Source organism: Microtus oregoni, unplaced genomic scaffold, assembly GCF_018167655.1.
Source record: "Microtus oregoni isolate MIOR12 unplaced genomic scaffold, Mior012 000023F_ref0000262, whole genome shotgun sequence".
Taxonomy (NCBI): domain Eukaryota; kingdom Metazoa; phylum Chordata; class Mammalia; order Rodentia; family Cricetidae; genus Microtus; species Microtus oregoni.
In genome coordinates, this window is record NW_024543082.1 from 9,386,218 (window position 1) to 9,458,306 (window position 72,089).

At 36.8% G+C, this 72,089-nt stretch overlaps 1 pseudogene; it reads left to right on the forward strand.

The window, feature by feature from the left end:
- The first annotated feature begins 29,336 nt into the window (after positions 1–29,336).
- Positions 29,337–29,515, forward strand: LOC121462074 (annotated as a pseudogene).
- The last annotated feature ends 42,574 nt before the right edge of the window (positions 29,516–72,089 follow it).

Consider the following 72,089-nt stretch of genomic DNA (forward strand, 5'->3'; position numbering starts at 1 on the left):
CAAAATCATTTTGAGTTTCATTCATATACTTTCTGACATTTAAACTCTATATATACCTAAAATGTATCTGGGGATGTTTATTACAATTATTCGTTCCTTTAACTTGCAAGAATAGAATTAGTATTGCTAATTTAGCAATAAAAGTAAGGTAGAAATTTAGAATAAGAAAAGTTTTGAAAATAAGTATATTTGTCAAAGCTTATGTAAATATGAATTAATGATATCTATAACGATTAAGTACTTGTACCTTCAGATCATTGCAATAGTACATGGAAGATCAAACTGTTAAAAGAGTATATGGTTTAAGTATATACAAATAAACAGACAATGGTGTATTCTACCAAGGTGTTGTTTTTAGGTTAGATTTATAGTGCATGCGTGTGTGTGTGTGTGTGTGTGTGTGTGTGTGTGTGTGTGTTTGTGTGTGTAACTGAGCTTTCCAGACAGAGTTTGACTGGAAAATATCAAAAGGCAGCTTTCTTTCTCTTTCTTCTTCTTCTATTTTTTAAAGGAGTTTTAAATCCTTTTTTATTTTGGAAAAAAGAATATTTTTGAAGTAAAATGTATACATTATGTTCCCCAATTGGTGTAATAGCAGTTATCTTTGTATTTGAAGGCATCTGTACATCAGTGACTTGGTTAAGTACATATCCAATGTCTCATTAACTAACATCATTGTTTTTCTTCAAAACAGAGACAGCATAACATATGTGCTATTGAAAACAATGGTGTCAGGAAAATCCTAATCCTTCTTTTAACCACTCATTAAAATTTAGTTACAATAGTTATCCCTTCCCTTTCTTCTGTTCAAACTCTCCCAATATACCCACTCCCACTTTCAAATGCATGTTTTTTTTTATTAATTGTTATTGCCTCCATTTATCGATTTGGATATAAACATATGTGCCCTAAATATAGTCTGTTCAGTCTGTATAATGCTACTTGTATGTATGTTTTCAGGGAATACCCTGGAAACTGGACAACCAATTGGTATGATTGCAAAAATAAAAAAAAAGTAATAAATAAAAAGAAAAAACAAACAAACCAAAAAACAAAACAAGGCCTTCAAATCATTGTGAGCAAAGGTCATATGAACTCACAGTGACTGGGGCAGCATGCACAGGGCTTACATGGGTCTGGACCAGGTTCCCTGCATACACATTATGGCTTCCAGTTTAGTGTCTTTATGGAACTCCTGAGAGTACAAGCAAGTGAGTCTCTGATTCATGTTCCTTCTTTGGGGCTATTTTCTTTTGCTGGTTTGCCTTGTCCAATTTAGATGTAACAGTTTTTGTTTAATCTTACTATATTTTATTTTGTTATTTTTCTGAAAAAGTGAATGAATGAATAAAAACATAGCCATTATGGGAAAGGTTAACCACTGAACTTAAACCTACTGAGAGAAGGAAAATCAATTTTCTCCAATAGAGTAACACTGAGGCGTGATCAGGAGTAGTTGACCAACATAATAATGGACTCCACAGTTTTTTTTGTTTATTTGTTTGGTAGGTTGGTTTCCTTTGTACTTTTATTTAGTTACAGTTTGGGGGTGGGAGAAGTTATGTAGGCAGAGATTGTTCATTTCTTCCTGATTGCCCATACCTGGATAATAACACACAAACAATATTAATTAAAATACTGCTTGACCTATTAGCTCAGGATTCTTATTAGCTAACTCTTACATCATGAATTAACTATTTCTATTAATCTATGTATCGTATTAACTATTTCTATTAATTATTAAAATTAACTATTTCTATTAATCAATGTATTAGCTAACTCTTACATCGTGAATTAACTATTTCTATTAATCTATGTATTGCCATGAGGCTCATGGTTTACCAGTAAGGTTTTTTGGCATCTATCTCCTTTGGCAGCTACATGGTGTCTCTTTGACTCCACCTACTCTCTCTATGTATCTCTTCCAACCTGACTATATTCTGCACTGCTATAGACCAAAGCAGATTATTCATTAACCAATGGTAATAAAACATATTCTTAGCATACAATGGGAAATCCCATCTAAGGAGTCCTTTTATTTTGTTTCCTTTGTTTTGAGGTTGTACGAATTCATTTCTTCTTCTTCTTCTTTTTATTTTTAGAAAGAATTTAACTTGTTTCGGTAGGGAGGAGGTGAGGATATGGAAGGAAATAGGGTAGGGGAAGAACAAGATCAATATATACTAAATTTAAAATAATTTTAAACAATAAGAGATATATAAAAAGACATAAAGATATATTTAGGGATATAAAGAAGAGGGAGGACTCAGAATAAGTGTGTTTATTGTTTAAATATCAGAATAAATGTGTGACTTGCAATACACTCAGCAATAAAAGGATGCAAGCAACATTAACCAGGAGTTCAGCTTTGTTGTAATTCTGATGTGAAAACATAGAGTTCCGATTCCTCTGGGAAATTTTTCCTCATCCTCAGCTGGAAGCAGTTCCTTGTTCCTCTCACTTCCCAGTTCCTCTCTTAAAGCATTTAGTATCTTGTAGAGATTTACAGACACTCTCTAGTGTCTTATGATATTGTGAGATTTTAAACTAATTGAGTGGAAGATTTATATCTGATTCTGCTTCAGTCTGGAAGGCAGTTGCTTATAATAGACAAGCACGGAGTTTGGAGTCAGCAAGAATCCAGTTTCAAGCCAAGCTAACTCCTGAGCTATTGCAAGTCTTTAATTTTTCCTATGCTTCAATTCCCTCATATACAACATGGACAGTGATCATACTCAAGTTATAACACTTAAGAAAGATATCATGAAATAGCTCGTATTCTGCGGCAGTCTGCTTGTATGCATTTAATGAATGTTACTTCTCTACTTTCGTATTCTTGAAAATAAGAAAGTCATTTTGCAGCTGTGACTTTCTCATTGCAAAAATAGATACATTGCCAAGATGTTGGACAAACGTGCCTTGTGGAATGTAATCACAGATCATGTTCGCCTGCCTCCAGGCCAATTATCCAATTTATTCAACGGAACTATAGTTTTCTTTTTTCCAGGATGACATTTTAAAGAAAGCCCATATTTTTTTTTTCTGATCACCTTCAAACAATCAAATTTTCCCATCAACTACTTAAAGGATTTATTTTACGTAATATTTAAAATAAAAACTCAGACCTCCTCTCATGATTGCTTTCCTTTTGTGTTTCAGTTTTGTTACTGAGTTGTTTCATAATGAGATGGCGGAAGGAATATGATTTCTCTTCCCTTGACTTGGGCATCTGACTGCATAAAACAAGTCAAAAGGCTGATGAATGGTTAAAATAAGGGGAAAAAAATTCTTTCTGAGTCTTAGAGATTTGCTGACAGGGGGCAGATTGCCATGCAGACATCATGTTGAGAACTGAATCTGCCAGAGGGAACAATTTTCCGGAATCGAACAGTCCCTTGCAAGGTTTGAGAAATACGATATTGACTTGCTTGCCTCGCTTGACCTGAACATTCCAATGGACTTAGAGCATTTTGGACCACCCTGAGGTGCGTTCATTCCTTACTGTTGACTTATCTCAGTCCTGCTGGTCACACTCAAAGCATGCTAGCTGTAGGTACTCACTTCCTGCCATTAAAGCCCCAGTCTGATTTGCCTCAGTAGCATGTGTATTTGGTCCACTTGAGTCTATATGTCCTGATTTGCATGCTAGTTTGCACCCAAATAAAGCCATGTTTGCTTTAATTTCACTCACAGTCATAATTTTTTTTAGTATGTAACCCAAAGAATCAAGAAAATGATAATTCCGTTAGTGCTGTCATATCTTACAAATTGTTACTTAATATTTCTCAGAAATTCCTCTAAAGGAAGGTTTATACTGCAGGAACATATATTTTAAAGGTGAAGATAGTCAACAATAGACATAATGAGCATCGGAAATAACAAATTTGATATTTAATAAGGCAACATAAAAGTAGAAGCAACTAAAGCATGATTAGGGACGTTCTTGTACGATAGACTGAAATTGAGTAGGGTAATTTCTGAGACAGTAAGTTGGAAATCTTCTTATCTTCACAGTATCACCATTTTGCAGAGTGATTTTGGGCTTATGAAGGGATCTCTGATACCTTGACTTTGGGCTTGGTCATGTGGTTTGCTGTAGATATCAGACAAAGAAAAGGCAGGAAAGGGCATGTGTTTTGTTTTGCCTCAAAACTAGTCTAAGAGTGGCCTGTGTGAAGATGAAATCTTTGGTCTTCAACCATTTCGTCTAGCTTGAGTTGAGGTTACAGACTCTTTGTGTGAGGTGGTCCACCGTGCAGTTTCACTCAGACAGCTACCAAGCAGACTAGAGCAGCCAGCTCACACAATCATCAAGAACAGATAAGAGTTGCCTCAAACTGCTGATTTTTGAGATTATCAGATAGCTTACTGACATTTTAGAACGACTAGAAGAAAGTCTAGAGAATACCCTGCAGATGGGTAAAACAGTCTGTGAAAACACCCAAGGCAGAAGGTGACATAGAGGTTGCCAGAAAGGCTAGTCAATGGTGTATAAAAGGAAATGTAATGAATCAAATAGGAGAACAAGGTGGTGAGGAGGACCAGGAGTGGTACAGCCTAGATTATGCACAGTCTTGTCAGTAATTGACCTTTTTTGCTGGGTGAAGTGAAGCATTTCATTTCTGAATTCCAATCACCTCTCCAGGAAGACCAGTGAATTTTTTTGCCTTGATTTTTCCCCTTTACATGGACTGGTCCTTTGCTCAGATGAACCTTGAAAGTGGACACTAATCCAAACTGTGACAATCTTCTCACGGACAGATGGCTAGATAGGTATACTTCACTCTCCAAATTTCGAAGGCATAACTTATTCACAGCTCAATGACCTCCACAGTGTAGGTGGAGCTTTCCCTACATTCTGTTAGAATTTTTCTATACAAAAGTTTTTTTTTTTTTTTTTTATAAAAAGCTTAAATGCTTTTCATCCTGCTTTAGGGAAGGATGAAGTTTACAACACAGTAAAGCTCCTTTGAAAATTCCTGTATTTCCAGTGTTTCTCTTTACCTTGTCTGTCTCCTTTTGGGACTGTAGATTGATGTTCCTCTAAGAGCACAAAGATATTCTTATTTTTTCTTCCAAGAGTCCTAAAAGTTCACCTACCACCTCAGTTAAAAATGTGACATTTATATTTTGGGGCACCAGACTACAACCCCAAGGTCCAAATCAGGAACAGAAGGAGAGAGAGCACGAGCAAGGAAGTCAGGACAGCAAGGGGTGCACCCACACACTGGGACAATGGGGATGTTCTTTCGGGAACTCACTAACGCCAGCTGGACTAAGTCTGAAAAATCATGGGATAAAACCGGACTCGCTGAACATAGCAGACAATGAAGACTGCTGAGAAGTCAAGAACAATGGCACTGGGTTTTGATCCTACTGCCCATACTGGCTTTGTGGGAGCATAGGCAGTTTGGATGGTCACCTTACTAGACCTGGAAGGAGGTGGGAGGTCCTTGGACTTCCCACAGGGCAGGGAACCTGGTCTGCTCTTCAGGCTGATGAGAGAGGGGGAGTTGATTGGGAAAGGGGGAGGGATATGGGAGGCGGTGGCGAGGAAGAGACAGAAATCTTTAATAAATAAATAAATAAATAAAAATTTAAAAAAAACCAAAAAAGTGACATTTAATAATTTCCTAGGGGGCTCTATCAGCTACATCTGAAGTTGAACTAAACTCGATGTCTTTTAACTCGCTCTACAGCCAGCTTATGATAGGAGTGTCTGATTTTCTATGGCTAAAACAAAAGGAGGACAATATTTTCAAACCATTGTCTTCAGTATTATTGAGGCTATTTGAGTACCTTATTTCTCATTCTAACTATTATTCTATTTAAAATATCTTTATATTTTTGCACATGTAAGTATATTGCATGGTATGTACATGTATGTGTGTTCATATGCATACATAAGAGCATGCTTGTTCACAGGTGTGCATGAACCTATGGACATGTACATGTGGAGGCTAGTGGTTGATATCAAGTTGCAGATTACACACACACATACACACATTCATACACTTTAACAAAATATCTTATTATTTGATAGTTCCATACACTTATCTAAAGAATATAAATAATTTTCACTCTCTATTTTCCACCATCAAGTCCCCCCTCCTCCAACTGCAGTTTTGTTCTTCTACAAAAATATTCCTCTCCTATTTTTGTTTCTTATTTTTGTGCATAACCCACTTAGTTTAGTTACAGCTTCTTTTGTGTGCATTGATGGGAAGTTATTTAATAGATCAAAGACAGTTTTTCATTGGCTACACCACTGAATAAAATTACAAATCTCCCACAACAATCTCTATCTGCCAGTACATCCCCAAAGACAGTTGAGGTCTAACTGCCCCCTGCTTCTCCCATCATTGACAGTTCCAATTTTATGCAGATGGCAATAGTTGCAGTGATTTCATGGGTTCAATGCTTACACCATGTCCAGAAGACATTTTTTGTTTGTTTGCTTCTTTTGCTTTACATCTTCCCATCCCCCGGCTCTTACATTCTTTTTATATTTATATCCACAGTGTTTCCTGAGCCCTATAAGAGGTGACACGGCTTTTCCATTCAGGGCAGATCTTTCTAGCATTACTTACTGTAAACACATTGATCAGATATGGGTTTCTATAATAACCTCAGCCTACTACATTTAAAAACTTCTCTGATAAAGGCTGGACACAGTACTAAACTAAGAGTAGAAGCAGTAGTATTTAGAAAGACATTCGACAATATGATTATTTAGCAAAAACTGTAATAGCACGTAACCCCTAAGGCCTATGAGCTCCTCAACCACAGGATCTGGATCAGGTTTAGAGAAACAGGTCTGAATTCCCTCCTGTGCAGAAAAAGTTTGGTCACCCTCATAAAACCCATGGAATTATTATTCTAGAGGGAACATTTTGCTTGACTGGTCATTATTGCAATTTGCCTGATTCACGGGTAGCTTTTCTTCTCTAGCAGCCTGCAAGGTACTTTCTGGTACTGTGAAGTACAGGAAGGAGGGAACTGCCAGTTATCAGCTCCAGTTAGATTTCTTCATGGTCCACAACTAAATCAGGTTGAATTTTCAGCAATAGAGTCTTATGATAAAGTTGTGTTCACCTCATATGTTGATTCAGGGATGGTCAGGTGAACCCAGAGTTGCTGATTCAGCTAGCCTAGCTATACAGCTTGCCTCCCATGAACTGGGATTACCGGTGGGTGACCATGCCTGCTCAGTGATTTTGTGATTCTGGGATTCAGAACCTATACTTGAACAGCAAGCACTTAATCTACTGAGCCAATTCTCCAGCTGCTGACTATAATTCTCTTTAAGAGTACATTTTTAATTATTGTTCTTTGAGTAATTAATTGATATGACCATTCATTTTTCTAAATTGGTATAGATATAAAAATAATGGTAGCTTTTAATATGCCTAAAGTCTGAGTTGGATTCTGGGAATAAGAATAAAACAAAGACACAATTTCTGACAGCAGGGAGTATATGACAGGTGATCAACTTGAAAGCTGTTTTAAAAGATTTTCATTTCCTATGTTTGTGGATGTACACTGTCAGATTCTTGTAGAGTAAAACGTATAAAAATGAGTTTAGATTTGGCTTAAGCAATAAAAATAATCTAGCAATTATAGCAAGAGACCAAAAGTTGGAGACTTCAGTGTTAATCTAATTCATTTTTTTTGTCTGCTCCTCCTTCATATACATTTTTAGAAAATGGTTCAGGTTGGCCTTCAACAGTTAATTCTCCTCTCTCAATTTCCTGGTTACTGGATTATCAGTGTGCACCAACATTCCTTGTCACATAACCTAGTATTTAAGTCAATTTATTCTGTTTTGGGTTTCTTCTGTGATTCCCCTGTAGCTTTAGTCTCATAATAGGATGACTAAGTTAGCTTTAGAGTTCACTTCCTTTACTTAAGACTCTCCAAAAGTTCAGACAGAACATCAACTTCTGAGGCATTCAGCAGGAACACTAAAAAATTCTTCTTAACATCTGCCTCTCCTAAACTGTTTGTGGGTAGAGCTAGGAAGACCCATACAAAAGTCAAGTGCATCTTTCAAGCAGGAAGCAGATCAGCTTTAAGTGTTTAGATTTGTGGGTCAAGTTGGTCATTTGAAAAAACTTCTAGATTTTGTTATGAAGAAAAAAACAGTTTGAACTAATGTTTGGAAGTTAAGAATATATATCACTGTGGATTTAAAACATAGTCTCAGGAATGGAGATTTAAATAGTGATCAGAAGATAGATGGAGAAAATAATACTTTAGATATAGTTGGAAAGGAGACTGGTAAGGAGAGAATAAAGAATGATAAGTTTTAAAAGAAATGGAGAGCTTGAGGAATCTGTGGACTATTGAGCTTTGTGGAGAAAGGGAATAAATTAGCCTCTTTGGAGCAGAGCTGTACCTAGAAATTTACAACATGTTTGAAGAGACTCCTGATTTCAAAGAGATTCAGAATATCCATAAATAGACATACTGAACTTTAACTACTATATGATCATCCAATAGATTTTCCAGGGAAGCAGATAGAGAATGTTGTGTGCACACATGCGCATACACACACACACACACACACACACACACACACATACACACACTTGTATTTAATTAATCTACAAAGAGTAATTGATACTTTATTGACTTGTAAAACTAGAGTTTTATTTTAATTATTTCTTTAAGAAAAACAGTTAAAAAAATAAGAACTCTAGAGTCAGGCTTAAAGTATTTGAAACCTTTTCTATGCGTGGTATCAGGTGATTTTAATCCTAGCACTCTAAAGGCAGAGGCAGATGCATCTTTGTGAGTTCAAAGCCAGACTAGTCTACATAGTGAGTTCCATGACATCCAGGACCAGGGCTATGTGGAGATGTAATGGGAATCTTCTTTTTGGTTCCTGGCTACCTGGCTAGCTTAGACCTGGAATAATCACACAGAAACTGTATTAATTAAATTACTGCTTGGTCCATTGGCTCTAGCTTCTTACTGGCTAACTCTTATAATAATTTAACCCGTTTCTATTAATCTGTGTATTTCCATGTGGCAGTGGCTTACCAGTTTTGGTAATGTCTGACTCTGGTGGCTCCATGACTTTTCTCTAACTCTGCCTTCCTTCTCCCATGCTATAAGTCAAACCAGTTTCTTTATTCATTAACCAATAAAAGCAACATCTAGACAAAAGTGCCTCCCATACTATAGAGAGACCTTGTTTAAAAGAGAGAGAGAGAGAGAGACAGAGAGAGAGAGAGACAGACAGACAGAGAGAGAGAGAGAGAGAGAGAGAGAGAGAGAGAGTTTTTAAAAATCTCCAATCCTTATTTCTCTGAGTTGCTTGACTTTGGGCAATTCATATAATTTTTCTGTTGTTTAGTTAGTTTTCTGTGAAATGGACATAAAAGTATACCTGTTTAACATTTCTTATCAAACTACGTGTTTTGACATATATTAAAATAACTGGAAGAATATCTAACAAGGATTATGTGCACCAAACTGTCACTGTGAGCTATTGACTTATGGCATTATTGCTATTCTTTGCAGACTACTGTTGGAGTAAGTGCTCAGAATCTCTGGTCTCCATTTCTTGAACAGATAGTGATGGAAGCATGAAGAAAAGAATGAATTAATCTGTAAATCATAAAGAAGATCCCTTAAGTTGCCCATCTCCAAACTGGCTATTGTTCATCTTTCTAAATTTTACTGCACTTGCAATGTGTAGGGTTGGGTATAAGAGGGTATAGATGAGTAGTGAAGCCGCTTCCCCCAAAAGGGGGAAGAACTGTGGGTTTCTTACAGCACCTGCTGTGTACATAGGTAGACTTCTAAAAATGGAGATACTAGGGAGAAAGGCTTCCAGGATAGTAGGAGGATTAAGAGAGATGCCATGTTTAAAGAGGTTACCAAGAAAACTAAAGATGAAGAGAAGGTTGGAGCCCATGCACTATTTTTCACTGCCACCCTCTAATTTACTTCCAAAGTCTGAGTATATTTGATGACCTGTTAGATCCCTTGTGTTTGAGCTGCTATATATATATTCTTCTTTGGCTTTCATATAGGTACGAAGTCAGGAATGCTTTGATCCTGTGTTTGTTAGTAGTCTGTTTACCTATGTGGGAGAATTTCCTTCCTTATAATTCCAAGATTGCATTTCTCAGTTGAGAAGGTAGGACTTATTGAGAAAGCTATATCCCTGTCTGTTTTTTGAATTCCAGCTAGAGAGAACCAGATTCACCCTTGCCACTCTCCACAGAGGTCTAGAATGGACCTGACTGGAATAATGGGGAAACAAAGAAAAAAGGAGACACACAGACAATGTACAAAAACTTGCTGGCACTGGGTGAGCCATATGCCCTCTGGTGGGGCTGCATCACTGACAAGTGTAACCTGCAAACTCATTATGTTTATTTTATACATTTGAATCAAGTAAGTGGATTTAGTGTAAACAGTCAAATATGGAGGCAAGTTTACCTCATCTCTATAGGGGAACAGTCTCAAGTTGTCATCTTAGAGGACGAGACAGTGATTGATAGTTTCTGCAAACCCCTCTTGATTTTCCTGAGCCCTTGTACTTGTACAAGTGTAAGACTTCGCCAGCTCTCTGATCCAGACCCAGAAAGACTTTGCTCTTCTCATGGGTCTTAGACAGTAGGGTATTTTGCATTTCCATGCCCATGCCAACAAAACAAATTTACTCAGGACTTTATCTGCTTCTCACACATTCATTCAGGACTTCCTCTGCTCCCTACACAGCTTTCACCAATTTAATGAAGTGAATTGTCTAAATCATCTAAAAAGACATTTGCAAGTCCTAACCCCTGATGCTTCTGGATGTACTCTTATTTGGAAAAAAAAATATTGATGGATATAATTGACTAGAGATAAGATCATACAAGACTATCATAAATCATATTAGAGCTCCATAAACCTAGTAGGTAGTATATATATTACGAGAGAGAGACAGAGACAGAGACAGAGAGACAGAGAGACAGAGGGACCCAGGCCTTATTACAATGGAGGCAGTAATTTCATTGATATAGCTTTAAGTCAGGAAATACCAAAGTTTTGCAAGTTATTTTAAGATGTAATGAAAATGTGAGGAAGAATGCTTCCCTAGAGTCTTTAGAACAGGCGAGGCCTACATATTTAGTTCACATAACTGTGAAGGAATAATTCTGGTGTCTGAAGACACCAATTTTGAAGCATTTGATACTGAAGCCACAGGAAACTAACAAGCTTTCATTGAAATATTTAAAAGCTCTAGAGTATTTGGTATAGTATGTATTAGAACCTCTGGGGTATGGAGCTAAATTTTTATATCATTATGCATGGATTTTACAAAGGGCGAAAGCTATATTTTTATCATATAAAACTCTCCAACACCAAATGAGCAGATCTGCTTAAGAAATTCAGAAATTCCAGTAAAGATATAACGACTGTGAGGGAAAACATCCTTCCCATTAGCTGTCATAAAGAGTGGCTATCCTGTGCCGTCAACATAGATATTCACAACTTCATCATTATCTTCTTCTTAAATCTTAAAGTGTTTCTATTAATGTTCCTTTCAGTGTGTCTGATTTGTTCTGCTGGGTGGAAATCATAATGATAACCACATCTTCATAGGATGCCTCTATCAACATTGGTTCTATTTTGTTTTGTGTAGACTTAATGAGGCGCATAAAGATTTATCAGTTCCCTGGATACTTTTTTACTCCTTAGTAAAGGAATTTGAATGTAACGGGTGTTGATGAAGAATGACAGAGTATTTTATTTTGTGCCTATAAAGCTGTTGTTTATTCAGCTCATAACAAATACATTTTCAATTTAATTTTAAGTTTCCCCTCTCTTCTCTCTATGAACCGCTGCTTCGGAATGCTTTGCACGGCCAAAATGTTCTTCTAAATTGGACAGACACACCATTGCTTCTGAGACCAAATTAGCCTCCAAGACGGGCTGCCTGGTGCCTACACTGTCAGCACCACCGCGCTCTGTAGGCCAGTTGCCAGCTTCAAGTGTCCAGGGAGATATCAGGTTCCTAACTGATTTTCTCCCTCTTTCCAACCTAATTATTTGGAGTCCTTCAAGCTTTCCAGAAATATCTGCAATTAGTCAGATGGTATCTAGGGCTTTGTTTAAAATTACAATGGAAAATTTATCAAGACCATTTGGTCTAATTTTCTTCATCATCTTCCCAGTGGATTTTTCCTCTTCTCTCTGGAGAGTCAGAAATGAAGATCTATGATTATTATACAATTATAGAGAAAAGGAGTAATAATAATGCTTGAAATGATTAGTATACTATTAAGAGGGTTGATATGTGTAAAGATGATTTCTTTCCTGACATAAAGATTTTCTTTCTGAAGCTCAAGTGATGTTTGATTGCTAGCCTTACAGATGCCCTTTGCTGACGGTGGTGAGAACCCTGGCCTAGCAAGACTTGGAGTCATGAGTTTACTATTTTCTATTGTTGAAACCTACTTTTTATATTTAGTATCTGTTGCAAAGTTGTAAGAGTTAAGAGATAAATTGTTTAATCAGAGAAAAATTTGAAACATTTATTTTATTATCATACTATATGTTTGATTTCTATTTCTCCTGTTTCTTTTTCTTTTGCAGGTCATAAACTCTCTGAGTCTCAAGTCTTATAGGTGAAGCACAATATATAAACAATATATGCATTTCATTAAAAGTCTTCCTTAATGCAATATTAAGTATAAACCCAAAAGCCTCCTTCTCTTCCATGCCATGTTATTTACATTCTCATATCCACAGAATCAGCCACTTCATATATCTAATATGAAGTATTCCAACTATCTGTATTAATGTATAAATAAATGAAGACTGCTTTATGCACTTAAACCTTTTAAATCCTTAACAGATGATATTGATGTGTGCAAGCTTTCATAAAACTTATTTTTTCTTCATTATCATAGGTTTAGAATCTATTATTGAAAGTAGGTAATGTATATTAAAACTGCTTTAAGATTCTACTTCACCACAGTCAGAGCAGCCATCATGAGGATATAAATGACAGCAAATGCAGGCCTAGTTATGCTGAGAAGAAAACTTTTACATCGAGTGAGAGTAAACTAGTGCAGCCATGTTATCAATCAGTCTTGAGGTTTCTCACTTAGCTGGATATGGACCTACATATGTTATAGTTATACTGCTCCTAGGCATATACCCAAAGGCTTGATGTCCTACTCAAGGGGCACTTGAAAATTCATTCTTACATCAGCTGCATGTACATTGGCAATGAAATGGAATTAGCATAGATGCCCATCCACAAATGAATAATGGACAAGTGTTACTCTGTTATAAAGAAAAGAGAAATCTTAAATTTGCAGGTCAATGGATAGAACCAGAAATTATATATACATATATATATGCATATATTATATACACATATATATATATTTACTATGTAAGATAAATTGGGTGCAAAACACAAATACCATATGTTCTCTAGCATATGTGGATCCTAGCTTTACACCCCTTGTTCTGAGTGTTTACCTTGGTACATAAGTAGAAGTCAGGCAATTCAAAAAGGGGCTTTGGTAGGTTTACATTAACAGAGGGGAAATGGATATGTAAAATGAAAATAGAGGTTATAATACATAAGTGACTCCAAAAACTCCACCAGGGAACTCCTACAACTGATAAACACCTTTAGTCAAAGTGACTGGATACAAGATTAACTAAAAAATTTAATATCTTTCCTATATACAAATGATAAACTTGCTGAGAAAGAAATCAGAGAATCAACACCTTTAAAATAGCCTCAAATAATATAAAATTATTTTATCATGATGTAACTCTAACCAAGATTTGTATAAGAACCTCACATGTTTGAAAAACAAAATTGAAGAAGGTTATTAGAAGATGGAAAGACCCCCCATGTTCATGATTCAGTAGAATTAACATAATTAAAATGACCATTTTACCAAAGCAATCTACGATTCAGTGCAATCCTTTCTACAATCCCAGCACATTTTTTTTGCATATCTTGAGAGGACAATAATCAATTTCATATGAAAAAAACAGGATAGCTAAAACAGTCCTGTACAATAAAAGAATTTCTGGAGGTATCACCATCCCTGATTTAAAGCTCTACTACAATAACAACAACACAACAACAACAACAACAATAATAATAATAACTACATGGGATTGGCATAATAACAGGTAGATAACTCTTTCCTTGTTCTCCCTCTCTGTGTCCTTGACCATCCTATTTCCTCATGGTCGCCTCCCCTTCCCCTTCTTACCCAGCCTTTTCCCTTTCTCTTCTCCTTCTTTCCCATTCTCCCTTCCCCCTCCCCCATACTCACTATTTTCCCAGGAGATATTGTCTATTTTCCATTCCCAGGGGAATCCATGTATGTCTCTCTTAGAGTCTTCCCTGTTACCTAACTTCTCTACTGTTGTGGACTATAGGCTGGTTATCCTTTGCTTTATTCCCATTATCCACTATCAGTGAGTACATACCATATTTGTCTTTCTGGATCTGGGTAACCTCCCTCAGGATGGTTTTATTTATTTATTTATTTATTTATTTTTGTTCCATCCATTTGCCTGCAAATTTCAAGTTGTGATTGTTTCTTTCTGCAGATTAGCACTCCATTGTAAATGCATCACATAGAGGAAGAAGAAGGAAACAGATATCTTGATAGAGGGAGCCACTATGGTGTTAGTGAGAAACCTGGCACTAAGGAAATTTTCAGGTATCCACAAGGATGACCCCAGCTAAGAATCTAAGCAGTAGTGAAGAAGGTGCCTGAACTGGCCTTCCCTGTAATCAGATTGATGACTACCTTAGTTGTCATCATAGAACCTTGATCCAGTATATGATGGAAACAGATGCAGAGATCCAAAGCTAAGCACTGTGATGAGTTTTTGAATGGGGAGTGGGATGGTGAGAAGGTGGGGGAGGGGATGACGGGGGAACTGGGATTGGTATGTAAAATAAAAAAAAATTTGTTCCAAAAAAATAAAGTAAAACCAACCAACCAACCAACGAACCAAGCAAACAAACAAACAAATAAACAAAATAGACAGGTAGATCAATGGAATCAAATCAAAGACCTAGATGTAAATTCACACACTTATGGACTGCTGATTTTTGACACAGGCCAAAGTTATACAATGGAAAAAAGAAAGCGTTTTCAACAAATAGTGCTGGTCTAACTAGGTGCCAGCATGTAGAAGAATGAAAACAGACCCATATCTATCACCCTGCCTAAAACTCAAGTCCAAGAAGATCAAAGACCTCAACATAAATCACGTTACACTGAACCTGATAGAAGAGAAAGTGGAAAGTAGCCTTGAACACATTGGCATAGGAGACAACTACCTGAATAGAACACCAACAGCACAGGCACTAAGACTGACAATTAATAAATTGTCATGTCTCATGAAATTAAAAAGCTTCTGTAAAGCAAAGGACACAGACAATGTACAACACAACAGCCTACAGAATGGGAAAAAGTCTTCACCAATACCACATCAAACAGAGGACTGATATATATCAGTGTGTGTGTGTGTGTGTGTGTGTGTGTGTGTGTGTGTATGTGTGTGTGTATGTGTAGAACTCAAGAAACTTAGACATGAAAACACCAAATAATCCAATTTAAAAATAGGGTAAAGATCTAAACAGAATTCTCAACAGAAGAATCTCAAATGTCTAAAAGACACTTAAGGAATTGCTCAACATCCTTAGTCCTCAAGGAAATGCAAATCAAAATGACTCTGATATTCCATCTTATACCTGTCAGAATGGCTAAGATAAAAAACACAAGCAACAGCTCATTCTGGAGAGGGTGGGAACACTCTCCTTTGCTGGTGGGAGTGCAGCCACTTTGGAATCCCTGTAGTGTTTTCTCAGAAAACTGGGATTCTATCTATCACAAGACCCAGCTATACCACTCCAGGGTGTATACTCAAAGGATGCTCAGTCACACCACAAGAACACTTGCTCATCTATGTTCATAGCAGCTTTATTTGTCATAGTCAGAACCTGGAAACAACCTATATGTCCTTCAATTGTGGAATGAATAAAAGAAATGTGGTACATTTACGTAATGGAGTATTACTCAGCTATAAAACAAGGGCACCAGGAAATTTGAAGACAAATCAATGGAACTAGAAAAAAATTATCCTGAATGAGGTAACCCAGACTGAGAAGGACAAACACAGAATATACTCACTCATAACTGGATATTAGCTATAAAATAAAGTATAACCACACTATAATCCACAGATCCAGAGAGACTAGGTAACAAGGAGTGTTTATGGGAGGATGACTGGACCTCCCTGTGAAGGTGAAATAGAAGAGATTTTGTGAATGGACTGAAGGTAGGTGGGAATGGGAACATGAGCAAGAGTATAAAGAGTCAACTGCAAAGGGAAGCATTTCCAGGTCAGATAAAATTCGGGTGCAAGTGAATATCTCAGGAATCTACAAGGATGACCCAGGGTAACACTCCTAGCAATAGCTGAACTGACCAAATCCTGTGACCACACTGGTATCTAGCCCAACTGTCATCAGAAAGGCTTCATCTAGAAACTGAGGCAAAGAGAGGCACACCCACAGTCGAACATTAGGCAGAGTTCCAGGAATCCTGCAGAAGAGGAGAAGGGAGTGTAGGAACCAGAGAGTTCAAGAACATCACAAGAACACTCACAGAATTCGCTAACCTGGTTCATAAGGGCCCACAGAGACTAAACCTACAACTGGGGAGCCTATATGGTACTAATTTAGGCACTCTGCATATATGTTACTGTTGTATAACTTTGCCCACTTGTTGGTATCCTAAGAGTAGAACAGGGGCTATCTCCCTTTTTGGGGGGGCTATCTCCTTTTTTTTTGAGACAGGGTTTCTCTGTAGTTTTTTTTGAGTCTATCCTGGAAATAACTCTAATAGACCAGGGTGGCCACGAACTCACAGAGATCCACGTGTCTATGCCTCCTGAGTTCATGCTCCACCACCACCGACTGTCTCAGAATCTTAACAGGCTTTTGGGATGCTAGTCCTTGTACTGGGAGGCCTTGCCCGGCTTTAATACATGGGGAGGTGTTTAGTCTTAATGTAACTTAATATACCATGCTTTGTTGATACTCATGGGAAACCTGTCCCTTCCTAAACTGAAATGGAGGAGGAGTAGATTGGGACTGGGGGTCAGAGGAGTGATGGTGATGTGGGACTAGGAGAAGACAGAGGGGAAGCTGTGGCTGGGTTGTAAAATAAAATAAATAAATAAATAAGCAAATAAATTTAGTAAGAGAGAACAAAAAGGAGTGAAAACAGATATATGAAATGAAGGTAGAGGACTATAACAGTAAGGTTGGAAAGGGTAAAGAATGGGAGGCTATGAAGGAGATGGGGCAGGCTAGCCTGAAGGAAGGGTGTATGGGAACCATATGCAAGCCTACTATCTCACAAACCAATTAAAATGTAACTGAAATATAACTAGAAGGCATGTGATATAAAAGAATATGGGGACAAAAAACTAAATGGATGTGAGGGTGGAGGGATGGGTAAAAGAAAGTGGTGGTACATGGGTTAAACCAACTAAGGAAGTATGTAATTGCTTCATGGAAACCCACTAGCTAGCAAGCTAATTTTAAAACTCTTTCTCTCTGGTGTGTATGTGTGTGCATGCGTGTGTGCGTGTGTGTGTGTGTGTGTGTGTGTGTGTGTGTGTGTGTGCACATGCATGAGCACGCTATTATTCAAATATGGAGGCCAGTGGACATCTTACAAGAATCAGTTCATTTCTTCCACTATGTGAATTCTAAGGATTGAAATCAGGTCATCAGGATGTTGGTAAGTGTTATTATATTTTTTTTTCCATTCAAAAATTTACACTTCCTCCGCTCCTCCCATTCCCCTCCTGCTCCTCCACTCTCCCTCCTCCCTCTGCATCCTTCCTTAAGAGATGGCAGGGTACCCTGCCCTGTGGGAAGTCCAAGGCCCTCCCTCCTCCATCCAGGCCTAGGAAGGTGTGCATCCAAATAGACTAGGGCAGCAAAAAGCCAGTACATGCAGTAGAAACAGGCCCCAGTGCCATTATCGATGGCTTCTCAGTCAGCCCCCATTGGCAGCCACATTCAGAGAGTCCGGTGTGATCACATGCTCGTTCAGTCCCAGTCCACCTGGATTTGGTGAGCTCCCATTAGAACTGGCACACTGTCTCAGTGGGTGGACCAATCCCTTGTCGTCCTGACTTCCTTGCTCATATCATCTCTCCTCTTGCTTCTCAACTGGACCTTGGGAGCTCAGTCCCTTGCTCTGATGAGGGTCTCTGTCTCTATCTCCATTTGCTGCCAGACAAAGATTCTATGGTGATATTTGATATATTCATCAGTGTGATAGTGGGGCAAGGACAGTTCTGCTTCCCAAGGACCTAGCTGGGGACATCTCTGTGGACACCTGGGATCCCCTCTAGAGCCAAGTCTCTTGCCAACCCTAAAATGGCTCCCTTAATGTAGATATCTTCTTCCCTGCTCCTATACCTACCCTTCCTCCATCTCCACCCTCCCACTCCCCTAAGCTCTCCCCAATCTTTCCCTTCTCCCTTTTCTCTCCCCCTCTCCCCTTCCCCCATCCCTACTTCCACCCCTACTGCCACCTCCATGCTCCCAACTTTTGCCTCGCGATCTTGTTTGCTTCCAATTTCCCATTTTGTCTATGAGGTTCTTGGCCAGCAAGTGACCCTGATCCAGTACCAGTCCATCCACACGGAGGGGTAAGTGTTCTTTTATCTTTGAGCCATCTTTCTGGATCATCCATCTTACTCTTGAGAAACTTCTTAACAAACCTGAAGCTTACCATTTGACTAGACTGGTTGGTCAGTAAATCTCAGATCTGCCTTTATCTTTCCATCTCTGTAATTATAGACTCCTGCCACAGCCAGAATTTTTAGGCATTCATACTAGTACAGAAGAACATTCCACCCACTGAAACATATACCTAGGCTTTATTTTGTTTGTTTGATATAAGATCATACATATCCCAATCTGGTGTTGACCACACTATTTATTTGAGGCTTTCATCTAACTCCTGATCCTCCTTTTTTCAACTCTCACTTACAAAGATTAAAGACATATGCCATTATACCTAGCTGAGGATGGCAATTTTGGGGATATCTAGGATAAAATGTGAATTATAGAAAAACTGGAAATACAGTCTTTCTCATAGTATAGAAACTCTTTATGATAGTGTGACCACAGGGGAGTACTGTATATCTGCTTTCTAAAAACAAGAAGACAATTTCAGAATATTATCTCTTCATTGTTAATCTTGGTAGCAGTGTTTTCAAAGCTCACCCTTACCTGGGCTTGCTTGCAGTACTATCCCTTGGCTCTGTGTTGGAAATGAAATTGCTGACTCTCAGTTTAGGCATCTATGATTTTAAATCATCCCCAATTACTTCTTATATTAGCTGGGCTAGTTTATGATTCAGTTCATGTTTTTAAATTGCACTTTCTCTGTTTCTTTGCCTTACCAAACTTCTCATCATTTGTCGATTAGATTTTTACAGAATTGATTTTTAATATTTTTGACTACAAATATGAAAAAATATTTCTAAATCACTTTTGCACATTATTCCCTCTGCTTTTATGAATTGTGAGGTCAGTTTTACCTGACATCAGGATTTAAATTTATTTTTCTCTATAGAAAATGATCAGAATTTCCAAATGGCTTTGTAAGTCAATATCACATCTCCATAAATGCATAGATCCACAGAGCTTTGCCCTAGCTTGTAATTTTCTTCTCTGATGATGGAAGTTACAAAATAATCCCACACTAGTTCAGAATTACATATAATAAAGGGCTATTTATTGAGATATAGACTCAATTACAGTACTAGATCCCAGTCCTCTGCACCAATCATGGATCAGGAACCAAATCTAGCAACCAAAAGTGAGAGCAGGAAGCAAGAGAACAAGTGTATGCTTTACAGCTGCATTTATAAGAGACCACACCCAAGTGGCTGGTCTCATAAAGGTTGGCTGAAGGAGCTCCCACAGCACCTCTCTCTTTTGTTTAAATAAGAGAGTTCCAAACCCAATACAAAACTATATACACTAGGAACAGATATCAAGTATAAGATTAGAATTGCAACCATCATAAACAATATTAAGCAATGAACATGTGCTAAATGTTTTAATAACTATTCTAGCTTAAGGAGTCTAAGTCTTGTATTGTAACTGGCTTGGCTAGATTATCAAAGTATGGTAACAATGACTAATCCTCAACCTAAAGGCCCAAGAAGGGAGATAATGTTACTTGAATAGGGAGGAAGTGCAAACAAACAGCTTCCAAAATGTGCAACAGATGACAGAGACAATTGGCTGCTTGAGCAATCACCTAAAATCTCATTTGTCATGTTGAAGAAACAAACTTTGGCTAAGGCTTAAAGTAACTGAAAGACCATTTTCAGATGCAGGAAAATTTTCAGAACTATCTTACCCTGTATTGGCAAGGTTTGAGAGTTTTTTTTTTTTCTTGTATCCTGCAGTCCAGTCCAGACATCATGCACTTTGTCAGCAGTTGAGGAGTGGGCAGTTCCTTATGCAAAGGCCAATTGTGCCAAGAAAAAAATGTACTCTAAGTGGAGTGTCTTTGGTACTCAACATTCTCTCGGGAATAGATTGGTGCTGCCAGGAGCACTTGTGTCTCATGTCAACGGGATTAAGCCTGAAACCTGAGCGGCCCCGGCCCCCCGCCTTAGCCTCCACCTCCTCATCTTCTTCCTCCAGGACTGAGTGCTTCTAAGTTATTTAAATGCCATGTTCTACAGATCTTTGAAGTGGTTGAAGGTTAACTATTTATGCATAATATAATCTCTATGTATCTAAAGAGCCTAATTAGTCTGACTAAAAGTGTAACAAACATAAATGACTATTGACCTATAATACTTAGTCCTTATATAACTTAAAAATTGTCTTCATATCAGAATATTAAACAATCTTTAAACAACTGTGCAATAAAGGAGGACAATAACCTCAAAATGTAAACAATGTATAAATATCTTGATCAAAGGTAGAAATATATAATGTAATATAATTAATATATCCTAAAAATTGTATCAATATACAAAATATCATAAACAGAGGTAGGAACTTGCATGCATACAATCTGACAAAATAACTTTGCCTAGGTATACAAATATTGTAAGCAGAAATAACAAATATAATTGATCTTCTATCAGTATACAAGAAACTATACCAATGTAAATTGTCTATAAACAATAGCTCACAAGTATTCACTCTATCACTCACTATTATTATTATTAGTATAAGTTCACACTAATCTACCTCTTATCCCTTTCAGTTTTCCCTCTTTGCTTCTTTCTTTTTCTTTTTTTGAGATCTCCAGGGTTACATATTTCTACCCCAACCTCAACCCTATATGAGTAATAATCAACCCCTAAAATGTGCCCCTAAACATGAGGACAAATTTTGTTGGGGGGGGGGAATGACATCTTCTAGAATTGTTTCCAGTTGTAATGGGGGTGATGTTCTTTCTATGGAATCCTGTAAAAGTAAAATGATGGTTAAATTTCATGATTGTTGTTTTGTATAATTGCAAAACATGAGTAATCAATAGGGTTTTTCTAAAGTTTTATTTGGAGTTCTGACCAGAAAGTGCATCATTTCCACTGGTACCCCGAAAATGGTCATAACAGCGCCATCAGAATCATGATATCATATCATTCAGGTGGATTCGTTGTTGTGGGACCCCATCTTTTTCCTAGAAGCTTCAAAGATTATTGCAAGAAAATCTACAGTTCCCTGTTGAAAACTTAAACATCATTCATATAGACATATATTCAACAAAAGATACAATATAGACAAAATGGGCATGGAGAAAAGTAAAGCATTTCCTTAACATCTATCTTCTTTATATCTCATACCAGAAGGCTCCTGACATGAGACAGAAATTCTGAATTATTTTTTAACAACATGCTTGAATTTAGAGAAGGATAGCCATTGTCCAACCCTAAAGCCAGCTCTAATTTTTAAGTAAAGATGTATACATGTTCAGATAATTAAATTTTACTATGCAGATGATACAACATCATAAGTCAGATTTCTCTTTGCTTGTTGATCATTTCTGGAACATTATCTATTTATCTTTAGGCATCTAGATGTCCAAGGTCTCTTGACTCTTTGAAGATGAATATTTTCTTGCAAAGACAAGAACAAACCCTGCTCCAACCCTTATGAGGTTTTCTTCCACCTATATAATTGTCACCTCTATGGATGAGCTGTTATTTTTCTTCCTCAAGAGGTTTCTGTTTTCCGAACTGAATGTTTATTAATTTTGATGGTATTCATAGCTTTTTTTCTCCTGTGGAAACAAGAGCAAAACACCTTCCCCAATATAGCACATTTCCTGGTTTCCATTGTAAGGTCAACACATCCTTGAAGTATACTGGCTGATTTAATTCAGATTTTTTTTTTATTATCCAACATCTCTCTGCTGCTGTTATTTCTTTGCCATTAGCTTTAAAAAAATTCAAGATTAATAACACACTATGCAATCTATTTCTGGGGTATTTTCTATCCATTTCTGTTCATTTAGTATATCCTTTATAGTTTGATCTTCTCTTTCTGTAACTGCCTGACTTGCTTGGTATATCTGTAATATGCTTTATATTAAAAAAAGCAAAACTATTTCATTTTCTTAGACACATATGCTGGACCATTGTCTGTCTTTATTTGTGCAGAAATACCCTTGATGGTCATAACTTCTAACAAATGCATGGTTATTGAATCAGCCTTTTCTGAGATCAAGGCAATTACCAATTGAAAACCTGAATATGTGTCAATGGTATGGCATATATATTTTAATTTTTCAAATTCTGTAAAGTGGAACTCATCCATCTGCCAGATTTCATTTCATTGAGTACCCTTTGGGTTAGTACATGCAGGTAATGGTGTTTCTTTATAGAGAGAGCAAGTAGGACTTCTGTTTATAATCACCTTAGCTTTTTTCCATGTAATAGAAAATTCTTTTTTTAAACCTTTGCTCTTGACATGATGTTTCTTATGAAATTCTGAGACCTTCAGCATACTCCCAATCAACAGTCAATTAATTTCTGTATTATTTTGTAATATGAGGGCCTGCTTGTTATGGTTTCTGTCTTGCCTGGTTTGTGTCCTCCCACCAGGTCCCACATCCGGTAAATCCCAAAGAAAATCATACAGAGGTCTTCAAAAGTTATAAACTGATTGGCCCATTAGCTTAGGCTTTGTGTTAGCTCTTATAACTTATATTAGCCCATTACTCTTATCTATGTTAGCCAAGATTCTGGAATAATGATACTCACATCTGTAACCATGTCTAGTAATCCCTCAATTGCAATGTCATTTATATGAAATCAATTGATATTTGATAATTTTTAGAAGTCTGCAAAAATATATGTTTTCTATTTCATATTGAAGTTTTTGATTCATTCTTCATGTATATTCTACCATCCAGAACAGCACTTTTTTTTTGAAGCAGGCATTCGATTGTTTAATTTTCCTGGTGAGACATATTCTCCAGAGTTGATGGGAATGACTAGACTTTGTTTGATATGGGGGCCTGTGAGAGGCCCCACAAGGAGTTTTCAGATGGTATTGGGTTGTCTTGCCTGTCTTTTGTCCACTAACATTCATTGGTATAATGTCCGCCTTTGCCATACCTCCTACATATACCAGAAGGCTGATTCCTCCTATTCTTGCCATACTTAGAGGATACATTATTCCTAGGAATTCCTTGTCTACAGTCCCTTCTTAGATTTCCTATTCTACCACAATTAAATCATTGGCATACTGTTGATTGGCAACATCCTCATACTGTTGGAAATCACTTCTGCTATCCAATCTTCAGTACTGTAGTCAACTTTTTTAACATTCATTGTATACAAGATCCATTCATCTATGGGTGCTTATCTGACCTTTAAAGGCTCAATGATCTTCTTACATTTTAACTTGGCATTTTCAAAAAGTCAAAGATTGAATAAGTGCAAGTCTATGTTCAGGGTCAGTCATTCCCACTTGAACAGCCTTAGTTAATCTTTGTAAGAAATCAATAAAGAGTTCTCTCTGGCCCCATTTAACTCTAATAAAGGATTTAATTCTCTTTCCTAGTTCCTGAATCCTGTCCCAAGCATTTAAATCTGCTGTGCTATGTAGGGACAAGGTGTGTTCATTGTAACAAGCCTGTTCCTGAGTATCAGAGTAATGACCTTCACCAAGAATTTGATCTTGGAAATTCTCAAATCCGTTTGCTTTCCCCTGTTACTCTAAAAATTTTGCCACTTCTCTCAAATAACACTTCCAAAGAAGCTGAAGTCTATCTTCTAGGATCATTGAGACTAACTGAAGCCAATTATGTGGGATAGCCTTTGTTCTTGATACCCACATTTTCAACATTTTTCTGACAAAAGGTGAATGTAGTCCTTAAGCAACTACGGCTCATTTAATTTCTTTTAGATTGCTCATACCTATTGGTTCCCATGCATATTCTTTACTACTTTAGGGTACTTTGTGACAGATGGTCTTTCCAAGGAAATTACCAGATATGCAGTTGAAACTCTGTGTAAGTCATCCAGGATATGGCATGTACTAATGAGGCTAAATCCTGTCCTCCTATCTTCTATCCCTGCTCATCAATTTCAATAAATTACTCAATGTTTTCAGTCCTTTTACTATTGTCTTTTGTAAAGTCTGAATCTCCTTTCAATGTTCTGTTCTAATGCCCTCACTGAGGATTCTAGTGTATGAAATTTGTCCAGTAAAGATAAAGTCTTATCCTTGAAAATAATTTTGATTATGCACATATTACCTTCCTGGAGAGATATTTTATCCATTAATCTATCATAACTTTTCAGCAAATTCTGATTGTTAAATTCAACAGCACAAATTCTTCCAGATTGTTTTGTCAAAGTGATGCTATCATTCTCCATAGTATTGATCTTCTCAACTAGCTGTCCTTTATTACTCTGTAAAGACTGTATTATTTCTAAAAGTGCCTCATTCTTGGTCCTATTATTAAACCATTTTTAATGAGTTAATATGAAAAACAAAACTAATTCCTAGAATCAAATAAAGGGATGTTGCTGTGGGAGCTCCTTCTGATCCTTCAACCAATAGCCTTTAAGATACCAGACAACTTAGGCGTGGTTTCTTTTGCTTTGAAAAGCAGTGGTAGCCCTGCTCTCTCTCTCTTGCTTCCAGCTCTGCTTCTGGCTACTAGACTTTGTTCCTGGCTGCACAAAGGCTATTGTCTAGGACAGTGATCTGTAAGTTTTCCATTTAAATAAATAACCCTTTTATTAATCATAATTCCAAACTGGTGTGGGATTGTTTTGATATTTACGTCTACAAGATGTAGAAGAAAAGTTACATAATCCTTGTAGAATATCATGCACAGTATAAGCAAAATAATTATTAGATTTCTGTATAGTTATGTTAACAGTAATTTTTGTAATTTGTCGGATCTTACCGACTGTAAGGCAATTACAATGAATTGGTGTGGGTGTAATAATCATTATCAGCCAGCAGGTGTCACAGTTGCAGTCGCATGGCCTAGAAATGCTAGCAGCAGTGAGCAGCAAGTGTTGCTTACTGAGGTACTGAAGAATATGCTTTTTTTTTTTAACAAATTAAGAGCAGTTATTAAGGCAATCAAATGATTCCGAGTGTTGCGGCCCAGGATAAAGAGAAAAACCAATATTTTCCATTGCTGCAAATTGTGTCCTGTGTACACTGAGGGGATTGCAGGCAGCAGCATATGGGACAGTGTATAATGTGTGGAGCAGCAGGGTGTGGGTTGTGAGCCGCCACAGTCTGTTACATTTTTAGCACCTGCTATAGCCACAGTCAGGAGAGTTAGTGCCCAATGTGTCATCTAGCTGGTGAACTGGTCCCCAAAAGGGTGGACTAATCTCCATGTTTGGGCACCAGATGATGCCAGAAGTTACAAAATTATCCTGTGCTAGTTCAGAATTGCGTATAATAAGGGGTTATTTATTTAGGGAAGACTTACAGATCACAGTCCTCCGCATGAATGCGGAACAGGAACTGAATCTAGCAGCTGAAAGAGAGAGTTAGAAGCAAGAGAGTGAGCACACAATTTACAGCTGCATTTATAAACTTTTTTTTAAAAGGAAAATATAAATGCATATAGAATTGCACAATAAAAAACAGAACTACATGTATTTAAGCCCCGTGACTTTTAAACAAAGTCTGTTCTCTTGTAATATGCAGGAACATACCCTAAATCTGGTATTATATATTTTGTCATCCTTTACCTTTAATGGAGTCTTCATCATTTTTCATTGTCTAAATAATACAGTTGTTAAATTTGAGTTTCATCCCAATTTATGTTTCCTACCTTTATCATAAAAGAAACCCTAGTTAGAGAACATTATTCCAGAAGAGCTTATACAGAAATGAAAAAAAAAACAGAAAATAGATATAAATAAACCCTAATAAAAACTATTTTTCCTTGTTGGGACTACAGTATGTAGATTTTGAGGGCTGTGATGTAAGCTAAATGATGAAATATACTGGCTATACACATGTTTGTTTTCTTTCCTTTATCATAACTCTTGTCTTATCCCTCCTTTGTCTGTCCTGATATTATAAGAATTGTCTTTTTCTGTGAACAGTTAGGTTTGAGACAGTTTTGAAGATAGAATGTAATTTTAAGACATCATTCTTGCTGTAATCGAATGTCAACATTTGTTAGTTAAATTGTAGAAGGAAAATGAAAAGAATCCATCCTTTGAAAGACACATATTTTGGACTGTAGGAAATGGTGCATTTTCTGGTTCTTCTTCCCCATATCTCAATGATCATTCTGAACAGCATTTAGAACAACTTAAACAAATGTAATAGATATTAAACATTTACCATGTGAATCTATATGGTCTCCTATGAGTATCATCTACTAAATTAGAACACAGCAGAAGGTCAAATTATTGAGCAGTTGATCCACAATACATTTAGGATTGAATGAATCTCCATGTTATTTCAGAATATTTACAGTTATCAAGTAGACTTTAATCAGGTGCAAGATCCAGAGCTATATCAGAAAGATGCTTTTTTTTTTATTTTTTTTTTTTTTTTGGTAAAGTGGCCTTACTATTACATAAATCCTAACATGTTACTCAAGTTTGCCATCTCATTAACATAAATCTGCTTTCTTTATCTGGTTTATCTTGCACTCACTACATTAAGAAAACACAGTACCTATTAACAGTAGCATGTCTTCCATATCTTACACTTTAAGCTGGCCACAATAGAGTTCTATTGTCTCAGGCAGTATGATTTCACAGAGATCAATGCTCTCTGCTATAACTTTCTGTAATCACTATAATGTCGTTTGATATCTGTACTGTTCAAGATGGAAGCTACATATAATAATTGAACCCTTAGAATGAGAATACATGGCTGGAAAATTAAACTTAAAACTGTATTTAATTCTAATTACTTTCAATCTAGATCATTCCCATTTAAACTATATGGTAGCAACTACCATATTGCATATCACACCAGAAGATTTTGAGAAATATCAACCATTTGGGAAGATTCAATTAAAGAAATTCGTTGTAATAAATGAGAAAGGATCAATTTTGGATAATATTGTAACCTATTCTTCTTGCAGAAAATTTGTGTATCACGCTTAGACTGCATGCAAATTTGATAGCTAAAATCAGAACACAATGACACAATAAAATGAAAAGGCAATTTCAAAGGATATGTAAATGTTTTTTAAAGCCATATCAATATGAAGACAAAAATTTCTTTCAAAGGTGAAGGAGCCAAAAATCCACTGGGGGAAAGAAACAACAGCTACACAAAATTCAAGCAAAATCCTCCTCCTTTTTTGTCATTTAGCTGAAGAATAGAAGTAGAACAAAAGAGCAGAAAAGGAAAAGCATGGTTGTGCCAGGAGCTCATTGATTCATTCTGTGCAAGGATTTATTTGGACAAGGTAGTAACTACCAAAAAAAACTGACTTAAAAAGATATGAGTCAGCGGGAACCTACAATCTAAAACATTAGAGGCATTATAGACCCAGAAATCTCTGGAACTCACAAATTGGACTAATTACAGAGCTAGCGTAACAAGACAAACATTCCAAGTGATTTACTTACTATGGTCAGCGTTCTGAAGTTATTGTTCAATGCTTCTTGGTTAGGGAGGGGGGAAAAAGAAATACAAACAAAAACATCCCAGATCTCTTTATATTGTAATTCATGCATGGCAAGTTATGAATGTAAATTCTTTGACAAGAAGATGAAAACGTACCCCAGGGATGCAAATTAAATTACGCATCCCAGAAACCCTCATTTTGTATTATTGTAAAAAGTGCCCACATCTGTCATTGCTATTTAGCACAAATTTATCATGTTATTTCAGCGGTGATGGTGGGCTGTTTAGATGATAGTTATCCTCTTTCAGCAGTGCCTGCAACTTCTTTTCTCTGTGTAGGGATTCTCTTGTTAGTGTGTAGAAACATAAATGCTGTCCTTTCAATGGTGACCACACCAACATGCTTTTTTGGCTATAGTGAAGGCAACTAGTGATTTGATTGACTTGTCATTTGTTATACATTGTTGAGGTTTGTCATTGTTTGAGTCTAAGTACAAAACAACTAATTTGACTTCTTATTTATAAACTTGCATTATATGGCATGGAAGTGCATTTAAATTAGTCTCCATAACATAAAGCACAATTTCATGTGTACTTGACTTTTAAAAAATAAACAGTCTGTCAATAAATGGCCATGATTTGTGTTCAGAATTTGTTCTCAGCTCACCTTGAAGAATGAAACGAGTGACAGATACAAAGAATTAGGTACCATGGAGAGGAGGTGGCAGAATTTCTCAAAAGTCAGTCAGCCTCTTGGTGATAGATTAATTTTAAGTTTTATATTTTAAAACCAGTTTTGGTCAGTGAGAGGGCTCAAGGCATAAGGTGCTTGTTACCTAACTCTGGAAACCTTAGGGTGGTAATGGGGAACCCATGGCAAGGTGGAAGGACAGAGCTAACTCCGTAACATTGTCCTCTGACTTTCATACCCCTGTGCCATGGTATGCACACACCTCCACACACTCTCACATACATCATATAGCTATAATAACAAATTAAAAAGCTAAACCTAACATTTCCTTCTTTTTCAAACCAGAGAAAAATAGGGATAGAAAAGGAAGCACAGCTGAGTATTTAGTTGTATTTCCTGCCTATTTTATAATCCCTAGCACTAGGGGACTGAGGCAGGAGGATTTTATTTCTAATCCAGTTTGGTTATCAATAGTAAACACCTCTCTCAAAACACACACACATCGATTCTCGGCCTTTTGGCTAAGATCAAGTGTAGTATCTGTTCTTATCAGTCAACACACACACACACACACACACATACACAAACACACACACACACAGAGAAAGGAAAAACCACCAAAAGACAGTATTAGAAGATAATGCTTGGTTGTTAAAAATAGTTATGATTAATTACCTTCAATTTAAAAATATCTTTAGGTTTATTTTAATGCTGTTTAATCATTCATGTTTTCAATTCTTCTTGTTTCATTTTGCTTTGAAGACCTGGTATGTTTCCAACTATTTGATAATCTTCAGAAATATAGTTTTTACTGACTATATACTTATCAACAGAAGATGACATGGCTGGATGATTAACTCAAAGATTTAAGGATTTATCTACTTCAAGATTTCATGTTCAAAATTCCCCAATCATCATCTAAGAAAACAAGGATTAACTTAAATTGGCAAAATTTTCTTCTCTTATATAGTCTAGGTGTTCAAACTTTTTCAAAAGGAAGCTTGAATTCACTTAGAAAACTGTTTGTAAATTCTCAGATTCTTCCTCGTTGTAGGCTTCTGGGTTCACACTTAGAGCCAAGAAGTCTTAAGTATACTGGAAGCACCCAAGAAAGTTAAGTGCCAGAAGGTCAATAGCATGTTAAGAGAGTGTCTTACTAATTTTGGAGAAAAAACAGAAAGTGCTGATCTCAGAGCTTCTGAGAGAGTGGTCATGTCCTATCATTTTTTTTAGGAAACAGCTAAGAGGAGTTGCACATACTTCAAATAATCTAATCTGCCTATGCCTCAGGATAAGGAAAACTATTGTAGCTTGGGAGGATAAAGACCAAGTAAGCAAGGAATATAGAGATATAAGAGGAAGTTGATATGACCAGGTAGGTTGAAGTTGTAGAAGAAATAGAGAGACACTTTCAGTATATTCCTAAATGAAGCTGTTGTTTTTATTTTTAATTAAAATATACATACATCATTTCTTCCTTTTCCTTTCTTTTCTCCAACCTTTCCAAGTACCCCCTACTCACTTTCAATCTCATGGCCTCATTTTCTTTGAATATATATATATATATATATATATATATATATATATATGTGTGTGTGTGTGTGTGTGTGTGTGTGTGTGTGTGTATGGACACACATATAAATATATAAATTATATAAATATAATTCAATATATTCATAATATGTATTGAATTAAAATATTATTACTAATTTATATTGAACTTAAATTCTCTACTATTTCCTGGTTACTTAGTCTCACAGCAGATTTTCTGATAGTCTGCTCTTTCAGTCTTTTACATACACACACACACACACACACACACACACACACACACACATACACACACACACACACTCACATATGCAACCTGCTGAGTTTGCTTAGTGTTGCTTACATGTATATAATTTCAGGTATAACTGTGGGATATTGTATAACCCGTTATTGAGCTCATCCTTGCAGCTGTCTAATTCCCTTTCTCTCAGAAGTCATTAGTTGCCTGTGCATGTAGTTTTGTGTCTATGGATGAAGTCCTGTGAGATTTTTTTCCCTTCCACATGAACATGTCTATTGGTACAGTCATTATTCAGGTCTTGTTTAGACAATCATATTGCTGTGGTATCATGGGTATAGCTTCCCCTTCTCTGTCATTTCTTGGGGGCACAAACTCACAGCAGATTTCCTAAAACTCTTGCTTTTTCAGTCTTCCTTTTCTGCAATGTTTTCTAAGCTTTGGGCGCAGGAGTAGATTTGTAAAAGTGCCTTAATAACGAGTGATAGTAGGAGAGGCAGCATATTTGAGGCAGAAGTGTGGAAGGAAGTAGAGACAGAATGTAGTAGATGCACTGTAAGCAACAGGCTCCATAAACGTCCTGTTGATAGATGGAGCCCGTGCTGCTTTTCCATTTCTTCTGGAATGCAGCATCACAAATTTGGTGATGTAAAATGCTCGTTGAAAGTTTTGTAGGTCAGAATCTTTAAACAACTAATATTAGCCTTTGTTTGGTCTGATTTCCTTCTTGTATGCTTGGGGAAGATGCCATTTCCATGCTCTTTCCAGTATTCCTGAGCTTGTGGCGCTGTCCTTCCCTTCAAAGTCAGGACAGAATAAACTTTCTGTCTTAAGGTTATTAATACTAATCATATTATAAAATCTCTTTTGCAATCCAAGTCAGTATTGAGTTCTGAAGTAACATGTGAGGATCCCTGGAAAGTCATCGTTTTGCCTGGTACAACATACAAAGCCATGTGTAAACTGAGGCAGATGGACACAGTAAAGGCAGAAAGGCTGAGTTACTGAAAAAGTAAATTTAAGCAGAGGAACAAGTTGCTCAATTAGTCAAGCAAGACAACTTGTCCTTAGGAGATACAAGTCATCTTGCCTACAAATGCAGAAAAAGAAGTGGTTTAAGTAGAGAGCTAGGAACATTGAGTTACTGAAATGGAGGGTAAAGGTGAAAACAGGAGCCCAGAATATATTATCACTGAAAGAGCCAATGGAAGAAGAAGCATGGGAAGGGATGTTTCATATGATAAGCAGTGGTAATGATATTGGAGGGGATTAGGAAAAATTTAAAAATCTGCTGCAGATCATTTTTTATAATATTTAAGTTCCTGATAATGCCTAATAAGGAAAATATATAATGGGTCAGATCTTCGTGGTTCAGTCTGAGAAAACAGAAGCCAGCAGAGATGGGGGGATGAGAACCAGTTTAAAAGGGATCTTAGAAGTGACCAAAGAAACCAGATTTGGTGATGAGAAGACGTGTGCTCTGTCAGGCTTCATGTACTATGAGTTAAGAAAATTAAGAATGCTTTTATGAAACCAAAGCTCTAATTTTGTTATTACATTTTATATACTTTATCTATTATCATCTGGAGTACACACACGCAGATGCTTTCAAAAATACTAGAATTTTGACTACTGTTAATTACTTACCTATTCAGTTTTATAAATTTCCATATTAGTATTCTTATGGAATTGAACTCACTCTTAATTTGCTGTTTGTAAGATTATAAGGCAAGGAACATTAGCTGTCATACCTAGCATAGAGGAAATATTTAATCAGCTATTCTATTTTTATAGCAATACAAATGGAAAAACTCTCAAAATCTTTAATGTACATTTGATGAATCTACCTGACCAAAAAGTTAACTAGTTCCATTCAATAAATGATACATTTGAGACATTTCCTTTGGTTTTCACAGTAAATTGGCAAAGTAATGATTTTACATTTGGTTCTTTTCTTAATGCCTAATGGAAGTAAAATAACTTCTAGATTATTTCAAATGCTCTGAAAACATAAATAGCAGTAGTTTGCCAGCTGCAAAATTGATGCTGAAGGTACTTAAATGGCCCGTAGGATATTGAAGTCCATAATCACAGCACATTCAAGGCAATCTCTGGGCTGAAAACATGAGTGAATGTTTTAAAGTAAGAAGAACTGGAATAGCATCTCTACTTTTAAATAGTTCGTTAGATTGTAGTGCGGAGTGTATCATAAGACCATATGTTACTTGAATTATATCAGGGCAGGACTTTTCTGCTGCTCTTTTCAATTACCATAATCCCATGAAGTTTAACCGCTCTGAACTTACAAGTTAATATTCTCCTCTATATGATACATTTACACTGTCATTTTTTTTAGTGAATTATCTTTTCTATTACTCAAACAGGTAGAATAAAGATATATAACCAATTGTCAATTAAAGTTGAATTAAGTGTCTAAGAAAAATATCTTTATTTCAAATATACACTGAATCTTCTAAGAAAAATATATGTATTTCAAATACATGCTGAACCTGGGACTGTCATTTCAGCTGGGATTTTATTTATTTATTTATTTATTTATTTATTTATTTATTTATTGTTTCCATGGAGTCAAAAGTTAGAGTCAGTGAGAAAACTATTAAAGTTTAGTATCTTCTATTTCATTTTCTTAATAAAGTTTTAATCTCTCTCCTACAGGTAGAAAGCGAACAAAGCAATACTTTTATTTGGGTGAGGGAGGCTATCTGTCTGCTTCTTTGCATTTTTGCATCCTGGGTGCTCTGAAAATCATCAGGCTTGTCTCTAAGTCTTTTACATTAGGACCGTGTGTGTGTGTTTCTGAATATCTGGACCATGCATATGAGCTGTTCATTAAGTTCAATATTGGCTTTGCTCCTGTCAGTGTCATATCTTCCATTGGTTTCCTTCACCGTTTAACATTTAACATGACTTATTTATATTTTGTGTTCAGGTGTCTTGCCTGCTTGCATGTCTATGCACCATATTCTTGCAGTGCCCAAGCAGGCCAGAAGACGATGGTGTATCTTCTGGAACTAGAGTTACAGGTGGTCATTAGCTATCATGTGTATTCTGGGAACTTGCGTTTTGTGAAAGAGGAAGAAGTGAAGAAGTGAGCAATTTTTCTACTCCCTGCTTCATCTTTTAAACAAAATCTATTGTGCCTATGCTCTCTCAGAATATGAAAATATTGCTATTCAATGAAAAAATTCTTCATTAAAATTCATCATACAGAGCAATACATAATTGTCTTTTGGTTCTATCCATACATTCCTCCGATAGTCCTCTGTCAAGTATAGGTGATTAGAAGTGGAGGAAATGGTTAGTCTCACATTGTTTAGAATCTGGGGAGACTTTCTTAGTCAATACATTTCTTTCTCATGTCTTGAATTCTCTGTACATCCTTTATGTCTTTTTATCCCCTGAATTGTATTGTATCTCAGTGCATCAGGGACAAGATTCTTCCCCCACTGTCTTTTATCCTCTTATCAGATCTTGGTTTATAATATCCTCCAATCTTTATTATCCTGAATAACAACAAAATGTACATCTTTGGGGCTGGAGAGATGTACTCTTCCATAGGAACTGGGTTCAATTCCAGCACCTACATGGCAGCTTACAACTGTCTATAACCCCAGTTCTAGGACACACAACACCATCACACAAACTTACATGTAGGCATAACATCAGTGAACATAAAATAAATAAATAAATCTTTAAAAACCTACTTCTTAAACTTAACTACTTCTGTTCACTGTGGATTTATTACCTTTCCATTGAACACAAGTATAATTCTGGAAGGTAAATAACAACTGCTCTCTCAAATCTTTACCTTTTTATTAAGATGCAGTTTTTTTATGAAGGTAGTTGTTAGAACAACGGAAGTCTAATTTAAAAATATATATTTCCTCTGACATATCCCATTCCAACATTTTCTTTGGGAAGGAAGTACTTTGGTTGTGTAGAGGTACCTTACCTGGTTATCACCTGATATTCTTTGTCTTCCGAAAGAATCTCATAGCTAGCACAATTTTCCAGTGTCTTCATACTAAAAGACAAATGACATTTGACAAATTCAAAAGTTAAATTCTTGGCTACCTTAGTTAAGTTTCATGAAGCCTCTGAGCTTTTCACCATACTGTATTTGTGATACTATCTCACCAAGGCTTCCTTTATCCCCTTTCTTCTCCTCTGTCTGTCTCTCTGTCCCTTTCCGTCTCCATGCACTGATCTTACACTGTCATAAGATCACTTTGCATATGCCTATATTTTCACTTGTGTAATTCCAACAATTCTCAATATTTCTTGCCAGTTCATATATATTCTTTGGGAATTCTATATACAAACTTTCTGTTTCTACCCTGTCCAGAAGAAAACTTAAAATTCTTGACCTGAACTGTTTCAATTATTTAGTTTCTTGTCCTTTCCATGAATCCACAAGTGTATTAGAAGTGGAAATGTTGTTATATTTGTTTTAATCTTTCCAATACCTGCCCTCCCAGTCCTGCAGCCATTCAGTCACAAAGAAACATACAGAGGCTTACATTAACTATAAACGGGTTGGCCTCTGTCAACAAGTCATTAAGCACTTATATAAAGACTATGAAATTCCAGACCTCCTTCAAGCTTTCTAAAGACATTTTTAAGCTACACTATGTTTTGAGAGTGATATAAGCATTGTAAAGAGGAAAAGGACACAATTGCAATAAGAAACAAACATCAAAATGCCATTGAATGGATGACATAGTTGTCACTTAAAAGTCAGAACTGTGATATTCATGAGTTCCCTCCTTGATCCCACTTTATACTTAGCTTCTTTGTATTCATGGATTGTAGCATGGTTATCCTTTACTTTATAGCTAATATCCACTTAAAGACAGCACAGTCTCAGGGGCCTTTGAGGACCAACCTCAATGCCCCCTCAGGATTCAGAGAGGATGCTTCCTTCAGCAATCGGGAGGACTTAGAAAATCTGAGGGTGAGTGAATTCTCCATGCGTGCTCTTATGAATCAGTTTCTTTATTCTGCTGCCATAATTCTAATTCCTTTCACTTTTTTTTTCTGCCAACTTCTTCTTTTCTATTTATTTATCATAGCCTCACGACTCTCTTTTTTCCAGGACCCTTGAAGCAATAAAGAAAATACAAGTTGTCTCTCATTGGTCAAAAACACATTCTTAGAGCAAGTGATAAAGTCATTTACCATGGCAACACAAGAACCAAGGTAATAGGACTAAGCCCATGACCAGAGTGTGGAGTGTACAGTGCTCAGTGAGAAAAGTTTTGAGTCACAGACTTTTTTGTTAACAGACTGGCAAGCAAATAATTGGCATCCTCTTCTGAGTAATTTTAATTGGAGATCTGTGTGTCTCACCTTGTGCATTGCTGTGTGGTTCCAAACTTATGATCTATTTACAAAAAGCTTTTAGTCGGGTTTGAACTTGCTCTGAGGTGAAAGTGAGCTAATTGTGAATAGTTTATCTGAATAAAAAAACAATGCAAACTTTTAGTGTCTGCAGTTCTTGGAAACAAATATATCCAGTAATGAAGCACATCCCAGTTCATATTCTGTATATCAAAATTATACAGCCAAATGAAAAGTCACCTTCCTGACTATCCACAGATAGATGTGCCCCGTAGATGTAATATTTTCATGAGAGACGCACACAAGCAGTGAGAAAACACCCAAATCCATTTTTATGGCGGAAATGAAATTCTTAGGGAAGAAATGAAGTGACTCATAAGAGAAACTGCATACAGGAGCAGCTATTTCCACATCCAGGTAGGGTTACCTATTAGAGAATAACTCATCTGTTGGGATGGCCTGTTGAACACTAGTTATCATCTACTGTTTATATTATGGTCCCTAATAGAATAGACATTACTTGTAGATAAGGGGAGGGAACCTAGATATGGGCTTGTGGATGGGAACAATAGGGATCAAATCTTGAAGGAAGGATGGAGTGAGAGAATACTGGGAGAGCAAATCGGAATGAGGGGCATCTCTGGGAAAAGCTAGAAACCCAGTACAATGAAAACTCACAGGAATCTATGAGGGTGGCCCTAGTTAAGACTCTTATCAATGGGGGATACCAAGACTGAACTGATTTTCTCATGCAAGACTTCCAGTGGAGGGAATGGGTATCAACCCAATTAGAAAGCCTGCAACCTACAATTTGTACTTTCTACAAGATGTGCTGGAGTAAAGGTGGCACGGACTTCATGGGAATGGACAACCAGTGACTGATCCAGCTTGAGACCTATATCATGAGAGGGAGCCCATCCTTGACACTAACTGAAGCTGGGATAACCCAGCAACTTAGTATAGATAGAATCAAATACAACTGGAAAATATCAATGAAATGATTCCTAGTGATATATTAGTGGCTAGACCAACTGCCATCAGAGAGGCTTTATCCAGAAACTGATGGAAACAAATGCAATCAAACATTAGGTGAAGCTCAAGAAATCCTGTTGAAGCGGGGAGGAAGCATTGTAGGAGCCAGTGGATTCAAGAACACCATGGAACAAATAACCTAGGCTCATAGATGCTCACAGAGACAGAATGATTAACCAAATGACTTTCATAGTACTGACCTAGACCCTCTGCACATATGGTACAATTGTGTAGTTTTGTGTTCTTGTGAAATTACTAACTCTTTTGCCAGCTTTTGAAACAATTTCCTCCTACTGGGTTGCCTAGTCCAGCCTTATTAGGAGAGGCAATACCTAATCTTACTGCAGCATAATATTCCTGGTTGACATCCATGGGCAAACTGACCTTTTCTTAAGAGAAAAGGAGGAGTGCTTAGGAGGTGGAATAAGTGGGTGGGGAGACTGGGAAAAATGAAGGGAGTGAAAACTGTGGTAAGATGGGATGCAAAAAAGTCTGTAGATTAAAGGCTCACATCGTTAATCACAAACTTGAAAAACAGAAGCAAGAGGACTGCCATGATTTGGAGCCTGTATGGTTTCTATCGAGAGCTCTAGGGTTGCTTGTGGTACAGAATGACAACCTATTTCAACAACCAACCAACCAACCAACCAACCAACCAACCAACCAACCAATCAACCAACCAACCAACCAAACTATGTGATTTGCTGGACATTGTGTTATTTTAGTTGTCTTTTATTTCTCTTTATGGTCTTTCCTTCAGAAACACTATCATTTTATTTCATTCATAATTGCTTTCTGCCTTTAAGAAGAAAAAAATGTTCAGGAGGATGGGCAGAGACTCACATTGGAGCACCGGACAGAAATCTCAAGGTCCAAATCAGGAGCAGAAGGAGAGAGAGCACGAGCAAGGAACTCAGGACCGCGAGAGGTGCACCCACACACTGAGACAATGGGGATGTTCTATCGGGAACTCACCAAGGCCAGCTGGCCTGGGTGTGAAAAAGCCTGGGATAAAACCGGACTCGCTGAACATAGCCGACAACGAGGACTACTGAGAACTCAAGAACAATGGCAATGGGTTTTTGATCCTACTGCATGTACTGGCTTTGTGGGAGCCTAGGTAGTTTGGATGCTCACCTTACTAGACCTGGATGGAGGTGGGTGGTCCTTGGACTTTCCACAGGGCAGGCAACCCTGATTGCTCTTTGGGCTGATGAGGGAGGAAGACTTGATTGGGGGAGGGGGAGGGAAATGGGAGGCGGTGGCGGGGAAGAGACAGCAATCTTTAATAAATAAATAAATTAAAAAAAAGAAGAAAAAAATGGAATTGACTTACAGATTTATCAAGCTATTTATGATTTCATGAACAGAATAATTTTAATTCTGCTTGCATCACTGGAATTTTATGCCAACAGAGATTCAACCCCAAAGCTTGCAACTGCAAAAATTTAGTGCTTATTGTTCATTCTCTTTATTCATTTACTTATCTATCTTGGCAAAGTTCAAGTAGCTTAATTTTGCTCTTTTGCATTTGAAAATAAGGTCATTGAAGCACCACTGATTTTGAACAGTAAGAGTTTTATATATCTTTTTCCAGCCTGATTAGGTTGTATCTTGAGGTTTTTTTTTTTTTTTTTTAAAAAAAGGCTTATTCTATAACTTGCCCAGAGTAGGTTGGAATCCAGGCCATTTTCTTAAGCAATTACAGTTTAGAGATGGCCAGAGATAGTGATTCTCTATGGGGATCTTGATACTCTCCTTCACGTTTGTTATTTTCATTTGTTCCTTTGGGGTTCATTTCCTTCATTTTCATTGTAAGACATTGTGTTGCTATGCTACCATCTCTTATCTTCTACTCTTAGATTCAATCTTCCTTTTCACTTCAGTCTCCCTGGTAGCTATGACTATAGGCATCTGTCACCCTGAGCGGGAAGGTACTTATATTGTTTTTTTGTTGTTTTTCAAGAGAAAACAAAAGTAAAAATTGGAAACTTTACAATAATTTTAGGAAGCAAATCTGCTGTCTTATACTTGAAAAAGCTTTCAAGATTAGAAAAATAACATGATTTTATTCTCAGAATTACATATGATAGTTTACAATTTTGGATAAGAGACATAAGGATAACTGTGTGTCTATTTTGAAGAAGCATGGGCTAAAAGGAATTTTAACATATGTTTGTCTGTATTTCAAAACTGGCTAGATTGACACTGATAGACAGCTGTCACTCATTATTTAGGATGGATAAGAAAAAGGTAAAACATATTGATTATTCTGGAGTTATATTAGGCAATATCTTTAGAAACTTTTTGATATCAGAATGAAAATTCCTGACATTTTCCTGCACAGAGATAGATGTTAATCTAGGAACCTTTAAAATAAGAATATATTATAGCAGAGAAACATGCTCATTGTGGATTATTACTGATTTCTGCAGAATAACTATACTTTAGACCTAGACATCTTCCTGTCTTCTGTTTCATTGTCATTCATCACAATTTTCTGTGAATCTTCTTTCAATCCATTATATGCATGTATAACTGGGGACATAGTGGCAATAATTTCCCAGGAAAAGAGCTCTGTTTCTATATGAATAAAATTACTTACCTTTTAAGAAACTCTTTAATCCTTCCTGGATACTTGCATATGCCTTCTTGGATGGGGTGGTACTTCTAATCTGTATTCTATTCAAGTGTCTCATACAGCACATCCAGAGTCCAGGGGCAACCTCTAAGGTGAACTCACTGGTATTACTGACTCTCAGATGTCCTGAAAAAAAAAAACCCTTTAAAGGAAGTGATGTATCTATGGCTCTCAGAAACTCAATGGCTACTGCCTAAGACCCCTCCACCCCAGACTACTCTCCAGGTATGGTACTCTTCAAGACCTATAGTCAATGACTGGTAAGAGCTTGTCTGGCAAGCTAATCAAAGACAGGCATGATCCATAAGGCTGAGTCTTCCTGAGGTCATGACAACAAGGTCAGGGAAAAGCATCTTGACTTTGACTGAGTGCTCCATAAAAATAAAATAAAATGGATGGATATGTGGGTGTATATTTGCCCAGGCACAAACAGCCTTCGAGGTCAACAGGTCCTTGCTGTCCTAAACCAGACTAAACCAGCTATCTGAGCATGCAGTATGTAACTTCCCCAAATTGAGTCAACCTAGGTCTGCCAAGGGGCTCTAGCAGCAGCTGCCGTGCCATGAGACAAGAAGACCTGAAGCAGTCTCCAACCACCATGAGAGACCCTGATGCCAGGATGCTGCTTCTCCCTTCCCCAGGTGGGTATGAGGTATATAAGGCTTCCCCCTTTCTAAGACAGACTGGACTTGATACACCCAGTTTGTGTTCCAGAGATGTTGACCCTGTACCTATTTACCCCTCTCCCCCAAGGGGAAGTTCAGTGGGACAAAACAGCAGATCAAAGCAACCCATACCATGAGTTCTAATAGAATAAGGAAGTAGATTCACTGAATCCAAAAATCCTCAAGTATTTTTTACTCATACCATCACCCTATGTATCAATATTCAGTTTTTATTCAACTTTAGACATGTGAGAAGATAAGAATTGCATTCAATCTGACCTAGCAAACAAAATAGGAATAGCAGGTATAGATGATTGCTTGCAGGATGGAGTATTTAAGACATAGTGGGTGAAACTACAAGCTGCTTCTCTTCTGGATTTATTGCTTTAGAACAAGAAAATTTTAATCCTTTCAGAAACCTGTAAGGGGAAGAAGTTCTGTGGACAAATGTCTGGCTAGCACCTTCATTCTAGCTTCCATATGATCTCTAGTGGACAGGCTCTCTCTGTTTTATATTTGTTTGTTTGTTTTTTTTGTTGTTAAGATAAGAACATGTATTTTAAGTTTAGCATTTAGAATTTTTATTTTACACGCTTACAGTTTCAGTAATTTTCCCCACAGTTATATTCATGGAAGTAGATATCTTGTTGGTTATGTCAACTGTAAGTCTTTAAGGGTACTGCTCATATCTCTGTGGCTTCCAATGCAGGAAATATTTTATTCATTTGCCTAACAAAATGGACGGTCTTACTCTTATGATGAGCATTGACTCTACCAATGAGGATGCCATATGTTTAGACACATGGTTTTATTTTTATGATTTTTAAACATAGTTTAATTTATGTAGTTTGTGTCTGAGATAATAATTTATAGATATGTGTCAGTATTGGTGTCTGATATAAAGTGTTCTGCTTCCAGATGGAATGAAAGAACCACTTCGCTTCAAGGTATGAGTTCAAAAAAAAAAAAAAACAAAAAAACAAAAAAACAAACAAAAAAAAGAGCCGGGCGGTGGTGGCGCACGCCTTTAATCCCAGCACTTGGGAGGCAGAGACAGGTGGATCTCTGTGAGTTTGAGGCCAGCCTGGTCTACAAGAGCTAGTTCCAAGACAGGCTCCAGAGCTACAGAGAAACCCTGTCTCGAAAAACAAAAAAAAAAAAAAAAAAAACAAAACAAAACAAAAAAAAAACAAAAAAAAAGGAAAGAAAAGAAACATATCAATAGGCAACTTCAGAGCAAGTTCATTTTTTTTATTATGGTTATATGAAATGTTTCACAGGATAGATGCAAGAGATGTGATACCCACAAACTGATTTAGAGTGATAGCATTAGGTAAGATTATGGGCATCTTTCTATGTATTATAGTCCTTGACGTTTTAAAAATCTTTACGGTGGATAGAGAAAAAAGATTATTTTCCTTATTTCAAGCTGATCATTTCTGTCAGATTGTTTTCGGGAGAAATAAATGAAGTAGAAAACCCAGGGGAAGTAAATTGTTCCTCAAATTCTATTTATGAAGATGTTTAACTACCGCATATCATTTTAAGGTTGAGATTCATGAAAACACCCTTCATATCATCATGGCAACAATTGGCTATATCTTATGTATATTAAAATCCAAGACTTTCTAGAACCCTTTGTATTAATTTAATTTAAAAAAGAAAACAACACCACATCTTCTCTCTTGACATTTTGAAGTACATGATACTGGACAAACACTGATGTTGCTTGCAAAATCTCTAGAACATGTTGTCAAGCATGACTGAAACTTTATACTTATTGAACAACTTGCCATTTCCTTATCATTTCAGCTCCAAAGGCCAGTATTGCCTTCTCTGCTACTATGGGTTTAATTACTGTTAGTACTTCATATAAATGGAATCACACAGTATTTGTCTTTTGTTACTGGCTTATTCCATTCAACATAATATTTTCCAGATTGACTACTTATTTTAGAAAGAGGTGAATGTAAATTTCACCCAAGTGTCTTGAGGATGTAGTTTCTTATTTCTCTATCATAGAGGTTGATATATTTCAGGATCTCCAAAAAGACAGAACAAACATTGATGTGGGATTCCCCTCTGTATACTTTGAATGTGTTTCATTTCTTGTGGTTAATAAGGAAGCCAATTTTGTCCAAAGGCTTAACAGAATAAAGCCATGCAGAAAATTTGAACAGAAATGTAGAGAAAGAGTAGGCAGAATCAAGGAGATGCCATGTAGCTACTGAAGAAGACAGATATCCTGGAACCTTACCAGTAAGCCATGAGCCTTGTGGTAAAATATAAAATAATAGAAATAGAAATAAAGGATGCAAGAGCTAGCTAGAAATATGCTTGTTATTGGTCAAACAATTGCAATTAATATAGTTTCTATGTGATTATTTTGGGTCTGGGTTCAGGAATGATTGAGCAGCCTCTGTCTACAGAATGACACCCAACAAATATTTGGGGCTGATGCTTTCCACCCACTTCATGTCCAGATGCTTGTGTGCCCACCCAGGTTTAGGAGAAAATTAGGTGAGACCATGCCCATGGCTGAGTATCCCTTGCCTGCCTAGGCAATGAAATCAGGTCTTCAAGGAGTGCATAGGCAGAAGAGCATGGCAGATACCCACCACCATACAAAGACATATTTCCAGGCCATGCACTGTGATGCATGACAAATTTAGCTTTTATTTAAATAAAAAGAGTTTATATGCTGCATGAAGCTACCATGCAGTTGAGGTTGTGAGAATGATTCCTTCCCAGCAGTCCCAGAATTAATGGTGAACTAACTCCACTATATTGAAAGACTGAGAGAGATTGAGCCAGCATCTAGGGCCAGTGGAACCAAGCATGCCTGGTCAGAAAATAATTACAGATATGCAACAAAGATGGCCAAAAATAAACCTCTAAATGGGTCACAGTGTGTTTTAAAATGTACATAGCCTTGAGAGAGAGATGAAACAAAGTATAAAAAGAATAAAACAGTCTTAAGAGACAGATTACAGACTCTCATAGATTAAAGGGGTAAAAAAAAAATAAGCTGCATAAAGACGGAAAATTCGCAGAGAGTCCAGATTATGTAGCATTTGAGTTTTCTTTGAATTTTTGACTATGAATGAGATAAATACAGAGAGACATTTTATTGTACAGGCTGCTAAGCTAAACCAACATATATACTTTAAAGGTAACTTAACTTTAAAATTTGAGTCTAAGGATATGTTGCTTTGGAAAATAAGTTCTTTTTTTGTTTCCACAGAGGATAGAAAACTATGGATTCCTTACCAGCTAATGGGGTTTTATCAAAACAAGACCCCCAATGCAATGGCCAGATGGTCCAACATCCATGATAGCTTCAGAACTTCTTGCTGAGATGGACCTGACACACAGAATACCCAGTGAAAGCTCTGATTAACAGCACCCCCAATCATTAGGAAGTAGTCTAGGGAACAACACCCAAATTCCCTAAATGATTGTTTATAATTGTTTACATTTAAAGTGGCGCATGCTATAGAGATGAATACTTTACATTGGTATGGATCTTGGTTTTTTTTATACAAATTTAAGGTCAATTTTGTTATATGTATATTTATGCTCTTGATTAAGGTATTGTGTTTGTGCAGTTTATTTAAAATGTAGTAGTGTTTAATTAATAAATACAGGTTAATAGATAGTCATCTATAATAGTCAAGCTTGTAGTCATGTTAGTTAGGTTTCTTAGATGTACTGAGATATATTTCAGATGGGTACATATTCTTCAAACCTTTCAAAGACTAACAGAATATGGCATTTAAAATGTTTTAAGAACTTAGACTTTTCTCAACAGTGAGATATGTCTGCTTCTGGCAGCATCAATTATTTCAAAGAGGTTGGTGGGCATTGAAGAAACTCATTAATAGAATTTGCCTTCGATGTGACAAGGCTAGCCACTTGGGCAAGAAACTGCTCTTACCTGGACTGCTTGATGGTATGCTGTATGAGCTGGACATTCAGGATTCACAGAAAAGTAACGGCTGAACTTTAAAAGGATAAGAAGGTATTTCAAATTCCTACCTCACAAAAGAACTGTCAAACGTTCTGCAGGACACAGAAGAAAGCAACTGATGAACTTTGCTATTTTAAGGCAGAACAGATCTTCAAATTTCCTGCTTCATGGAAAATTCTGTCAGATACTATGGGCCTGTAGACTAATGATGGATGCCCTAATGTTTTAGAAGAACTTTGAGTGACTGTCCAGATAGCGAATTCTACAGTTTTGGAATTTGCTTACAATGCACTTCTTGTTTACTTAGATAATATTATATCCTTCTGGAGTCTTTGATGGAGTTGAAAGATAGTTACTAGTATAAAAAATAGATTAGATATAAAACTTTACACTTACAATGATAGGACAAATTATAGAGTATTTTCCTTAATTTGCCAAATGAAAATGAACTAAATTTTGTAACTATAATTCTTACTTGATAACTGTTTTGTTGCATGTTATCTTGCTATGTTAAAGTTGAAACCTTCCTTTTTAATTATACAGAAAAGGGAAGGAGATATGGAATTATTCTCTTTATGCTATGAATATATTTTATTGCCATTGGTTAATAAAGAAGCTGCTTAGAGCAAGGCAGAGATCTGAACAGAGATTTACAGACAGAGAGTAGGTAAAGTCATGTAGTTGTAGAAAGAGACAGATGTTCCAGAACCTTACTAGCAAATCACAAGCCTTGTGGTAAAATATAAAATAATATGGATATACCACCAGCAATGTGAATGGGAACTATCTCAAGGGTTATGTTTGTCATCAAGAGTGCCAGCCTTCAGAATCAGAGGCAGATTATTAACAGCCTGTGTATATGCCAAGTAGTCAGAGAAACACCTCAGTTCGATATGCTGGAACTCTTCATGGAGATTTTGGAATTTTAGGAACCATATAAGAACAAAATTAGTGTAATCAAATCTGTGGTCCAGAAAAATAATGACATGCAATAAAGTACTTTTAAAAGAAAAAAAATATGTATATATATAAAATAATAGAAATGGCTTAATTTAAGATATAAGAGCTAGCTAAAAAGATGCCTAAACTATTGGCCAAACAGTGTTGCAATTAATCTAATTTCTGTGTAATATCTCAGGTCTTAGTGTCTGGGAACCAAATGAATAGCTCCTGCCTACAGAATATAAACTCCATTTTTTTAGTTCATGGTTCTTTACAATATACTTTCAGAGAAACTTCTATTTTAGCCAATGTGCTGGAGATAAAATAATGCAAAACCACACACACATTCTTTCCTTCAGGACTGCAATAGCTACTTGGTTTAACAAGAATTATCAATTATTCAAAATACCTCATTGTGGTTAGTGAAGTATTGTGCAAGAAATAAAATTAAGTGAAAAGGAGGCATAGCAGGTAGTGCTTACAGTGTGTGTAAGAGTACCGCAGTACATTCAGAGCAAAGTCTCATTGTATGGCGTGATTAAGGCTTTAAAACCTGGGAGTAAGGGAGTGCTAGTACTTGAGCACAGGGACTGGCAAGTTCTTCATGATACTGAAGAGTTTACTCTTTTCATTTGTACAAAAAAGCTAAAGAGTACCACATTTTGAAAATTTCCACTTTACCTGTTTAAATTTAAATGTAGTCTCATTTTGACTTTAAAAAAGTATTTGGATGAATTATTTATGGAAGATCACCTCATTCATGACTAGATAACATTCTAAAGAATCTTATAGTTTATCATTCTTTTTTTCTTATGATTTTTTTGTTTTCATATTTTAGAGAGCCTTGCTATTAAATGAAAGCCAGATTGCCCTGGAACTATGTAGTTCTAGATAGCTTCAAACTCCTTCTTCAACCTGTTGAGTACAAGGACTATATACATGCTCTGCTATACCCAGCTCAGATAATTTCAAATTATTTAAATTATTTAACTCATCAGGCATGGTTCAATTGGCTATGTAAGATGTTTGTTCACTTAAAAAATAATATTGGAGGATTAATAAATTGATTGCACACCACTCTAAATCTCCTTATCCCAAAATTGTTTGGCACTAGTCTAATATTGAATGTCCATCTCCTCTTAATGACTAGGTATGTATTAGGAACTGATTTTAATATTCCTCTATTTTTTTTAACTTTTTTTTTTATTGAGAAAAGGAGAAAAAAAAAACAAATTTCCTCCTCCTCCCAGCCTCCCATTTCCCTCCCCCTCCTCCCACCCTTCTCCCCCTCCCCCCACCCTTCTCCCCCTCCCCCCACTCCTCTTCCCCTCCCTCTCCAGCCCAAAGAGCAGTCAGGGTTCCCTGCCCTGTGGTAAGTCCTAGGTCCTCCCCCCTCCGTCCATTTCTAGGAAGGTGAACATCCAAACTGGCTAGGCTCACACAAAGCCAGCACATTTCGTAGGTTCAAAACCCCATGCCATTGCCCTTGGCTTCTCGTCAGCCCTCATTGTTCGCCATGCTCAGAGAGTCCAGTCTTATCCCATGCTTTTTCAGTCACAGTTCAGCTGGCCTTGGTGAGCTCCCAATAGATCAGCTCCACTGTCTCAGTGGGTGGGTGCTCCCCTCGTGGTCCCGACTTCTTTGCTCATGTTCTCCCTCCTTCTGCTCCTCATTGGGACCTTGGGAGCTCAGTCCAGTGCTCCAGTGTGGGTCTCTGTCTCCATCCATCACCAGATGAAGGTTCTATGATGATATGTAAGATATTCGTCAGTATTGTATAGGATAGGGTCATTTCAGGTTCCCTATCCTCAGCTGCCCAAGGAACTAACTGGGGACCTCGGCTTGGGCATCTGGGAGCCACTCTAGGTTCAAGTCTCTTGCCAACCCTAAGGTGGCTCCCTTAACTAAGAATTGTGCTTCCGTGCTCCCCTATCCAACCTTCCTTTATCCCAATCCTCCTTTTTCCCCAAGTTCCCCCCATTCTCCCCTTCTCCCTTTTCTCTCCCCATCTCCCCTTACCCCCATCCCACCCCACCCCCAAGATCTCAACTTTCTCCCCGGCAATTTTGTCTACTTCCCATGGCCAAGAGGACAACTATATGCTTTTCCTTTGGTTCACCTTCTTACTTAGCTTCTTTGGGATCACCAATTGTAGACTCCGTGGCCCTTGTTTATGGCTAGAAACCAATTAAGAGTGAGTACATTCATATTCATCTTTTTGGGTCTGGGTAACCTCACTCAGGATAGTGTTTTCTATTTCCATCCATTTGCCTGCAAAATTTGAGAAGTCATTGTTTTTTATCGCAGCATAGTACTCTAATGTGTAGATATTCCACACTTTCTTCATCCATTCTTCCATTGAAGGGCATCTAGGTTGTTTCCAGGTTCTGGCTATTACAAATAATACTGCTATGAACATAGTTGAACAAATGCTCTTGTCATATGATAGGGCATCTCTTGGGTATATTCCCAGGAGTGGTATTGCTGGGTCCAGGGGTAAGTTGATCCCGAATTTCCTGAGAAACTGAAACACCGATTTCCAAAGTGGTTGCAGAAGATTGCATTCCCACCAGCAATGGATGAGGGGTTCCCCTTCCTCCACAGCCTCTCCAGCAAAGGCTATCATTGGAGTTTTTTATTTTAGCCATTCTGACAGGTGTAAGATGATATCTCAAAGTTGTTTTGATTTGCATTTCCCTGATTGCTAAGGAGGTTGAGCATGACTTTAAGTGTCTTTTGGCCATTTGAACTTCCTCTGCTGAGAATTCTCTGTTCAGTACAGTGCCCCATTTTTTAATTGGGTTAATTAGCATTTTAAAGTCTAGTTTCCTGAGTTCTCTATATATTTTGGAGATCAGACCTTTGTCTGTTGCGGGGTTGGTGAAGATCTTCTCCCAGTCAGTAGGTTGCCTTTTTGTCTTGGTGACAGTGTCCTTTGCTTTACGGAAGCTTCTCAGTTTTAGTAGGTCCCATTTATTCAATGTTGCCCTTAAAGTCTGTGCTGTTGGGGTTACACATAGGAAGCGATCTCCTGTGCCCATCTCCTGTAGGGTACTTCCCACTTTCTCTTCTATCAGGTTCAATGTGTTCTGACTGATAGTGAGGTCTTTAATCCATTTGGACTTGAGTTTTGTGCATGGTGATAGATATGGGTCTATTTTCATTCTTCTACAGGTTGACATCCAGTTATGCCAGCACCATTTGTTAAAGATGCTTTCTTTCTTCCATTGTATACTTTTGGCTCCTTTATCGAAAATGAGGTGTTCATAGGTTTGTGGGTTAAAATTCGGGTCTTCTATACGATTCCATTGGTCGACTTCTCTGTTTTTGTGCCAGTACCACACTGTTTTCATCACTGTAGCTCTGTAATAGAATTTGAAGTCAGGGATGGTAATGCCTCCAGACAATCCTTAAATGGAGAGAAACTTAAAACCATCCCACTAAACTCAGGAACACGACAAGGCTGTCCACTCTCGCCATACCTCTTCAATATAGTACTTGAAGTTCTAGCAATAGCAAAAAGACAACATAAGAGGATCAAGGGGATTTGAATTGGAAAGGAAAAAGTTAAACTTTCGTTATTTGCAGATGATATGATAGTGTACATAAGCGACCCCCAAAACTCCACCAAAGAACTTTTACAGCTGATAAACACCTTTAGTAATGTGGCAGGATACAAGATTAACTCCAAAAAATCAGTTGCCCTCTTATACACAAAGGATATGGAAGCAGAGAGGGAAATCAGAGAAGCTTCACCTTTCACGATCACCACAAACAGCATAAAATATCTTGGGGTAACTCTAACCAAGGAAGTGAAAGATCTATTTGACAAGAACTTTAAGGCATTGAAGAAAGAAACTGAGGAGTATACCAGAAAATGGAAGGACCTCCCTTGCTCTTGGATTGGGAGGATCAACATAGTAAAAATGGCAATTCTACCAAAGGCAATTTATAGATTCAATGCAATCCCCATCAGGGTCCCATCAAAATTCTTCACAGATCTTGAGAGGACAATAATCAACTTTATATGGAAAAACAAAAAACCCAGGATAGCCAAAACAATCCTATATTCCTCTATGTTTAAAATCACCTATTGAAATATTCACCATGGATAAATCTATTGTTTATTAAAGTCTATACCTCTGTGGTCACCATTTATTAATGACTACTGAAATATTTATAAATCTATATGTTGATCACAGAAAGCTATTCAGTAATAGAGCTCTTAGGGACAGTCCCCTAATGCATGTTTAAGCTGCCACTGAAGTAAAATGATGTGCTTCATCCTTAGTCTTCTTTCTTTAAAATCTTTCCTAGATATCCCATGTCATTATTTGGTTAACAGGCACATACCTATTATAAATATATCAGTTTAAATTGGATTCTTTTAAAACAACTTAACCTGATTCCTAACATTTTCTGAAAAAAAAAAAAACATTACTGATTCTAAAGCAGGCCCAATTACCTTTGACAGACATTTCACTGCTTTTAACAGGTTGGTAAAAGATAAAGCTATAAAATAAATTACCTTATTTAATTACTTTGGTGTTCTTGTATGAGCAATTTATCTATGAGTTATTTTGTTCACAAGTAGGCATTTTATGACTATACTACTAGAGTTTATTTTACCTCAGGAAATTCTTCTTATAGTTATCTCATACTTTTAAAAAATAAAAATAATTTACTTTCTATTTTATGGAGGAGAATCTTGAACAATTGACCTCTAATTTCCATCAATTGGGCTGTATTTAATACTCTCTGCTCCACAGAGAGTTCTTACCAACACAACTACAGAAAGGATGAGATTGATTTATATTTATGCAACTATCTGTTAGCTATCTTGGCTTCTATAAAATGAGTGTACCTTACAATTCTGTTTGGTAAGGATAATACTTACACTTATATAGTGATATCATATAGATGACTCTTATGCCTCTCTGTCAAAGAATACAATCCAAACTTTAGATACTCTCTTCAAAGTAGAAGGAAAGAAATTTTATAGGAGGTTCAAGCAACTCTAGGTTATTTTATTTTTTATTGTTTTTATTAAGCTATATATTCAACACTCCCCTCCATTCCTCCTCACTACTCTTCTAACCTCTCCGATGATCCCCATGTTCCCTATTTACTCAGGAGATCTTGTCTTTTTCCATATATTAGATCCATGTATGTCTCTCTTAGGGTCCACATTGTTTTCTAGGTTCTGTAGGATTGTGAATTGTAGGCTACTTTTTTTTTATTTATTTCTAAAAGTCACTTATGAGTGAGAAAATATGATATTTGTCTTTCTGGGTCTAGGTTACCTCACTCATATGATGTTTTCTAGATACATCCATTTGCCCACAAATTTCAAGATGTAATTTATTTTTTTTCACCTGTGTAGTATTCTATTGTGTAAATGTACCACATTTCCTTATCTATTTTTTGGTTGAGGGGCATTTAAGTTGTTACCAGGTTCTGGCTATGACAAACAATGCTCCTATGAACATAGTTGTGGTATGATTGAGCATCCTTTGGATATATACCCAAAAGTGGTATTACTTGGTCTTGAGTTAGGTTATTTTCTAATTTTCTGAGAAAAATCGTCATATTGATATTCAAAGGGGCTGTACCAGTTTGCACTCTCAGCAGAAATTTACTCATTGGGTCACACACAAGCAAAACAAAAATAGGAGAGGTCTTGTTGGGGGAAAAAGGCTTTGAGTGGGAGAAGGAGAGAAGATGGGAGAGAGTAATTAAGGATGAAAATAACTAAAATTACATATTTGAAATGGTAAAGAAAAACAAGTATTTCATCTCCTTTCACCGTATTATAAATAATATTCTCCGAACAACCTTTCACACTAGAAATCAGATAATTAACATCCTTTGCAAAATTATTTCTGATTTGACCCTTTGACATAAGCAATGGTATGATGACATCAGTCATTGCTGCATAATTAAATTGACATTACTTTTTGTCTAAATCCCAAGAAGAAATTATATTCAATCTTACAACCAAGATGTTCTTGCTCTTCTAAGTAATTGGTTTATCTATCTTAAATTACTAATTATATAACAGTGATACTTGTATCTTTTGCAGAATGATTGCATTTCCTTTTGTCTCAAAATGCCCATGTCTTTCTATGAGCAGAGTGCCACCATAAGGTTTAACTGGATTTTTGGTGAGAACTGCTTTGATACAGTAACCAGCAATTAAGAGGTTTCTGTATGGCAATAATACTCAGAGCAGGTGCTGTGATCTGAATGTTTCCCAAATTCCTATGTAGAAACTTAATCAATACTGTGATAAGATTAAAAGATGGAACCTTCTAGAGGTAAAGAGGCCCTGAGTGCTGTGCCACTATGGATAGGATTAATACTTCAATAAAGGACATGAGGATGTAAATTTATCTTTTAAGATACTGTATGTGTGAAGACAGTGTTTGTACTCTCCAGAGGATGCAGCTACAAGATATGATCTCAGAAGCAGAAAACTGCTCTTATTAGACACTATCCATGATAGGCCATGCCTAACTATTTGCATTCAGATCTTTATTAATACAACACAGCAATATATCTTCATGCAGTGTACAAATATACTACAGCAGGTATTGTCATATATTCATTCCACATAGAGATAACTTAAACAACCCCAATTAGATTAGATGGTTGATAGAAACTCTGGTGAGGTCATAGATAAAAATGAATACTTTTTCCTTGGAAATTAGAAGACCATTACTTTTATAAAGTATCAAAGAAAGTAACTAAATTTTATTTATCTTAATGCTTTGAAGGAGACATAGAACACAGAAAGAAGCCAGCTGCCATTCACAAGTCCATGGACAATGAGGGACAGATCTAAGGCTCAGAGGACCAGTTTGTCAAGACAAGGACAATTTCAAGTGAGGGGTTCTAGGTCATAAACCTCATAGTGTTCTGCAGAAACTTTTTAAAGCCTGTTCTCTCACCATTTCTACCCAAATTTCAGATTTCCTCAAAGCCTCAGGTCTTGTGATGGGATCCTATGTAAGACAGAGATGCTGCAGAATGCCAATAGAAGAATTAGTAGAGTTATTTTTATTGAATTGAGTTTCAAGGAATTAGAAACTCTTGACTATTGTAGAAAACTGATCCAAGACATGTAGGTATGTAGGCAGAGTTTTCCTGTCTTGCAGCTGCTTTCAAATAAACACACAAATAAATAAAACACACCCCATTTTTAATTGGATTATTTGGTATTTTGGTGTCTATTTTCTTGAGTTCTTTATATATTTTGAAGATTAGCCCTCTGTCAGATGTGGAGTTGGTGAAGATCTTTGCCCAGTCTGTAGGCTGCTGTTTTGCCTCACTAAAATTTCTCATTTTCACGAAGTCCCATTTATTAATTGGTTCTCTCAGTGTCTATGCTAGTGGTGTTTAGGAAGTTGTCTTCTGTGCCCATGTGTTCAAGGCTACTTTCCACTTTCTCTTCTACCATGTTCAGTGTAACTGGATTTATATTAATGTCTTTGATCCACAGTTTTGTGCATGCATATAGATATGGATCTATTTGCTTTTTTCTACATGTTGATATCCAGTTATTCCAGCCCCATTTTCTGAAGATGCTTTCCACTTTCCATTGTACAATTTTGGCTTCTTTGCTAAAATATCAGGTGTTCATAGGTGTGGGAATTAATATCAAGGTCTTCAATTTAATTCCGTTGATCCACATGTCTTTTTTCATGACAATACCAAGTTGTTTTTATTGCTAGAGCTCTATAGTAGAACTTGAAGTTAGTAATGTGATGACCCTGGAAGTTTCTTTATTGTTCTTGATAGAAGAAAATCAAATGTCAGAAAGACATTTAATGAATTTCTCAACATCCCTAGCCATCAAGGAAATGCAAATCAAAACAACTCTGATATACATACAGTCTTACACCTATCAAAATGACCAAGTTCAAAAACACTGATGACAGCATATGCTAGAGAGGATGTGGAGTAAGGGCAACACTCCTCCATTGCTACTGGGGGTACAAACTTGTACAGCCACTTTGGAAATCAGTATGGTGGTTCTCAGAAAATTGGAAATGAATCTATCTCAATACCCAGCAATGCCACCCTTGGGCATATACCCAAAAGATGCACAATTATTTCTCAAGGACATTTGCTCAACTGTGTTCATAGCAGAATTATTTGTACTAGCCAGAACCTGAAAACAATGCAGATGCTCCTCAACCAAAGAATAGATAAAGAAAATGTGGTACATTTGCACAATGGAACATCACTCAGTGGTAAAAAAAGCAATGCCATCTTGAAATTTGCAGGCAAATGGTTGGAACTAGAAAAAAAAATTCTGAGTGAGCTAACCATGATCCAAAAGGCAAACATAGTATGTACTCACTCACAAGTCGATACTAAACATAAAGCAAAGGATAGACAGGCTACAATTCACAATCTCAGAGAAGCTAGGGAGAAAAGAGGACCCTAGGAGGGACACACATGGTGGACCCCAGGAAGGGTAAGTAGATCTCCTGGCTAAACTGGGAGGGGATAAAAGGGAGTGGTGGAGGATGGGAACATGAGGGATTAAGAATACTTGGGGGAGGGACAGAGAGAGAGAGTAATGAAAGAGATGTTTTGATACAGGGAACCATTATGGGATTAAAGAGAAAAGTGATGCTAGGGAAATTACAAGAAATCCACAAGGATGACCCCAGTGAAAACTCCTAAGAATAGTGGGGAGGATGCCTGAATATGCCTTCCCTATAATCAGATTAGTGACTAGCATAATTGTCTTCATAGAACCTACATTTAGTACCTGATTGAAATAGATTCAGTGATCCACAACCAAGCATTTGGAGCCCATTCCCTATTGTGGGATACTTTGCTCAGGCTTGATACAGGGGGGAAGGGCTTGGTCCTGCATCAACTTGCTATGCCAGACTTTGTTGACTCCATAAACTAGGCCTTACTCCCTCTGAGGTGTGATGGGGGAAGGGAAGTGGGAGGTGGTAACTAGGAAAAGGGAAGGGAGGGGGAACTGGGATTTGTATATAAGATGAAAAAAAATAAAAGAGAAAAACCAGCATTGAGGCTTATATTTTGAATGTTTGGCTGATAGCTCAGGCTTGTTACTAACTAGCTCTTATAACTTAACCAATTTTGTTAATCTATGTGCTGTCCTGAGGCTCATGGCTTTTACCTCTATCCCATTTTGTGTATCTGACTTGTTCTCCGTCTGGTTGGTGAATTCTCTGACTCTGTCCTTCCTCATCTCATCATTCTCAGTTTAGCTTTCTCACCTAACTTTATCCTGTTCAGCTATTGGCCAGACAGCTTGTTTATTAAACCAATCATAGTGACATATATTCATACAGTTACAGAAGTATTATTCCACAGCATGGGTAACAATGTGATCTGGAAAAGCCACAGGTACCTGTTCCCATACTCTGAGGACTGCTTTGTGTGTGGCAGCTAACAAAGTTGTGAGGGCCTAACAAATATGTATGGTCAGACACAGAGAAAAGATTATTTTGAAGACTCAAGATTGGGTTTCTTCTATTAGAATTTGGAGTCACTTAGGGAGGTTTTACTCATTTCTTCTTACCCCTATCTATTTTTTCTTTCTTATAGTGGAGATATCTATTTGTACTTGTTCCAAAAATGTATTCTGAAATTATATAATATGTTTGATTTTCATAGGCTCATATATAGTAGAGAAATAACATTAGATATAATGAGATAAATGAGACTCTAGAGTTTAGGCTTTTGAGTTTAAGCATGTTTTCCCCACCACACTGAGGAAAAAGTGTAACACATTAATTTTAAGAGTCATTCAGCTCATAACATTCAAGCCCTCAAATTTCATTTTCTTTTTCCATTCGTAGTACATAAATTCTATCATAATATTTAGGAAGACAAATTCAAGGGTTCTGTATTTGTTAGATGTACTCAATAAACTCTGGATACCAAAAGAAAGGACAGAGCCCAAGAATGGGTTTTTGTGAAACATGAAGTTTAACACAGTGGAGTTCACTTTCTATCTTACTGCTCTTCTTTTAGTACTGTCATCTTCGAAACACTGATTTAGAAGTTTTTGCACCCCAATAAGCTTCTCCCAGGTTCAACGGATACCAATGCTCCTGGGTGGCTCTCCAGTGCCCCAGAGAGGAGACAGGAAAGGAAGACTGGAAAACCACAGTTATGCTATGAGATACTGTTTAAATACTCTGTGGGAGTGGTCTTGAGCATTTCTGGGGAGGGGTCATCTTTGGTGGGCTTTTTTGGAGGTGGAATCTGGACTGAGGCAATTATCAGGGGAGGGAACTCGGGATGGAATTTCCACCCAAACAATCCAGATTCTTTGAGTATATGGATGCCAGGGGCTAGGGTGACACTTCCAACCCAACACTGATCACTTCTTAGAGACTCAGGTTGTTTGGAAATTATGAGTTCCACTCTTTATTAAGTCTTACAGTTAAATGTTTTTCAAGCAAAATACAGTATGATTACTCTTTTATTTCATATGCACTGAAAGTTTATAAAAAGGTTGACCTAAAAGCTATCTAAATGAGGCAAAAATTTTCACTATAACCTTCAAATTTTAAGGTTGAACTCATGGAAACCAAAGGCTAACTAGTAGCAGTAGACTACTGGCTTATTAGTATTCAATCATAATGTATTAGAAATTAAGCATGCCACATCAGTAATTCTTAGAGGAGGTTTACAACCACTGTTTGGCCAATAGCTTAAGCATATTTCTAGCTAGCTCTTATATGCTAAACTAACCCATCTCCATTATTCTGTGACTTACCGTGAGGTCATGGCCTACTGGCAAAGTTTCAGCAGGCAGTGAAGGTATCTGTCTCCTGTGGTGGCCACATGGCTTCTCTCTGACTCTGTCTTCTTTCTCCCAGAATTTAGTTTAGTTTTCCCGCCTAGCTCTTCTCTGCCCTATCACAGGCCAAAGCAACACTATACAGAAGGACTTCTCACATCAGAGGCCTATTTAAATATCCTTAACACTGATAAGTGGCTGAGCTCTCGTACAATCTACATTTCTACTGTGTGTGTTTTTCTTTTCTACAGAATTCATTACAATAAAAGTGGGAAGGAGTTTTACTCCATGGGATGATTTTCCCAAAGGCATTTTCAGGAGAATAATAAAATTTCATTTTTGTCCCATGGGATTTAATAGTAGGAATCTCTGAACTCAGAAAAAACAAAGATAGGCTGTCATTTTTTACTTGTGTGCAATAGCAAAGAATCAAATTTTCAGAGAAAATTAATTCTATCATTAATTTCATCCAGCTGTTACTTTCTCAATACTCTTTCTGTATCAGCTACTTCTATTGAATATTCTATTGAATAGAAAAATAATATGCTTGATATGTCAAAGATTCTTATGAATGGTGTATGATGACATGGATATGAGCTGGACTAAAAAGTACCATGAACTGTATGTATAAATAAGGTCCACAGTAGTACTGTAAGTCTAGGAATACAATGACAATCTGATTGATATTTAACCACTGCTTAAATGTATACTGAAGTATAACTCAATGTTAAAATGCAACTCTTAGAACCCATTCCCACACTCAAAACTTCAAATATACTGAAATTTTTATAATTTTCTGTATGACATGGTCTTTCTGAATCTGTCCATCTGCATGATTCTTGGCACTCAGTTAATATGGCTCATTTCTCCTTTTCTGGCTTTAAAATATCATTATTCAATATCCATCTTAAATATCAGCTATTCCAGGAAACCTCTTTATGCCTTAGTGTGCTTCATCAACATAATAATTAGCCATTCTTATATCTGTGAGCAAACAAATTAAACTGCATTACCACTGCTAAGCACAAACCAGGTACTTGATACATTCTCAGTAGAAGCATTCTGAAGGCTGAATTGATGTAAATTGACTAATACTTGATATCAGATTTCTATATAATTTGGATTCTGGCCATTTTTTTATATGCCTCCAAACATAAGAAATCGATCTATATCAACCAAGCTTACCCAGTCACAATTTTTTGAACACCTTTTATGTGCTTTATTCTATGCTGTTACTAAAGTATAACCAGATATAGTCTACCAAAATGCCAATCATAAAACACAATTACACTAATTTAATTGTTTTCTCTGATTCTTTACATGTATAAAGTACTTAGTAAGGTTATTCTTTGTAGACAATATAAACACCAAATAAAATTAAATATAACTCTTTTTCATTATATATTTATATTGTCTATGAGCTATCTATCTACCTATCATCTACGTATTTGTCTACATATCTATTTATATATTTGTGTGTCTATCTACTATGAATCATTTATCTCTATTCATGGGAGAAATATCGGATAACTGTAAAAGCCTTTCCTTATAATTATTTGGCAATATTATTATATTATAAATATTTTACAGAATTTTCAAAGCCTTTCTCTGTGTGGGGCCCATTAAGTAATAACGACTAAAATTAGAAAACTGAGCTATAGGCTCTTTTAAGAATATTATTCTTGTGATAATTTATTGAGAAAGGTAAAAGAGTTCTACATGCATTATTGACAAAAGGAAATAAAAAGCTACAAACTTCCTTATGTAAAATTCATTAGCTACTTATACAATCAAGTTGTGGGTTGTTAATAAGAAAAAAACAAAACAACAAAATAAGCTAACAACCCAATGCCAGGAGTGGGATACTTTCTTATGAATTGTCAGGGAGGCCCCAGAAGCCTTCAAAACAATAAAGACTGTTAGCAATTTCTCTTTCCATAAGAACTAGATGATGAGATTCTATTGTTGAAGACCCCATAAACCTTCGTTCCATGATATAGAGAGACAATATTTAAACTGTGTTGGAAGCTTCTTTTTTGACAGTTAGTTTTCATTGTCTTAGATGGTATTATGTAGGCTGGGGGCAAGGGAGTTTTAATGGTCTTACCTAGATATAAATCTTACAAACTGGAAGACTAACATTCTAGGAAATATGGGTCCTCTTATAAAAACAATGGCACTACTTTTGTGGAGAGATAACTGACAACCTTATGACTATATTTTGACTGGATTTGGAGGCATGCTCCACAGGAGGGAATTCATGGTTACTACTATAAACCATGTTCAAAATACATGACTGTGGAGGTTATAAATCTTAATGTGGTATTGAGAACTGCAGTTTATGTAAATTGACATCTACATATTGAAGCTTTCTTATAAATATTTATTTTTAGAGCCATAGACAAATGCTACTCTCATCCTCTATCAGAAAATCCTTTCTTTCCACTGAAAAGTGGTGAATGCAGAGACTCATTTTGGGTCAGGTACTGAGATTAAGTGATAGATGAGCACTCCAAGCAGGCATTTATAACCCACCTTTTAAGGATCAGGAAACATTCTGGAAAGAGGAATTGAAAAGAATGTAAAAAATGTAAGATAGGAAGACTTCAAAATGTATTTTTTGTGCAAGACACAATCAGTGCTGTCAATAACTCATAGCATCTGTAGATACTTTCACTGTGTCTTCCCAACAACAGGCCTATCAATGGCCAGGAAGAATTTGGGATGGACTTGGGGGAACTACCTTACCTGATGAATTATTTGCTACTGGTGAATCAAGAGAGATGGGGAGTCAGTGCCTTTAGTTGTATACCCATTCGGGTCTCCAACAGATTCTGGACAGTTCCAATTCAGTGGTCATACAGTTGGCCTTTGTTAAACTAAATTAACAAAACAAAACTGAAAGTTAAGAATCTGGGGAAAGGACTGAGGAGGAGGAGTTATTGATAAAGAAATCAGAGGGAAATAAGTTGACTAATTTTGTGAAGAATGTTGCTCTTTTGATAAGAATCACATTGACTCAATAGATGTGTGTGGGTAATATAAACTTCAAAGCAATATCACTTCTTCCAAAAATTAACACGAGTTTCTTTCTATTTATTATGTCTTGAATTTCTTTCATCAACTTATTATATTCATTGTAGTGATCTTTTGCTTCTTTAGTTTACTTGCTCCTAGAAGCAGACAAACCAGGTTCAGAAGGACAAACAGTATCTGATCTCACATGAAATCTAAAAATGTAGATGTACAAGTTGAGAAGGCACTACAAGTAGTAAAAAGCTGAGGACCGTAGGTAGGAGAGGTGGTATTGTTTCTAAGTGTTCATGTATATGATCCAATTTATTAACTGGAGTTAGAAATACAATTCCTAGTGTCCATTATATTTTAGAAGGACTATAGAATAATGATAGTATATTTTAAAGTACTGAAGACAGGCTTTTGAATATTTTTACTTCCAAGAAAGGTAAATGCCTAAGGAGACAGATATATTTACTTTGAACTTTATGTAATATATACCAGTGTAAACAAATTCTGTGGTATTTCATAAGTATGTTTCATTTTAACCATCATTTTTTGGGAGAGGCCAATCATTTTTTTTCCTGGTCACCCAGCTCCCAAAATAATCACACAGAAACTATATTATTTAAATTGCTGCTTGGTCAATCACTTAAGCGTATTGCTAGCCAGCTCTTATATCCTTGGTTAACCCATTTCTATTAATCTGTGTGTCACCATGGGGCTGTGGCTCACTGGCAAGGTTTTGGTGCATTTGTCTGTCTCTGGCAGCTATATGGCTTCTCCCTCACTCCATCTTCTTTCTCCCAGAATTCAGTTTAGTTTTCTCCACCCACCTCACTTCTGCCCTGCTATAGGTTCAAAACAGCTTTTTTATTAATCAATGGTAATTACAACATACAGAAGGGAATCCCACATCAATCATTAAAGAAAAAATGAATTTATCATATAGAAAACTTCAATATGGAACTATTTTAGGGATGTGCAACTATGAAATTTTTTTTAATTGAGAAAAGGAGAAAAAAAAAGTTTCCACCTCCTCCCAGCCTCCCATTTCCCTCCCCCTCCTCAAACCCTTCTCCCCCTCCTCCCACCCTTCTCCCCCTCTCCCCACTCCTCTCCCCCTTCCTCTCCAGTCCAAAGAGCAGTCAGGGTTCCTTGCCCTGTGGTAAGTCCAAGGTCCTCCCCCCTCCGTCCATATATAGGAAGGTGAACATCCAAACTGGCTAGGCTCCCACAAAGCCAGCACATGAAGTAGGATCAAAACCCTGTGCCATTGTCCTTGACTTCTCATCAGCCCTCATTGTTCGCCATGCTCAGAGAGTCCAGTTTTATCCCATGCTTTTTCAGTCACAGTCCAGCTGGCCTTGGTGAGCTCCCAATAGATCAGCTCCACTGTCTCAGTGGGTGGGTGCACCCCTCGTGGTCCCGACTTCTTTGCTCATGTTCTCCCTCCTTCTGCTCCTCATTGGGACCTTGAATGCTCAGTCCAGTGAAAATTTTTATCTAGTTGAAATAGAGGATATATAGATGAAGCAAGACATAACCATTTTTCAGTATGATTTAACTATTTAAACATTAAAAAGATTCAAATTATTTGAATTAGGATAATTTTAATACTTGAAACAGTACCTAATCCTAGATCTACTCAATACTTGGAATGGTTACCTCTATCTAATGTTGAACATCATGTAGGCATTCCTGCACAAGTACTAATAGTGGCCATTGCATATATTTGTGTAAGTCAGCATATCCCAGGCATATGGTTTGTAGGGAATTCACTGCAGCTAAACTTAAATCAAGTAAAAACAAAATTTTAGTTCACTAAGTTGAGATAATGAACCAAGACTGAATAAATTAGCTTTCTAAATGTATGCAAGGATATGAGGGAGTAAAATCTCTTCATTCTCTGTCCTTTCTTTTTTCCATAGTGGATTAAAAACTTTTAGTCATTAAGCTACACAAAATATAATTATGTTTCCTACCACTTCCTAAGTTCATTCTTCATAATTTTATGATGAAATGATTACCAGAGACTAATTTTCTAAAATACTAAACATAAACAAAACCCACAACAATGTAAAATTAGAACAAATATTCAGGAAATAGATAAATGTGTCTGCTTAGCACTTACTTCTTGAACTACTTCTGTAGGATTGAGGGCAGTGTCATGAGATGATCAATATAAGCAATGAAGGAACTCTGTGGATTTATCACCGGTAAACATAATAATTTAGTGCTATCATGGAAATCACATGATTGAACTAGAAGGAAGGAGTATTTGTCAAACTAATGTGTTTATTTTCAGAAAATAATAGTACTGATTGTAAGACAATCTCTGTGTACTATTACAAGCAAAGGGTCTAACAAATTAAAATTCTGGGCTACCTTTTTTCTATAGATCAGTGTTCGGTTCAGGGAAGGAGAGTGACAGATCTCCTGGGAAGAAAAATTTTGAGGAAATGACTGAAAAAGATGAAAATCAATCCTCTATCCTCAACTGAGATGGAGAATTGGAAACAATATCTAATCATGCTTCTTGCTGAGACAAAGGCATTCATGTCAGTGCTGTGGGTTAGGACTTGGTGGTAGACAGTGTTATGATTTAAGATCTCTTAAATTTGTCCCTGATTTAGTTGACATTCAGATGACTTTTATTTGAGACTCACTTTTTAAAAATAACATTAGACATTGCTTTCCTCATTCAGTTCTAGAAGATCCCATTCATTAAGCATAGGGAAATGGGTAGTATATACATTCTTCTTTTAACATATGTATTTTCACCCCTCTCTTTTATATCCTAGCCACATAACGAATAACAAATAATGATCCTTGGTTCATGGCAAGTTAAAAAGAAATATATGAACACAGGACAGAAAAAGGAATGTCTAGATGAAAGATATGTAGATATTATAGGAAGATTGATACCACTAAAATATATAGTCTAAGAGTAACATTTCTTTTGGGACAGCAGGCAGATACAGAATAAAAGAAAGAAATCATTACTTGAATAATGTCTTCATTTTAAACTAAACCATCATCAATAAACACTGAAGGCAAAGTATGACAAGAATATAGAAACCCATTCAATTTTGTTTTTCTATCTGATTACAGAGTTTCTGGTTCACAGAGTTCCATAATATGCAGAAATATTTCAGTAAGGAACAGGAAAATAATTTGGATATTTATGGGGCTACATTGTTTGTGATCTTAATTTGAAAGTGTTATTTCAGCACTTCCTAAAAGCTGATGAAGGAGGCTTTTCAAAATTGGAAAAATATTAGATGTTCTCCGGCTTTCCCCCTGAGTTGATGTATATATTTGCAGAGCTAGGAAATATGTAAGACACCACAGTATTAAAAAAGAGTGATTGAAAAGTGTCACCTGTATTTTGTTAATTTGCTGTGGGCTCACTTTCTCTGCATCTGGCACACACTTTTAATCTTTTTATTCGGCAGAGTAGAAGTAACTGTGACAGTAAAAACAGCAGCAGCTCTTTTCCCTCAGAAAACAATAGATGCTGAAAATCTGAGTAATTACATTCCCCTTTCAATTTTATTCACAGCAGTTAAACTATTTAAATGTCTTTTCTGCAGTCAAAATGATTTTTTAAGTTTACCAATATTTTATTGCCATCGGAGAAATTTTATTTCTATTATCTTAGTTTCTCAACTCCTTATTATTAAAAATGGGAAATAATCTTCACAAAATGAATACCAATACAGCCGCTAGTGTCAAATTATATTTATTTGAGTTGCCTGTTCTTTTGCATTAAAAAAACTATATTTTATTACATTAGCTAAGGTATACATTATTTTAAGATTTATTTTTTTAGTTTATGTGTATATGCGAATATGGTCACGTGTCTGAGATGATCAGAAGTGGGTGTATGGTAGCCAGGAACTGGAGTCACAGTTGTGAGCCATCTGACATGAGTGCAGGAAACTGAACAGCAAACCCTCTTAAGGGTCCCGGAAAGAGTCATCTCCCCATTTCCTCTCTTGCAGACCAGAAATATAAGCTAGAATCCACTAGTCAGTTTCTTATTTTCATTCTATCGAGTTACACATTAGCGAGTGCCCAATTTGTGTAGAACAAGTGAATTTTAGCCTCTGCTCTCAGGCATACAGGAAACCGATTCTTACCCACGTTAAAGTGATTGGAGTCTGATTTTCATTCAATCTTTGTTATCGCTCTACTCTCCTTTTCCCAACTCTGGCAAGGATTCTGGTGTGCTCTTCTGATCAGTGTGATCTAGCTTAGTTCCCAAAGGATCAATAGAAGCTTAGTGTCTGGTCATAGGGTCACCTCAAGTCCAATGACTGCTTTCTACCAACAAATAGCAGAGCCAATAAGCCAGGCTATTCAGCTCCAAACTCCCTTGTCATATGTCTATGCTGGATTTTTTTTTTTTATTGAGAAAAGGATAAAAAAAAAGTTTCCAGCCTCCCATTTCCCTCCCTTTCCTCCCACCCTTTTCCCCCTCCCTCCACTCCTCTCCCCCTCCCTCTCCAGTCCAAAGAGCAGTCAGGGTTCCCTGCCCTGTGGAAAGTCCAAGGTCCTCCCCCCTCCGTCCATATCTAGGAAGGTGAACATCCAAACTGGCTAGGCTCCCACAAAGCCAGCACATTAAGTAGGATCAAAACCCCGTGCCATTATCTTTGGCTTCTCATCAGCCTTCATTGTTCGCCATGTTGAGAGAGTCCTGTTTTATCCCATGATTTTTCAGTCACAGTCCAGCTGGCCTTGGTGAGCTCCCAATAGATCAGCCCCACTGTCTAGAGTGGCTCCCAGGAGCCCAAGGCGATGTCCCCAGTTAGTTCCTTGGGCAGCTGAGGATAGGGAACCTGAAATGACTTTATCCTATAGCCACACTGATGAATATCTTGCATATCACCATAGAACCTTCATCTGGTGATGGATGGAGATAGAGACAGAGACCCACACTGGAGCACTAGACTGAACTCCCAAGGTCGCAATGAGGAGCAGAAGGAGGGAGAACATGAGCAAGGAAGTCAGGACCACGAGGGGTGCACCCACCCACTATGCTGGAATTTGTCTACTTATAGGAATTTACCTTGGAGAATTCTCCAGTATGTTGGGCATTTCTTAGCACTTACATTCTAGGTAGCCTTATTTCTATTTTTTCTTTTCATTTCAATGAAATTTATCATTAACTGTTATATAGAAACATAAAATTGTACATATTAATAGTATAGCATGTAAAGTTTTGATACATACTTTCACAAGTTTTGTGATATTAATATACCAGTTTCTTCATTTATTATTTTTATGGTAAAATCTTTTGATACGTACTTTTTCTAACTTTTAAAAGTTATTTGGAATATTTATATATATATATGTACATATTATAGCATTATACATACATATATTTAGCATTTTATATGCAATTATATTAGTTGTTGACTAAAGCGTATATAATGGTCCCTTACATTTTTACCTCTAGGTGAATTTCTCTTTGGACTGTGATGCTTGCTGAGAAAACCTTTCCAACAGTTAGATTGTTGTACAATATGCTGGCCAAACGTGTCTAGGGACTTAGTGGTCTGTGGCTTCCTGTCCACAACCCATCACTTGAGTTGAGACCCAGGCTATGGCACAGTTTCTGCTTAGTGGGCAAATGTTGCTTAATGTTATGCCAAGCAAAGTCAGAGTCTGGTCCCAATAGACAAACTTAGAACTCTTCCAGCACAGGAGATAATGTTTTCTACTTATAAATATGCAAATCCAGAAAGCTTCACAGTTGCTTTGGTCCTGTGTCCCATATCCTGCGGCTGTTGACAGCCTTGTCTGTGTGGAACTTGTTTTTTCCTGATACATTTGACACATTGAAGAAACGTTTTGAATTCCATATTCCATGCCTCCTACTCATTTTTATGACACTCAACACTCATCCTGTGTCCTTGTTTCTGAAAGGGGACTTTATTCTGCCCTGGGAAAGTCTTTTTTCCCCCTTAACAGCAGAAGTTTCATCAGGCAACTTGAAAACCTCATTGACCATTCCTTCAAGTCTCTACAATGGCCTCAGCTATAGACTTCAATCCCAATATGTTCTGGACTGCTGTGGAGGGCCTTGTCTTTTGGTGAGCAACTGAAGAAGAATGTGGTGCCTTCTGTGTCCTCCTGACTCCTATGAATTGATGAGATGTAAGGAGCACTCAGCATGTTTTTTTGGCTTTGCCTATCAAAGGAATCTTGTTCAGAGGGAATGGCTTTGTCAGTGGCACTTTTGCCTCCACTGTGACCTTCCTGATGGTAATAGGCAGACAGTTGATCATCTGGATGAGATGACCAGGGAAATGTGCAAAGGACATTCTCATTCCCCCTTCTCCTTGAAGTAAGAGCTAGAGTGGCAGAATCTTCAAAGGAAATGTGTCATGTTTGGATTTGTGGACTGAGCTTGGATTGTATAGCCACCCCACACCATCCCTGTGAGCCTACCTTTAAAGTGAACAGCAAGGTGCTGTGCTCTGGTTGAATTTCTTGTGAATCAAGAAATTAAGATATCCTGGTTTAATATCTAATATCTTCTGAGGCTTCTATAGTAACAAGGTCTTGCCAGCTAAGGACAATTTTGCAATTAGTTATTTAGTAAATTATCTGTGTCTTTCATGAGCTACCAAGGGATGTGCCCACATTTTTCCACTAAGCTTGGGGTTCAATTAGTAAAAGACTTTGGATGTCCTGGAAGTTTTTTGAGCGCTGAGAAGGAATGCCATACCTCAGTGTACACCTCGTTTCTGAAACTCCAATAAGGTGATTGCATCAAATTCGCATTAAAAGGAAACATTCTGTGACCATGAACTTTGATGACTCCCAAGGTCTATATGTTGACTTTGGGGGCTATCAGCAGTGGGAATATGTACCCTAATTTACTCTTTTGTTCTTTAATGATGATGCTTCATAGGGAGACTTCAAATTCAGAAAGATTTCAACATCCAGCAAAGAAAAATGAGAATGTTATACAGGAAATACATAAAAGCATGATATTGTATTTAAATGAAAAATCACATAATTTAGTGCTATTTTCTACTCAAAATATTAATATTGATTTAACAGGCAGGCCACTTGAATTAGTCTGATATTTCAGTGGGAAAATACTTTTAGGGACCACCATGTTAACTTCTAAATAATGTAATAGCACAGAGAGTGATTTGAAATGAGCCAGTTATAATTTGAATGCAGTTTGGAGAGTGAAGGTAGCTTTGGCTTGTTCAAAATGGCATCATTATTGTCTTACCAAAGCAGGAATGGAGATAGATGACCTCTAAAGTCTCTTGTGTCAAGACACTCTTATTATAATCAAGCAAGCATTGCACTTAGAGCTTACAAAATATTAAAATTTAGAATATTAAATAATAAGATCACATACAACAGTGTTTCAATGCCATTAGCTTCCAATAAATCAAATTTGCTGGGATAAAAGAATCAAGTTATTATGTTTCACTGAGAAGAAATATTAAAATTCATGAGTATTATAAAGGACACTGTACCTAACAGAGAGCAAATTATATTTCTTCTCAGAAAGGAATAGAAAACTCCAATAGTTCTTTACCCTGAAATTATCAGAAATGAATAAAAAATTGTCATATGGGAATATGTATACAATTAACTTGAACTATGGTGATAGAAGATCAAAAGTTAGAGTTATGTATAGCTGATATCCTTTACAGCTCACTGGAGAAAGAAAGAACCAGCAAAGTTGTTAAATAGAATCAGAAGGACATTTGAACATTGTCTAAGATGAATAACATTAAGAAAGGTGAGCTAGATCTTTCTAGATGAAATTGGATGTGGCAGCAATAGAAAGTTATAAACATTAAGTAGAAAAAGAAGCAGCAGAATTCAGAGAACAGGTTACTGAAATTTTATAAACTATGTTCAAAAGTCTTCATAATGCATTAAACTAAAAAGTAATATGAACTTAGAAAAAAATCCAATGTAACCTCTTGAAAGTTAATATAAAATATTATTTAAGTGCTACCTCAATAAAGGATCTCATCATGGGTCATTTTTCCTAATGTTATGAACAAATTAGAGAAGACATTCAAATAGAAATATTCATTACATTTTGAGCCATCATAATAATCTTTTTATTATAAATGTTTTTCACTGTGAAAATCCTAGAAGTAAGATAAACTTTACTGTTACTAGGACACATCAGTTAATTAACATGTCAACATAAATTTCTCTCTAAAATTAAGTTGTCTTATCCAGATAACCAAATCTCGAATGGTGGTTTTTATTAAATATACTATGATATACATCAACACAGAAATCTAGTGGGAAGAGTTCAAATTGCTGTATTCTTTTTCTTTAAAATATAGGACAGCAATGCTTGTTAAATAACCTTAAATGTTTCAATTTATATAACTGTTTCATTTAATTAACCCAACTTCGGTGAAATAGGTAATTTCCTGATATTCCATGTTTCTTGTTTTCTCACTTATCTTCTGTAGTATCTATGGATATTAGAGAGGTGTGATTATTGAGAAGAAGGATATGTAGTGACTGTGTATTATATACATTCATCATGATTACTTAATTATCTCATTTTGACTATGGGTTGCATTCATTTTCAAAATTAAAACAAGAATATGAATTTGACCATTAGTTTTAGATACCGGTTTTGACTGTTTTAGAATTTGACAGTTATGAGTTTTGTACTTACCCTCTTATACCTATATTCTAAAGATGTATTAATGGTTCCCAGAGTAAGAGAATTTATAGAATGAATCTATCTATCTATCTATCTATCTATCTATCTATCTATCTATCTCATCATCATCATCTATCTAGTCACTGTAATAAATCTTCAGATATTTATTAGAATAGTTTACAGGCTGGAGTCAAGCTAATCCAACAATGGCTAGCTATAAACTGAATGTCAAACAATTGAGTAATTGCTTAGTTTGCAGAACTAGGTGCTTCAACTGGTCTTCCGTGTATTCTGAAATCTCGAAAAAGTAGGTTCTAATCCCAGTGAACTAATGGATTTGATAGCAAGCAGGTAAAAAGCAAAATCTTTCTTCTTTCATGCCTTTATAAAGGTCAAAAATCAACCAACCAACAAAACAAAGAAACAAAAAATATCCCAGAACTCAGTCTAAGGTCAAATTGCACTTGCTGATGGATGTTTTAAGTCACAGGTCTCGAATAAATACATTTCTCATTTAAGAATTGCTTGTCAGTTTGCTATCTGATTTAACAGAAAGTAATGTGCAAAGTGTGAATAACATGAATAGAGAATTACCTTGATGTCTTGAGGACAATAGAAGAAATACAAATATATAATTGGAAATCCAATAAGCATAGCCAATGAAAATGAGCCAAGAGCATCTGGACTGAAAAAAAAGGAAATTTCAAAGCAAATTTATTTTAAAAGTTATTGTCAAATATCTTTCCATGGCTCCAAAATGAAATGTAAACATGTAAGTAAGAAATGTGCTTCAGAAGAAGTGTGCATGTCACCATGGGTATTCATTTGCAGGGTCAGTCAAGAATTCATGGAGATTTTCTTTTAAGAGTTGTTGCAGTAGTTCTACTTATGAAAAAAATCAGCATTTAAGGAGATCTGTTTATGGCTGTCAGTGTGATGATGCCTCCTGCCCTTGAAAACACTGTATGGTTCCTGTGTTTTTCACTATCTAAAGAACCAGTCATTAGAAAATACTTTTTGTTTTCTAATAATTGACTCTGTATCTTGTAGTATGATCATAGAGCTACTGTTGATGGTTGTTGGTCCAACTTTTTAGTAGTCAAAACTATTTTACCACTAGCTGATTCTTTGTACAATATATGAGGTTTCAATGTGTGTACATTCTTCCTTTTGATTTGATCTTGTGGGCCATTTGACCCTCCCTTCTTGATTCCTCTTTTTACACTATCTGTCTATACCTACAACAAAAGGGAGAGCAAGATAGGATCTCCAAAGGGATTAACAAAATGGTAGTACTAGCCACAACATGAAAAGGTGGGCATTTGTCCAAGACACAATTAGTTACAATAAGTGGCATGTTTACATCTGTTGTCCAGATCACCTCATCTCTTAGCATCATAGTGCTGTTGTGGGTGGGATGGGGAAACCTCACTAAATTTGTATATTAATGTTCCTACACATGCTGTGCCTCATGCTTCAAAGAAATACTGTTCCTTCATGATATAGATATAAATAATTTTGTATTGGTATGGATCTTGGTTTATTGATAAAAATTTAAGGTTAATTTTGTTATATGTATATTTCTGCTCTTGATTAAGGTATTGTGATTGTGTACTTCATTTAAAAATGTAATTTATAATTAAGAAATATAGGTTAATAGATAGTCATCTATAATAGTCAAGATTGTAGTCATGTTAGCTATGTTTTCTAGATATATAGAGATATATTTCAGTTAGGTATTCTTCAAATCTTTCAGAGACCTTCAGAATATGGCATATAAATGTTTTAAAAATTTAAGACTTTTCATGTTGGTGACGCACATATGCACCAATTAATTCAAGAGGAAGATGTGCATTGTAGAGGCTCCTTAGCCATTTGGGCAAGGAACTGTTCTTGCCTGGACTGCTTCACTGGACATGCAGTACCCACAGAGAGATGACTGCTGAACTTGCCTAAAGGTGAGATGGTCCTTTGGGGTTCTGGCTTCATGAAAGAGTCTGAGAGACATACTGCAGGATACAGAAGAAAGTAACTCAACTATCTTTGAATTTTCCTGCTTCGTGGAAAGGTCTTCTGGATACTATGTGCCTGTGGGCTGAAGATGGATGCCGTGGTGGTACAGAAGAACTTTGGATGACTGTCCAGGAAGCAAGATGTCTCTGTCAATTCTAGAGTTTTGGAAATTGTTTATAATGCATTTCCTGTTTACTTAGGTAATATAATATCCTTCTGGAGTCTTTTATGAAGTTGAAGAATTATAATTATAGTTTTCCTTAGTTATGATAAAAGATAAAGTAGATATAAATATTGTAACTGTAAGTCTTGCTTGATAACTCTTTGGTTTTATATATAATTTTACAATGTTAAAGCCTTCCTTTTTGTTTAAACAGAAAATGGGAAATGCTGTAGGCAGTCCTTCTATCTTTGTGTTGCTTTCATTTGTTAATGAAGAAACTGCTTTGGGCCTGTTGATAGGGCAGAACTTAGGTAGGTGGGGAAAATTAAATGGAATGCTGGGAGAAAGAAGGCCAAGTCAGAGAGACACCATAGAGCTGCCACAGACAGACATGCTGAATCTTTTCCGGTAAGCCACTGCCACATGGCGATAAACAGATTAATAGAAATGGGTTAAATTAAGATGTAAGAATTAGCCAATAATAAATTAGAGCTAATAGGCAAAACAGTGATTTAATTAATACTGTTTCTGTGTGGTTATTTTGGGGCTAAGCAAGCCAGGCAGGTGGGATGATCAAGCAGATGCAACACCTTCATTCTACAATTCAGTCTCTATTCCCTTGCTGGAAACAGAAGACTTAACTATGCCCCACCCCGTGTGTGTGTGTGTGTGTGTGTGTATGCTCCAGAGGGGAACATGCACGTGCAAAGATGCTCACAGGTAAATATTACTGTATGGGTGCTGGTGTAGAGGTAAGAGAATACATGTAAAGATGGCTACAGACAAATCCAGATGTCATTCTAGGAATGTGTTCCCCTTCTTTTGAGATAGGGTCTCATATTAACTTAGACCAGATGACTAGCTCATCTTAGGCATTGTATTTCAGCATTTCAGAACTAACATTTCATGTAAGTACCACTATACTTGATTTTTAAAAATATTTTTATTTAATTTTTTTATTAAAAATTTCTCCCTCCTCCCCACCTCCCATTTCCCTTCCCTTCCCTTCCCTTCCCCCCAATTCCCTCCCCTTCCCTTTCCAGTCCAAAGAGCAGTCAGGGTTCCCTGCCCTGGGGAAAGTCCAAGGTCCTTCCCCCTCTATCCAGGTCTAGGAAGGTGAACATCCAAACAGACTAGGCTCCCACAAAGCCAGTACTCGCAGTAGAATCAAAATTCAGTGCCATTGTCCTTGGCTTCTCAGGAGTCCTCCTTGTCCACCATGTTCAGAGAGTCCGGTTTTATCCCATGCTTTTTCAGTCCCAGTCCAGCTGGCCTTGGTGAGCTCCCATTAGATCAGCCCTACTGTCTCAGTGGGTGGGTGCACCCTTCGCGGTCCTGACTTCCTTGTTCATGTTCTCCCTCCTTCTGCTCCTCATCTGGACCTTGGGAGCTCAGTCCGGTGCTCCAATGTAGGTCTCTGTCTCTACCTCCATCCATCGCCAGATGAAGGTTCTATGGTTATATGCACGGTATTCATCAGTATGGCTATAGGATCGGGCTGTTTCAGGCTCTCTCTTCTCAGCTGCTCAAGGAACTAGCTGGGGACATCTCCCTGGACACCTTGGAACCCCTGTAGGGTCAAGTCTCTTGCCAACCATAAAATGGCTCCCTTAATTAAGATATATACTTCCCTGCTCCCATATGGAGAGAGAAAAGTGAGAAGGGGAGGATGGGGGGATCTTGGGGGAATGGGATGTTTGGGATAAAGGAAGGGTGGATATACTTGATTTTTCTATGTGAGTGGTTGCAAGCACTTTGTTGACGGAGCCATCCACTCCCCTCCTCTCTACCCCTCATAGTTTTGAGAAGCTCTCTCATATTGATTGTTATTTACTACTAATGTATAGAGTAAGACAATTTTGTTTCTGTTAGATTAACCAAGAATGAGTCCCAGATTTTAAATTATGCCATTTATTGTATAATTGGAAAGTGTTCCAAATGAATGTCATTTGTTCACATATTTTTATTCCTAGTATATGAAGCAAGGGTGTTTTCAGAAACCTGGAGGCAGAAATTGTAGCAGAGAATATTTAGGAATGCTGCTCACAGGCTTGCTCCCCAAGGTTTTCTCAGCTTATTTTATTATACAATTAATGATAACTTGCCCTGGGATCACACTTCTCACAGTGGTCTGGGCCCTACTACATCAATCACTAATCAAGAAAATGTCTCACAGGCTTGC